This window comes from Onthophagus taurus, chromosome 11 (genome assembly GCF_036711975.1).
Source record: "Onthophagus taurus isolate NC chromosome 11, IU_Otau_3.0, whole genome shotgun sequence".
Taxonomy (NCBI): Eukaryota; Metazoa; Arthropoda; class Insecta; order Coleoptera; family Scarabaeidae; genus Onthophagus; species Onthophagus taurus.
In genome coordinates, this window is record NC_091976.1 from 9,384,331 (window position 1) to 9,456,419 (window position 72,089).

General features: G+C 34.7%; 4 protein-coding genes across 5 annotated transcripts in view; 3 read left to right on the plus strand and 1 right to left on the minus strand.

Moving 5' to 3' along the window:
* Positions 1-12,939: 12,939 nt before the first annotated feature.
* Positions 12,940-18,559, plus strand: LOC139431929 (uncharacterized). Of its 2 annotated transcripts, none has more exons than XM_071200226.1 (3): positions 12,940-16,263; positions 16,319-16,451; positions 16,535-18,559. In XM_071200226.1, exon 3 carries the CDS (start codon positions 17,041-17,043, stop codon positions 18,367-18,369), a length of 1,329 nt encoding a protein of 442 aa, XP_071056327.1. In that variant the 5' UTR covers positions 12,940-16,263; positions 16,319-16,451; positions 16,535-17,040; the 3' UTR covers positions 18,370-18,559. The 2 variants fall into 2 exon arrangements, with proteins under 2 accessions (XP_071056327.1, XP_071056328.1); XM_071200227.1 differs by having other exon boundaries at positions 12,940-13,675; positions 15,726-16,451.
* An 11,001-nt stretch (positions 18,560-29,560) lies between these two features.
* LOC139428887 (uncharacterized) lies at positions 29,561-31,130 on the plus strand. The gene is made up of 4 exons (XM_071200051.1): positions 29,561-29,776; positions 29,843-30,002; positions 30,087-30,161; positions 30,468-31,130. The coding sequence occupies exons 1-4, from the start codon at positions 29,697-29,699 to the stop codon at positions 30,705-30,707; spliced, it is 555 nt and encodes a 184-aa protein (XP_071056152.1). The 5' UTR covers positions 29,561-29,696; the 3' UTR covers positions 30,708-31,130.
* Positions 31,131-43,776: 12,646 nt separating this feature from the next.
* On the minus strand, positions 43,777-45,009 carry LOC111419560 (uncharacterized). Its single transcript, XM_023052388.2, has one exon. The coding sequence runs from the start codon at positions 45,007-45,009 to the stop codon at positions 43,777-43,779; it is 1,233 nt and encodes a 410-aa protein (XP_022908156.2).
* A 24,915-nt stretch (positions 45,010-69,924) lies between these two features.
* Positions 69,925-72,089, plus strand: part of LOC139432067 (uncharacterized) — a 5,163-nt gene continuing 2,998 nt past the window's right edge. The window contains exon 1 of the mRNA XM_071200403.1: positions 69,925-72,089. This exon is cut by the window's right edge and continues 2,998 nt beyond it. Within this exon, the coding sequence (XP_071056504.1) occupies positions 69,925-72,089 (2,165 nt within the window).

Here is a 72,089-nt window from a genome sequence, read left to right on the forward strand (position 1 = left end):
TCTATTGATGACATTACGCCAAAATTCCTTTCATTTTTTCTCGTGGTACTCTAAAGAGTCGAAAGTGTATGCGTTTTGTTGCAGACAAAACGAAGTGAAAACAAAATTCAAATTTTCACCAGTCAACACGAAAATGATACCTTTACTGTTATCATTTTCATGTTGACTGGTGGAAGTTTGAAATCAATAATTAATAACCATTAACTGAATAAAAATACTCTTAAATTTCGCGCTTTATTAAAAGTAGTAGGTATCACAGACCACTAGAGGCGTTGAAATCAATTTGACCGAAAAAATAGTGGGGAGTAATGCTTCTATATATATATATTTATATTTATTTTTCTATGGTAACGACGCATTGTCTATCAAAAAACAATTGAAAGTTCACTTTAATTTTTCTTGCTAACTTATCTTTTATTTTCGTGCTTTTTACGTTTGGTTTTCTTGTGAAAGGGGGAGTAACTGTAGAGTACAGAGCCTACCTTCACATAGTATCAAATTACCTTATTATCATAAATTACCTATGTTACCATTTTTTGATTTCGATGTAAATATTATTCGATTATAAGCAATCAACCAGACAACACGTCTGTCTTTGTATTTTAATTTTTAAAAGAGTTTTAATTATAAAATTACTACAACTCTTTAGTTTTGAATAAACATTGAAATAAGCAGAGTTGAAATCAAACAAATGCAACAAGGAGATTTATAGAAATTATGAAATAATTTCAGGCACACGAAAACTAGATTAAATTTGATTTAAAATCCATTTTGTCTCATTGCAATATCTTAATCGGTTCTTAAGATACGATTTTTTAAATTTCTTACTTTGTGAATATAGAAAAATTGTCTTGTATTGGTATTGTAATATAATAAGTACCGCGTGTCCCATCGGTTGTAGTTAAATTCACACAAAAAAAATTGCGATTTATTCATTATTTACGACAAAAATTATGACAAATTAAATGGCAGTTAAATTTATGATACCGTGGACCGAGACTACTACCCCTGCCGGTTGGGTGATAAACCGAGCGACCAGCTCTCAGAACTTATTTAATAATGAATGTAGCTTTTTAATTTAATATTTTCAAATTGGTGTCATTCAAGAACTTAACTCGAAAAAAAAAAACAATAATAGCCGCTTAAAATATTTTAAATTTATTTGAGCAGACTGTAATTTTATTAAATTAAAGATAGATGTTTATCCAAAATACATAGATGAAATAATTTATCTCTAGATTTTTTTTGATCATTAATTTATCTCAAATTAAAAGAAGTATTTAAATTTTTATTTTAAAATATTGCGTTTTCGTTCGTTCTTGAGTATAAGCTGCTAGATATGTTCTATCCTGTCTATTTCTAGCATATAACATTAGTAGTACTGTCTCGTTCTCACAATTTTTATGGATTCCACGTGAACGTTTTTTGAAACCTAAATTGTTTTTGGGACAACTAATCCTCAGAATCAAAAATTAATAAAATATGGGGCTAATCAATTTTAATTAAAAATAGAATAAGCCAATAAAAAAATTACTTAACGGCCGTATTGGGCAGTTGTACAACAAAGATTGTGACGTGGCTATTGAGCGTCAGAACTCTTTTATTTTTTGTATCGACGGCTATTATTATTTTTTATTGTTGTTAACACAGTATTTTAACTATTAACAAAATAAATCTTTGTTTTATTTCAGAAGATATTATACATTTCTCATATGTATTAATGTCCGTACCAGTAAATGCAACAAGTAATATGTATGTTTTTCGCACTTTTTCTTCCATTGTGGCAATTGTTTTATAACTTTATTTTAGCAAAAGCCAGCATGGCTATTTTAGTTGCCTTTGCTAAAAGAATAGTTGGCTTGTTTAGAGCTACAGGATTTTGAAAATTATAGTTTTTATAAAATATTTAAATAACATTAGGATCACATAGTTCATTTTCACTTATATGTTTATCAACACATTCACCACATTTAAACTGTTTATACATTTTTTGCTTAGGTATCCTGCCATATAGGTTACTTCCAAACTGCTACCACCATAAACAGTGTCAGCCTCCTCAGTATCGGTACTGTCTGAAGATGATGTTGCCCTATCAGAACTGTTGTTTTCATTTTCTTCTATTAAAAATTCATTTAAACTAAGCACGTTTTGATCATATGCGCCACCATCTTCACAGTTCGATGTTTTCGGTGGTTTCATTAAATTCATAATGGAATTTGATTTAAAAGCAGCTTAAAAAGATCGCACTATTGGATTTTTTCTTGTCTATATATTGAAAATTGGTTTTCTAAGATGTCTTGGTGTAGTCTTGCTGTCAACAGAAAGGGGTAACCTTTTTTACATTATATTTCAAAAATCATTTTTTCGGCATTTATGGTTAAAAGGAAACCATCAAAGCGTGGTGGTCTGGCATGAGAATATCTTCTTTTCACACCAGAGAGCCAAACCGCCTTTCTTAGATCCTTGAAAATTTCATATGCTTTTTCTAAGGCTGGGCTATGTAAATTATCTCTAGAAAAAGATCTCCTATATAATGCTTTTCCATACAATTTTCTGCTATTTAATGCATCAAATGAAAATAAATAAATGAAGCAGTGGCTTCGCCTGTATTTGATTTTAATTGATCCTTTGCCGTCCTTATCGTAGCTGAAACATAGTGGCTGAATAACTGTGCCGCTAACCTTACATTCATCTTTTGAAAGGAATTAGGACAAAGATAAACGCCAGTTTTTCGTGGCAGTGCTTTTCCCGTTAAGCTGCTTTTGTCTAGCCTATAAGTGTGAATAATATCTTTGAAGCATATGCGGTCTTTTTTATAAACAGTCACTATTCATTAAGTTATTTCGGACACTTTTCAATAAATGGGGAAAATCATACAAGGCAATATATTTAGAATCTTCAATTGTAAAGTACGGCTTATTTACAGTGACACCCAAGCTTGTAAATAGTTTTTGGTTGGTCGTGGATTGATCGCACACAATACCGATAGGTTTTAGACCAAGTATCTTCAACTTCTGAAGAGTTAAGTATTAACTGCAGTTGTTCTGCTCGTACACCATTGTGGCTAAGATAGAAACATATATGTATTTTCTAAGAAGACTATAAGTCTTTGACTATGAAAACTAATAGAAAAAATTAATTAATCGGATTTTCGGTCAGCAGGATTAAAAATAAAACAACTTTTTTAAAATAGCTAATATTTCGATTATTGATTACAATCTTCTTCAGAGAATTTTATTACTGTCATTCCGTTGGATTTGGTTGACAGAATTGTGGAGGAAAAATGGCATTTAATTGCTGATCATTGTTCATGGGATAAAAACACCTTTTTGCTTGGCTTGAAACTTATTTTTGATATAAATGGGATGAAATTCTCCATATTTCTCTAATATAATAAAATATGATGTAGGTAAAAGTAAAAACTTTTTGAGAAATACTAAAATGTTTAATTCAATTCAAGCAAACATGTTTCGAAACTAATGTTTCATCTTCAGTACTTTGAATATTATACAAAATAATGGAAAAGTATTTTGTTAATAGGTGGGGTTTAGGACTGGATTTAAACATATGTTACCTTCCAAGATTTAACTAAAATATTGAATATTTTGATTTTGTTAAAATAATTTTTTATGTGTAAATTAAGTTGAAAGAAATTTAAATCCATTCCCATAGGGCACTCCTATGGGAATGGATTTAAAAGTATGTTGATGATTTGATCATTGGAATACATAAAGATGATATAGATTCAACGTTGAATTTGTTTAACAGTTTTCATCCGAGCATCTAGTTCACAATTGAGATCGAAAAAGACAACTGTATTTCTTTCCTACATACGAAAATGATAAGAAATGAAAATAACATCATTCAATTTGACTGGTTTGTCAAACCAACATACTCGGGACGCTATTTGAATTATTTCTCAAAACTAATACCAAATTATTATTTATTGTCTTGGTAAAAATGGTAATGTACCAATTTTCATGATCATAATGCAAGAGAAAACGAAATATTACAGAAAAGCGAAAATAAAGTATTAACTTTAATCATCTGTATTTTCGTTATTATTAATAATTGGACTAACATAAATTGGGTTAAATCGTAACAATTTAATGTAAGGAATTCACTGTTCCTCTGTATCCTATTAGTAACGGACCACCCTCTGTATATAAAAATATAGGTAGATACAATTAAATAAAATCGTAGTATATCATAAAATACTTCATCCTTATTAATTGTATATATTTTTTTTAATTTCCACCAATTTTGAAGTAAGAAATTGACAAAAATATCTTTTTGGCCAAGATTTTTAACTATTCTCTTCTGTGTGCTGGTTTACACTTACATACCAACAATATGTAATTACAATATAATTTTTAAGAGACAAAAATTTAACATTCATCACTGGCTCAATCATTAGTACAAGTATGTAAACTACAGCAAGGATAGCAAAGTATTCATGCCTATAATTCGTACTTGACGATCATATTATATGAGTCATATTACTTTAATTGCCAGGCTATACTACACACCGTTTGCAATCTTTAGATGTAGCATTTTTTGGCCATCTATAAACTTATTTCACTAAGGCATAGGAAACATTTTGTATTTGATTTCCGTTAAAAAAGGGGAAGCTACTACGTCGCGAAAGAAAACTTTTAGAGAGAGAGCGGTTGAACAGCGGTTTGAATTTGAACAACGCGCAGTGTTACGATGCGTCACAACGTGTTTTCCCAGAGTTTAACCCAGGAAAATCTACAGGATTGACGGCGCCACAATGGATAAAAAAGGTAGAAAATTTAGCTATTTTGTTCAAATGGGATGATCGTACGCTACTTTATCAAGCTATTTCAAAGTTAAATGGGGCTGCTAAACTATGGTTTGACGGCATTGAACATGAAGTAACGATCTGGGAAAAATTTAAACGAGAATTATTAAAAGGTTTTCCTATTTTAATCGATGATTCTGATATTCATTTTGAACTCACACGTCGCAAGAAGCGCTCGGACGAAACATACGAGAATTACGTGTACGGCATGAAATCTATTGCTTTAAAGGGTTCGATAAGCGTACAAAGCTTAATTAAGTATATAATAGCCGGTATACAAGATCGCGATTTAGGAAGAATGTTAGCTATAAACGCGATATATGATGTGGATACTGATCTATTAGAGCGAATTAAAAGATATGAGAGCACGACGCGCTATTTATCTAGCAAAACTGTACATCCAGCTACCACGAATATAAGATCTGATCAAACATCCGCGATTCCGAAAGATCGTACGGCCGATAAATGTTACAATTGTCAGGAAACTGGCCATATTTCTAAAAATTGTCCTAAACCACCACGTAGACCAAGATGGTTTATCTGTGAACGTACAGGACATACAGCTAAGAATTGTCCATCGAATAGAACAAAAGGAGATCATCACGCAATCCCTCAAAATGTAAACAAAATTGGTGTTTTACAGCCACTGAAGGACGAATATCATAAATATGTGAAAATTGATGGCGTGGAGGTCGTAGCTTTTATCGACTTAGGAAGCGATATTGTAACCGTAAGAAAATCATGCTCAAATCAGCTAAAAATCCGTACATACCCCACAGACTTGGTTTAAAAGGATTTGGAGAAGGGAAATGTTAGACACTAGGCCGTCGAATATCTGTCCTAGAAGTGGATACGCACATTGTATTGAAGTGGAAATCTTTATTGTGCCAGACGAAGCCCAGGAAGACGCGATGATCATTGGAAGAAGTGCACTTGATCAACCCGGAATAAAGGTGACTAAAGAAGGAAATACCTTAACCATAAAAAGAGTTGCCAGAATTGAACGAAAAAATACTACACCTGATTTACATGAAGATGAAGAACGAGTAGAGATCGAACAAAAGGAAGAACGAAATGATATGGAAGAGGAGGAAGAAGAGCGAGCAGAAAGAGAACAAGAAGAAGTCGAACCACAGAACCAAGATTAATACGATCCAACACCCGATGAGAACAAAATCTTCAACGATGACCATATCACGGAAACAATATCTGAAGACGAAATGTGCCTTAACGCGCACCTTAAAAGTGACGAAAAAGCTGAACTGAAAACGCTATTGTTTAAAAATAAAAAGAGTTTCGCGAATAGTTTCGATGAAATTGGACTAACTAACTTAACCGCGATGAACATCAAACTCACAACTAATGAACCAGTGATGTGCCGACCGTATAGATTACCGTATTCTCAACGTGAGATAGTGAAGAAAACCGTAGATGAATTACTACGCGCGGGAATAGTTCGGGTATCAAATTCTGAATACGCGAGTCCAGTGATTTTAGTGAGCAAAAAGACAGGTGGCGAACGTGCATAGATTACCGCAAGTTAAATTCAGTGACCCAAAAGGAATATACGCCGGTCGCGAGTATTGACGAAAAGTTAGACAAATTATCCGGAAATAAGTATTTTATGACATTAGACTTATCCAGTGGACATAACCAGATTCCCATCACCCCAGAGAGCATACGTTACACAGCATTTGCGACTACCGAAGGACAGTACGAGTTCAAGCGTATGCAATTTGGTCTTGTCAACGCACCAAGTGTATTCACCAGACTTATGGGTATGATCGCTAAAAGAATTGGAACCGACGTGATCGCCGTGTACATGGATGATATTATGATCCCAAGCAAAACCGTACAAGAAGGATTAAGCAAGCTGAAGAAAGTGTTATGCGTACCGCGAGAAGAAGGTCTAACCCTCAACTTAAGAAAATGCCAGTTTTTAATGGAATCAGTGGAGTACTTAGGATTCGAAATCAACGCAGCTGGAGTAAAACCAGGAAACACGAAAATAGATGCCGTGAAGAATTTCCAACGACCCACATCAGTCCGAGAAGTCAGACAGTTTCTGGGATTAGCCGGTTTCTTTCGACGATTCATCCAACATTATTCACTAATCACAGAACCCTTGACCCGATTGACGCAGAAGACAGCAGCATGAGAGTGGTCCGATTCGCAAGAAAAAGCCTTCACAGAAATCAAGCTAGAATTGTCGAAACGACCAGTACTTGCCTTATACGACCCGAACGCTGAGCTCGAAGTCCACACGGATGCCTGTAAAATAGGATTGGGAGCAATACTTTTCCAACGCAACAACGCAGAACCATTGACAGTCGTATCGTATTACAGTCGTCGGACCTCTACCGCAGAACAAAAATATCATAGCTATGAGTTAGAAGCTCTAGCGGTGGTTGAAGCCATAGAACGATTCCTCATGTACGTGGTTGGAAGAAGATTTCGAGTGGTAACGGACTGTAATTCCCTTAAAACCATAAAGAAAAAGAAGACATAACTCCAAGAATCGGACGCTGGATATTAAAACTTCAAGAATATGAATTCGATGTTGAGTACCGATCAGCGACAAAGATGGCTCATGTAGACGTCCTGAGCAGAAGTCATAACGACCTCTCAAAAGAAGTAGACATCGAAAGTATTGATGTAAGCGCTATAAAAATCGACAAAGCCGATTGGTTACTGACAATGCAATTACAAGATGAGAAAGTGAAGAACGTCTACCAGATCCTCAAAATAAAGCCGACGAATAACGAAGAGAAACAAGTACATGTTGACTACGAAGTAAACAAGAATCGCATCTACAGCCGTGTTGATAACCAGTTGAAATGGGTAGTTCCAAAATCAATCAGATGGGGAGTAATGAAAAGCTGCCACGACGATATGGGACACTACGGTTTAGAGAAGGTGATGCGTAAGTTAAGGCAGCATTACTGGTTCCCGAAGATGACGAAGGTTGTAAAAGAGTACCTGAGCGCGTGTGTGGAATGTGCCTACCACAAATTGAAAGGTGGAAAACAAGAAGCGACACTGCACAACATTGACCGAGAAGACATGCATGTTTTGGTGTATGTAGACAATTTCACAAAGTATATTTACCTAAAGCCTGTAAGAGACACGAAAACAAAGAATGTAATACAAGCGTTAGAAGATATTACCGGTATTTTCGGACCTCCGAAAAAAAATTAATCACCGGCCGAGGAACGGCATTCACAGCCAAGTGCTTTGAAGAATACTGCGAAAAGAACGACAATACCCATATCAAAAACGCCACAGCAACGCCAAGAGCGAACGGGCAAATAGAGCGCTACAACCGAACAATTACAGACGCCATAACGATGTCATGCAAAAGAGAGGACGGTAAAGATTGGGATATTCACCTGCGTAACATTCAATATGCCCTGAACACGATGTTCAACAAAACCACTGGAAAGTCAGCGCACGAACTACTATTCAGTTATCATCCACGAAACGCGTTGCAGAACAAACTACTTCTGGCCCTAGCACCCGAAGACGAAGAGGTTGTTGATATTCAACAGAACCGAATAGACGCCCTCCAGAAGATACAGATAGGTACAGGCCGAACAGAAGAGGTATTTCGACGTTCATCATCGACCCCCGCGACCATATAACCCTGGAGATTTAGTGCTCGTGAGAAAAGAAACGTCCGCTACAGGAGAACCACGGAAGTTGCTGCCAGCATACAAAGGCCCATACCTAGTGGTCAAGAACCTTGGAAACGATCGTTACCTACTGGGCGATATTCCAGGAGCAGAGCGAACCCAGCGCAGCTTCTCTTCTGTGTTTGCAGCCGATCGCATGAAGCTATGGTTTCGACCCACAGGGAATCGCGGACGATTCCGAGGGTAGCGAAGCCGAATGTTAGCGGTTTCGACATCCAGAGCCATCTACATATATTACCCCAATAAGTCGAACCGACCGGGGCAACTTGAGCAGTTGGGTTGTAAAGATAGACGTGTTAAGTCGTGCCACGCGACGCAACGATGTTTTTACCGTTTTGTATTTAACAGTATTATTGACAGTTGATTAAATGTTTCAAATTAAACGTGAATGACTTTTATATCTTAAAAACCTAACACATGTACATCGAAAAATGTCAGAGGTCTTTATTCGGTAACCTTTCCCTAAGAAAGTTATGATACCGTAAACCAGGGGTGAGCAACCTTCTTAATCAACGGGCCAATTTAAATTTTAAAATTTTTTGGCGGGCCGCACATCAAGTAACACTTATTAATAATTTACAAAACTTTATTTATAATAAACATTAGGATAAAAAAATATAAAATTTTAAAAAAAGTAATGATTTCATATATAAATTTTAATGCAAAATAAAAACAAATTAGAAAAAAAGTAAGAAAGAGCAAAGAGCAAGAGCAAATTAGAAAGCTACACGTACGCAGCATTCTAATCATGCATCACTCATTCTTAATCGATGGTCAATTTTAATTAATTTCATAGTTGAAAATAATTGTTCGCAAACATACGTACTTCCGAACAGAGACATCATTTGGTTTGCATTTTTCGTCAAAAGCGGCAATTTCTCAGGGCTGACATAAGATTTATAAAAATTTCCGATGTTTTATCACATTATTCTGCAAAAGATGCTGTTTCCACAATTTTAATTTGCGCTCAAAGCCCTGAATTTTATCATACAAATTGTGAATAAACTGTCCTTTGCCTTGAAGTTCCACATTAAGATCATTGAGATGCTGAGTCATGTCGATAAGAAACCCAAAATCGCACTGTTCATATCCAAAAACAATCGTATTTCGCTTTTTAAGTTGTATACTCTTTTTGCCATTGCACCTCTACTAAGCCAACGTACTTCAGTATTAAAATCCACATCGCCAGATTCAGTTTCTAAATCTTTCAGGCATTCTTTAAATTCACGGTGATTTAACGCGCGCGACTTTATAAAATTGATTACTTTAATTATTGGTACTGTGACATTTAGCAAACTCAATCTTTTCGCACATACATTTTCCTGGTGAATTATGTGGTGGTTAACGAATATTTCCCTTGACATTGCTCGTGCTTCATCTGTCGATATACCAATAATCTTACTAATAAAATTGAAAAATTTTCCAACACAGACTTTAGTTCATCGTACAGGTCTTTGCCGGTTGTAGTTCCTTTCATTGGAATCAGTGAACACAATTCTTCAGTAATATTAAATTTGGTCTCAATACCACGTAAAAATATAGCCAGTTGTGCTGTATCGCTAATATCGTAACTCTCATCAAGTGCCAAAGAACAGTATTCGAATTTTGCAATGCGTTCACGAAGCGTTGAAGCTATGTTCTCGGACAAGTCTTCAATTCTCCTTGCAATAGTGAATTTTGATAAACTAATGTTTGAAATAATATTTATTTTGTCAGGAAATGCTATTCAATCAAACATTCTTTTATCTCTCCATCCGCAAAGGGTTTCATTTTTTTCCAGTATTTGACTGACAAGAAAATTGGCCTTTACTGCCATATTTGATAAAATAGCTTGATTTAAAAAAATAGCCTGTTGTTTTCCCAAGTTTTTTCCATTTGATTAAACTTATCAATCCGGAGTTGTCCTGTTAAGTTTTTATATTGTTGTTCATGTTTTGTGTCGTAATGCCTTTTTATGTTATATTCTTTTAATGTCGACACAGTCTCTGAGCATATTAAGCATACAGCCTTACCTTTGACGAAACTGAAAAAATTATCAAATTTCCGCTTTTCTTGAAAATGCCTGTGCTCATCCGCAACCTTCCGTTTTTTTGTTTGTTTTTCCGACATGCTATTATGGATTAAAAATTTGAAAGTAAAAAAACTCTAATATTACTTTTTTGACAATAATATTGCACTCACGTCTTTCAAGAAATACAAGAATTGCTAAAATTGCTAGTTAAAAGCATATCAGTCTGACTGATTGTGTGACAAGTCACAAAAAATTGTTTCGGTTTAGTATGTGCTACCATTTTGTTATAATTAATTTTATAACAATATATGATGGGAGAAAGTCGATAAAATAAATTCAATTTTAGAAATGCTTGGCGGGCCGCGTGTACGGTTACGTAGTATTACAAAAAAATGCTTGTGCAATCAAATGATCGCTTGCAATTAAATTCTGCATAAAGGGAAAAATTTTCTATCGATTCTATGTGATGTTAGAGGTCTGTTCGTGTCATATAAAAATGTTATTATCATAAATGTGCCTGCAGAATAAAATGATTTTAAAATCTCGCCATAAATTTTGTTATGTATCGACAGAAAAAGCAGAACATTTCCAATATAATTGATACTCCTTAAAACTATTGAAAAGTGGATGTGATAGTGGATAATTAATTGGTGAAAAGTACATAATAAATTTTCTTATTATGCCCTATATTCTATTATTGTTTTCTATTATTCACAAATTCTTAAATTGAAGTAAGGAAATTACAATAATTACCAGCAATTGCGATTGTACTCATAAGTTTATATCTCAAAAGCTAAAAACAATATTTTGAAACGGACTCCTTTATTAAAAAGTACATACTTTAATTGGTACTTGGTGAAAATTGCATTACAATTTTTCATCTATTCTATTATGTACAAATTTTTAAAGTTGAGCCGGGATATTGGGATATATACGCCCTTCCACTACTACCTGCTAGGGGAGATAATCAATATGCTGAAAAATGTATATGGCGATTTAATCCAATATCTCTTATACAGATGTCGCTGCTTTTTAAGGTACAGGGTGTTGAAAGTTAAATTCTTATTTCGAAATTTCTTGATAATTTTGAAACTGTTTGTACTATTAACATAAAATTTGGTAGTTTATGTTTTCGAGCATGAGAAATAAGAATTTGAGACTTATTTTGCTATTGCTCGTAGAGGGCGCTAGATGCACACTGCTCGTTCGATAAATCAAGACATGACTATTTTGTCAGTTGAGGTATGGTGAGTTAAAACCACAAACCTGAAAGAGCTTTCAATTCCACACAAAAAAGGTAGTCTTGCTTAAATTGTCTAATAGAAAAAATTAATTAATCGGATCTTCGGTCAGCAGGATTAAAAGTAAAACAACTTTTTTCAAATAGCTAATATTTCAATTGTTCATTACAACATTCTTCAGATATAACTAACTACAACATTACCAACACCTTTCAATTTGTGGATGAATTTAGGGGCTATAGCCTTCCTCGGGATCATATTTTAATATTTTTAGATGTTGTTAGCCTTTTTACTGTCATTCCGTTGGTTTTGCTCGACACAATTGTGGAGGAAAAATGGCATTTAATTGCCAATCATTGTTCATGGGACAAAGACATCTTTTTGCTTGGCTTGAAATTTATCTTTGATACTTCAATTTTCACCTTTGATAATGTAGTTTACCATCAAATAGAGGGCACCCCTATGGGCTCTAAAATATCGCCGGTTCTGGCTCTGATGGTGATGGATTTCGCGTTGGATGAGATTTTGGTTAATAACAACTCGGGTTTTCGCACCAGTTTTATCACAAAGTATGTTGATGATTTGATCATTGGAATACATAAAGATGATATAGATTCATGTTGAATTTGTTTAACAGTTTTCATCCGAGCATTCAGTTCACAATTGAGACAACTGTATTTCTTTCCTAGACACGAAAATGATAATAAATGAAAATAATAGCAAATAATAAGCATAGAGTTGCGAATATCTGTGATAATCTGTTTTTAAAATAACATCTCAATTTCCTTAGAACAAATTTTGTCAACAATGGTTATCCTCGTAAATTGGTCAACAAAGTTTTGTTTTCAACGTATTCACACAATAATATCAACCAGATCGGTTTAACTAGTCCTGAATTAATTAATACAGAGCGTTTCACTTATAAAAAGCTTCCATACATAGGAAGGTTAAGTGACCAGTTAAAGAAACCGTTGAAATGTATTGATAACATAAGGATCATTGACTGTTGTGATAACAAATTAGGAAACCATTTTACTAAACTTAAGCATAATACTGATGATAATTTTAGATCCAAATTGATTTATTGTGTTTCATGCAGGGGTTATGATGGAAAGTATGTTGGTCAGACCTGTCAGTGGTTGAAGTGTAGAATCTCAAAACATGCAAGCGACTGCAGACTAAAAAAGTATAGTAATGCTTTATCCCAACACGTTTTGCCGCACTCCAAAACATGAATTTGATTTTCGGGATGTAAAAATCTGGGATGCAGAAAGTAATTATGATAATAGACTGTTCTTGAAGATGGTACACATCAATTATACACAGAATGCTATAAATTTTAAAACAGTGTTATAAACCGACCAATTTATTTTTTAATTAATTTCATTTCATTTTCTATTTTTTACGCTGACGAGCGGTAATACGATATCGCCTAGTCGTACGTGATTGTCCGCTTGTTTTCAATTTGTAAAACAGAATGTAAGTTGTTCCCAACGGAAAAACATCAAATAAAAGAAGTTCGTCAAGGAAGCTTTTGGTTTAACTTGCAAACCCTCTTCTTCTTCCCAGTAAGAACCCCTTGGTTCGCAACAAATTTTGGTGTCAGGTGTGGGGTTGTGCAACGTTTTGATAAAAAAAAAAAATATCGAAGTACAAGCACAACCAGGAATCTTTTGGTGATCATTTTCCGAAATTAGAAGATAATCATTCTGCTCCGGCGTGATCCACTGCCAATTGATTTCCAAGGAAGAATCGAAGATAAGCAAGTAACCATTGCCGCGAGAAAAGACCACGGGACTCGTAAAAACAACCCGGACGACAACGACTCCGACGCAACAACTTCGCAATCAACATCGCCGATCAACGCTGGTTCCGACGAAAGTATAATCTAACACGAAACAACAAGGTGAGTCAATCTTTTCTTTTTTTCATTTCATGAGAGTTATTATAACGTTTGATGAACACGCGTTCGAAAGCTAAAGCCGCGTCGAAACCCTCTTCTAGCGCATTAACAGCTTCAGGTAGTAATCAACCCGCAGACGATCCAAACGATCCAGATTTTCATTCTATAACTCCCTCGAAATCTTCAAATCTTGATCCATTAGATATCATGGCGGTACAAGCTGCAGATAGTTTTGACGTTAACACGGCTCTTAAAATTATTCCTGATTTTGATGGAAATCGCGAAAACCTACATAAATTCATAGCTTGTTGTGACATTGTAAGCACAACCGCCGTTAACCCAAATTCACAGTTAATGCTAGTAAAAATAATTACGACAAAATTGAATGGACCTGCTTATAACGTAGTTAAACATAGAACTTTTTTAACCTGGGCGGATCTTAAGAAAGCCCTTCAGGACCAATTTCTAGAAACACGCACTATTGCCCAATTACAGCTAGAATTACTAAGTATCCGACAAAGTAATAATGAAAGTGTACGGGAATTTTTCTGACTGAGTCAACATCTAATTCAATCATAAATGATGACGTTATCGATAGCCATGAAAACTTGGCATCTGCTCCAAAATTGTTTACACGAGTTTACTTTCTAACCAACAGTCATCAATCCATATCCTTACTAAATATACCGACATCTATTCAAGACAAGTTAACCTCAGATACCGGTTCACACATTACATCATTACAAGAAAATGACGTACATTATATCTTCGTGAGAATTGAAGATCCAACTAGTCATGAACATGTATTTTTAGGTATCTTAAATTTATATAACTATCTAAATGGTAAAAAAATAAATCATATTGGAATTCAAACTTCAACCGTCTTAAAACCTAAAATTGACGTAATCCGAGCTATGATCAAATTCATCTTTCAAAATTCTCCGATTAAAGTAACAATTTACCATAATCACGTATCCGATGTAAGTTCACCTGAACAGAAAGAAACCATCCTTAAAGAGTATCACACAAATCCTCTCGGAGGACATCAAGGGGTCAATAAAACCTACAAAAGAATTAGAAAATTTTACAAGTGGCCTAACATGCTAAAAGAAATAAAACGTTTTATTAAATCATGCGTAAGATGTAACTCAAATAAATCGTTCAGACCAACCAAAATGCCTTTAGAAATTACGAGCACCGCAACTAAACCTTTCGAAAAAGCTTTTCTCGATATTGTTGGACCACTAACTCCTTCTGAAAACGGAAATAAATATATTTTAACCTTTGAAGATGATCTAACTAAATTTGCAGAAGCGATTGCAATTCCCAATCAAGAAAGCCACACAATTGCTGAGAAGTTCGTTACCAATATCATTTGTAAATTTGGTACTCCTGAGTATCTATTAACCGATCAAGGTTCAAACTTTTTGAGCGCATTATTTAAAGATGTGTGCAAACTGTTACATATCTCAAAAATACAAACAACTGCCTTCCATCCGCAGTCAAATGGTAGTTTAGAAAGATCTCACAGAAATCTGGTGGAATATCTACGGAATTTTGTTAGGAAAGATCAAGCCAATTGGGATTCATGGTTGCCATATGCAATGTTGACTTACAACACTTCGACCCATTCTTCAACTGGTTTTACTCCTTTCTCTTTACTATTCGGGCGAGAAGCCGAATTACCGACATCCTTAAAGCGTCATCCTCAACCCTGTTATAATTATGACTGGTACAGTAATGAACTAAAAGCCAGGTTGCAACATTCCCACGAAATAGCTCGACAAAATTTAATTTCGAATAAAATTCAATCCAAAGTCAGATATGACCGTACAACAAATCCTATAAAATTAAAAGAAGGTGACCAAGTCATGCTTCGGAATGGTACGCGTAGAAACAAACTCGATGAAATTTACAAACTTGTTAAGGTAAATTCCAACGTAAACAGCACAATACAGATAGGAAGAAAATGTATTAAAGTCCATAACAATAGGTTAAAACTATTCGGTAATGAATAAAACAATTACAACTATTCTTTTTTTCCTTTTTGCAGGATGTCACTAATACCACTCCTGTTCTGCTTTCTACTTGCCAAAAGTGCCGTTTCGGAAGATCCTTATGAAGTAATACCTCTAAATTCATCTAGTGGAATTTATTTCGAAACCCTGAAACCGATTGCCTTGTATAATACAATAAAGATACCAAAAGATAATAACCAAAGATTCTTTCTTAAAATGTTGCAATAGCTATGTTTGTTTCAAATTTTTCAAGTTCAATTAGAGAACCATTTTTCGTATTCTCCCGCTTATTTCCTAACGCTCAACTTTTTCCTTAACCTACAACCGTTTTTAACTACGCACCCTCAGTCCGCTCAAAGATGTCGGGAAGTGAGTGTGACTCAAATTAAAGTTTTTGTTTTTTCGTTTCAATGATTTATATTTTATAAAATTAAGTCGATCACTTTCATTTCAATTTTAATCTACGTTGTATCAACTTAATTCCGTTACGGTTTTCATATTTTTATAAATATTTTTGGCTTAACCTATACATGATATAAATTTGAGGTTATAAAAGGCGTGGACATTGCAGAGGTATGCGTAAATAACAATACTTTCAATTGAGATGTTCTATTTTAAGATTTTGCAGTTTAATGTCAACATTTAATAACAATTCTATGTCAAGAAACCTAAATTTGAACATACAAATAATTTCACTTCTACATTCGGAAAGGAATTCTCATGTCGACTCTCTCGTTATATACATCTATTGTCCAATGACGGTAAATATAGAAATTCTTTGTAATCATAAGATTTTTAACTTGATATGTTATGTTAATCTCTCTATTTTTGTTATGTACACTAGTCGTGCCCGTAGATGCCTCAACGGCGAAACACGTGTCGCACCGAATTTATTAAATAAAGTAAATATTCATCGTTCAAGCCAAACATAAGCTTTTTATTTCAAATTTGTATAATACAGTCTGGAAACTTCATACTGTTATAGATTTCAAGAATTACGTTAGTTTGTACACTTTAGCTAAGTTTAGTATGGAAAGGTTAAACACCATCTGCTTAAACGACACTTCCCACAAGATTTCGCAATGTGAACATTTCAGAAAATTGGTACATTTTGTAGAGCATTCTATTGAATCTCGTAACACACTATTACATGAATTACTAGGGCTTGAAAAAGGGACACGAACAAAGAGAGGCGCATTCAATTTTGTAGGTAGCGCGACAAAGCTACTCTTTGGAACTCTTGACGAAGAAGACGGCATTTTTCTTAATAACTAAATTCATAAGTTAGAACAAAATCAGAATAATTTAGTCGAATTGGCGCGACAACAAATTTCCACTTTTAATACCGCTATGGATGCATTAAATAATACCATCATTAATAATAATAAAAACTTTGCATCCCTAGGAGTCAAAACTAAACAGCTGTCCGCATACATAACCAACCTTTCACATGTAGTAAACAATGTTTCATCCCATAACCTTTTTGTAGAACAGTTAACTGAAGCCGTAGTATTATTTGAATTACTAACAAACTACTTATATCATTTTCAAGATAATTTTGTGGAAGTACTCGTTGATGCGCACCGAGGAGTACTTCGTCCATTTTTGCTAAGTCCCACTAAATTAATCGAAGAGTTAAAAAGAATTCAAAATTTAATCCATAGCGATCTAGCTTTTCCGTTCAATATAATGAAACATAACTCTCATGATTTGTACAAAACGTTGAGATTGACTGTTTTCGTGCATGACAATACAGTGCAAATAATTGTGCGAGTGCCGTTAGTAAATCGCGAGATGTTTCGAATAATAAAAGTGACAAGCGTTCCGACTAACGTGAAAGACAATGTTTTCGTTTATATCGCCCCGACGTCAGAATATTTAGTATTAAGTAATAACAAACAATTGTTTTTCGAAGTAGATAGTAGTTATGTTCGTTCTTGTGTAGAATTAAGTCATGATTTAATTTGTAAGCAGCAAACTCCGATCCTTTTTGTTAATACGAATACAAATTGCGCACTTAATATGTTTTTAAATGAAATACTTACTAGTAGTTGCGAGAAGAAATTTATTAAATTAAATAACGCAATATTTGTTAATTTAGAAACTAAAAATTCATGGATGTACGCAACAGCAAATCCGATAACCATACAAATTAAATGCACTCCAAATGATTTTAAACTTACATTATCTCAAACAGGAATTTTAAAAATGAAATCCTTTTGCATAGCATCTACTAGTTCAGTTCTGTTAAATTCTTTCGGCGAAATTGATATCAACTTCTTTAATTTATCTTTTATACCGAAAATAAATTTAAAAAATTTACTTTTCAACGAAACTTTACAGTTTGACAAAATACCAGACCTAAACAATACCTTAGTTACTTATAATTTAGGAAATCTACACAAGTTTAGTGCTAGTTTACACATTTTACGTAAAACGGAAAAATCCTTGACGAAACACGATATTCATAATTATGCTGTTAATTATACCACAGTGATTTTAATAGTTTTAGCTATATTTATGTTCATTGGGTATTTGTCTTATTTAAAAAGGAAACGTAACAATATAGATCAAAATAAACAGCTTCACTCTGAAACGATTTACGCTAGTGTAAGTAAAGACATTGGAAATCAGGAACCTGAAATTGGCAGCAATCCCAGCTACAAATTTCTTAAATAGGGGGAAGGTGTTATAAACCGACCAATTTATTTTTTAATTAATTTCATTTCATTTTCTATTTTTTACGCTGACGTGCGGTAATACGATATCGCCTAGTCGTACGTGATTGTCCACTTGTTTTCAAATTGTAAAACAGAATGTAAGTTGTTCCCAACGGAAAAACATGAAATAAAAGAAGTTCGTCAAGGAAGCTTTTGGTTTAACTTGCAAATCCTCTTCTTCTTCCCAGTAAGAACCCCTTGGTTCGCAACAATAGACACATTTTCCTTTACAACAGTTTGAATTTAAAAAAAATTTTAAATGAAAATTTATTTTATAAAATTGTTTTCTGTATAAGAGTAAATTTTTATGTTTAAATTAATATACGTTTATTGTAAACTTTTTCTAATCATTTTCATATATTTTTGTCTTTAAAACAAATTTGAATCTAAAAAATAGTTTGTATGCAACTTTAAAAGCTTGTTAAAATTATTATTTTTATTGAAAATACGTATATTTTTGTTATATTTGCTCTTACTATCAATAAAAAAGCAGTTCACTTTTAAATTTGTGTTTTATTTCTGATTTTTTTAAACAAAAAAAATAATAATAATAGAGTTGACCAGTTCAAAATTCGCGCCTAGTTGTGCCATGCAAAAGTGGGGGTAAAATGTGTTGCTCTGATTTTAACATGTAGTTGGCGCTTCTTCTATATATCTGTTCTGTGGCTGGATTGATGCTTTGGGACATTGACCTCGAAGCTGTATGTGATGTATACCCGAAAACTAGTTTTTATCGGACTCCAAGAAATGGCGAGATCACGAAAATAAACTAAAAGTAAAACTTATCACCTCAAGACTTTCGAAATACTGATCGCGAACAAGACGATATTATTCACTTCACGATAAATGTTTACACAATTTCGGCTAAGTTCACTTGCAGTAACTGTATAAAATAACACTTTGAATGGGAGCGACGACCAAACACGCTTCAACAACACGCCATCTTTTTCACGATCCAATAAGAATAAGTTATTATCGTATATATTATCGTATAAGAATCGTTAAAAAATAAAACCATAAATTTGGTCTTTTAAACATTATTGCAAATTATTCGGAAACCGTGTAATAAAAAATTTATTTAACATGATCACCACCTGGCCAAGTACATATCGAATTTGGGGATTCTCTCTTAAAATTTAGGCATCAAAAAAACCAATACCACAACCGATGGGACTTATCCGGTACTTATTATATTACAATACCAATACAAGACAATAGGGCCGTTAAGTATTTTTTTTTTATTGGCTCATTCGAAAGTTTTTTAAAATTGATTGACCCCATATTTTTTAATTTTTGATTCTGAGGCTTAGTTTTTCAAAAAAAAAATAATAAAGTTAGAAATTACAGGCCGCGAATTCAGTAGCGCGTCACTCATTGTCAGATTGTACGAGCGTACGATTGGAGCGTATAAAAATCAATAAAATTCCTGGAGAGAGACAATGCTACCAATCTTATGCGCTAGAAGAAAACGGGAGAGAAATCACGTCTGTGAGATATTGCAATGAGACAAAATTGATTTTAAAGCAAATTTAATCTAGTTTTAGTGTGCCTGAAATTATTTCTTAATTTCTATAAATCTCTTTGTTGTGTTGTAATCCACCATTCACTTTTAAATTCCATTTTGTATTGATTTAACGTTTACTTGATTAATAATAAATAATAATTTAAGATGTGAATATTTCCTGTTATTTATATAAACGTTGTTTAATTGCCGAAAGGTAACAACGAAAACCCTCAACAGTTGCATTTTTTTGATTTCAACTCTGCTTATTTGAACGATCATTCAAAACAATGAAAATAAAAAAATCATGTCTTAAAAACAAAATCAGATATTGCAGTAAGATAAGTTAAGTTTAAAAGAAAATGTTATCTGGTTATCTGGTCATCGCTTTGTAAATCGTAGCGTAAATGTGCTACGGAGCGACCAGTATTTATAAATGTTGATAGCCAAAATAAGTTGGTGTTGCAGAAATTATATTAATTTAAATCTTGTTATAGACAGTAAATTATCTTTTACTAGGCACATCATCATTAGAAAGCTTTTAGGGTATTGAAGGGTATATTTCCTTATAGAGCTTTACTCACGCAGAATAAAACCTTATCGAAATAACGGAGCCGCAATGTTCTATAATATGTTTATAGAAGGCAAAGTTAAACTAATTATGAATACTATAACCACAGTATATATAACAGACAGTCGGTTTGGCGGGAAGACATGCGCAGCCCTCATTACGCTGGTTTAAATCTTGCTAATCGATAGTGTGTCTGTGAGGTTTGTTTTTGTGCAGAGCCGTAACGATAAGTGTAAAGATTAAAATAAAATATCAAACATTATAAATAATGACGTTATTAGTTATATAGTATATAACTCAATAACTAATGTTTTTATCAGTTCAGAAATTTAATTGCGAACAACTTTTTTAATTTAATATTTTCGCCGTTTTAAATGTTTTTAATGCGGACCTGTTGTGTTTTATGCCAGCATAATGGCTTCGAGGTAATTGAAAATCAATTCTCCACATCAAACGTGCCGCCACTGAGTGAGAGTACTGTCTGTTATATATACTGTGCTATAACACAAGAATTTTTATTGTATTAAAAGAAAATACATAGTTAGTCGCATTCTATTTAAAATACACCATTAATTTTTAATACGATTTCAATACGAACATATAAATGAAAATACTAATAAATGTATTTCTTGAACACATAATTTTGTTTGTTTGTATCCTTACGACGACAGCACTCCACCCTTTTTCCGGGCTCATACATGGCTGAAATTTGCGAATCGCGTATATCAATTTATAGGTATTAAACAGATCTCTTCTTTAATGAGAGCCCTTTATTTAAAGAGTTCTAATCAAATAAAAAGGTCTCATAAAAAACAGTCTATTCACCAGTAACTATGATTGGAGCTCTGTTACTTAATACAAATTACGAATTCAATTTCTTATTTATTAGAAGATATGAATGGACAACCTATTAAAGGAGTTTTCATGAATTTGAAGTTCTTCTTCTTCTCCTGATCCTTATGCCTAATGGCGTCGGATAAATCTTTTTCCTATTCCTCCATCCACCTCTTCCACTCCCTCCGGTTCCTCGCTAATTCTTTTATATCTGCTAGTCTTCCCTCTCTTCTTCCCAACTTCTGTTATTCTTTCCTCCCACCTGATGTATATCTTGTTAAAAAAGTGTGAAAGAGAATAAAGAATAAAGTGGTCGTTAAATGGTTAGGATTCGATTCATCCCTTCGATTCCTTCGATAAAGATAATCGTTTAGATTTACATGTTTTTCAAAATATATGTAGATTTAGTTTGTAATTTTTTAAAATAAGTTATGTACTGTGTTTGGTTATGCTGAAGTATTGTATGTAAATAACTTACATTAAGGACCTTACTCCTGAGTTAGTCGAGTTAGCCTTGTTTAGGGAATTTCCGCTCTGATTACTTAGCAGTAGCACACATAAAATTAATAACTTCTTCTCTAACTTGAAAGACCCAACTTGTACACAGGTCATGTCTAACGTAGTTTACAACATTGATTGTTCCTCCTGCTGTAATGTAGACGGGGAAGAACACCACCGCCACCAATGTAATGTAGGCGGCGGAAAGGGACCGCCGCCACCAATGTAACGGGTGCTGCCGCCAATGTAACGTGGACGGGGTAAAAGGAACACCGCCACCAACGTTATGCGGACGGAAAATGAAAGAAGTACGGTAGCGTGTACTTACAGAAAAAGAGAAAAAATTATAGAAGATTTTTGAGATGCTGCCACCAGGCAAGTTACGTACTTGGCCGAACGGTTTAAGAAGTTAATGAGTAAAAGGAGGGAGGATCGTAGCCCTTGTGTTGAAATTGAAATAATACGAAACAGGAATTTATATAAAAAAATATTAATAATCAAATTAAGAAAAATAAAATATAAAAAAAAAATAGAAAAATAAACTGATCAGGCGTGCTTACGCAAAATTGAAAATGCTGTTTGCTCATAGGCAAGTCTTGAACGCCGATATTAAAAAGAATCTTTGCGAGTCTGTAATTTTATCCAACTTTATATACTGTGACACAATTTACGGCCACTGCCTGTTGACCGATGATGCGCGACGTATTCAGGTAGTTCACAATTCTTGTATTCGTTTTATATTTGGTATACGCCGACGTCAGAGAGTATCGTATAAGCTGGGGGAGTTGAAGTGGCTGAGTATGTCAAGTCGTCGTCAGTTACATTTTGGTTGTTTTCTTTATAAAGTTGTGTCAAGTAAGCTACCACCTTGTACGGCGTAAGGACCTCATCGATATTCCTCGTCATCGTACCCAATTGTTCAAGAGGTCTTTTAGTTATAACGCGGCATGTATTTTGAATAAGTACAGTCTGCTTTTTGCTCAACCATCGTTTCGCACTTTTAAAGAGTCTCTGCGTCTTAAATTGCTTAATGACTAGCGCGTCGTTCTACCTTCAACTGGAATTAGTGTATATATATATATATTTTTTTTCTTTTTAGTTTGTTAGGGACATTTATTAATTTTTATTTGTTTAGGCTCTTCATTTTTTATATTTTTTTCGTTTTTTACTTATCGGCCACGATAATTGTTTCAGGTTGAATTTAATTTTGATTTGTTATTACTTTATTTTGTTTTTTTTATATTTCTTTTTTTTTGTGTATGGGATTTCCAGGAAGACCAGGATGCCATAATTTGGCTTACTGATGGAAATACCCTTTGGCAAACTCTATACTTAGTTATTTTAATGTATTACTTATATTGTAGTATTCTTTTATGCCAATAAACTATTATTATTATTAAAACAACCAAAAAAATTAAGTTAAAATATTAAAGAAGAAAAAAAACTAATTGAACAAATTTTGGATAACGGAACATTAATTATGGATACAAATACAAGTGATGGTTATGAGTTTCAAGAACAATAGTAATTAATTATGCTTACTTAATCTACGCCACGACGACGCTCTTCCACCAGGATTCGGACGCTTCAGGAGGTGGCTTCAAGGCACAATTTCGATAGGAGGATTCGATTTCTTTAGCAAATTACCCAGCACAAACCACAAGCCTTTAGGTATTTAGAAGCCTTTCCGAATTTAGTATTGAGAATTTAAATTAAAAGTAAAATAAAATGGAGCGAACTCAAGGGGAAGACTGTAGCTTCTATATACCTTGGTAGTTGGTACTCGACTCCTCGAGTCGAACTCGGTGGCGCATCAACGCCTCACGCGATAAAGCTGACTTAAGCAAAATAATTATACATAAAAACCACGCCTAACGTTTTGAATTTCGTTATTGACTTGGAGGCTCTTAGTCCTTCTTATGCGGAAATATTAGAAATAGCATCTAAAAAATAAGGCTGTTAATTGTAGTTAGGTTTCCGTTAGTCATTTAATTTGTATTTTTGCCTATATTTAAGTTCAATGTGAACAGATCCGGACTATGCCTGGTTATCTGTTGTAGGAAGGTGGTGAAATAAAGACGAGTAGATAATTAATTCATACTAAATTTTATTATACAAATTTTTAGTTTATATACAAAACCTTGATTGATTCCAAAACAATCGTGTCTTATTTACAAAAATTAAATTAACAATTATTTTACGTCCTCAATTCTTGCTTGAGCACTGCCGATATCGATCCTTAATCGGCAATTGATCGATGGACCTGCTGAGTTGCAGCACTTCGTCAGGTGTTGTTGCGACCGCTAACTGGGTCGGTTCGAACCTTGCGTTATCACTATTTTAATTTATTTCCTAATTTGTTTGTAATATTAAAAAAATCTTTTTTGTTTAATTAAGATTAAACACACTGACATAGTAGCCTCATAGTTTCTAATTAATATTTAATCAGTTGCTGTTTGGGTTGCTTATGTGTTCTCTGATTAATTGCGTGGGTGGTTAGCCATTTTCTCTCTCATCTTTTAATGTGTTTTCGTCGGCTGCCTTTTTAGATATTAACTGTTAATTTTTACTGCTTGTACCTTGTTTGCAGTTTTTTTGGGCTTTAGTATGGTGTTGCCCTTAAGTTGTGTTGCCTTTAAGTCAATTGAATTAGTAAAAATTTTGTCAAATTAATTTGATAAGTTTATAGTCCTCGCGCCACACCTCATTGCTTTGATTGTTAATTCTCCCTTTTCCGTGTTATTTAGTCTTGATAATGAGCTCATAAAAGCTCGAAAGCTCGACAAATTTTTGAATAAACACATCTTATGAAACTAACGAGAACATAGTTTCCCTACATCATTGGAGTTAACAACCTTTCCCGTTAAGAACTTTAGTGCTTAAATTTTATGTAGTACTTTGTTACTTCTTGTACACTCAAAAACAATCAATTTCTGATACTTCAGGTATGGTTTTGAGGAATTTGATGATACATTGAAAACTGCCACAGATAGATATAGGAATCTTTCTAATTGAGTTGTAGATAATTAAATTAACAACATACGAGTATACTTCACACATTATCCCGATCTGCTACAGATTCCGTCTCCAGATTTATAAAATTCCAAAAATTGATACCTTATCACCGCCCGTTTATGCAACTTTGTTCGCATTTCTCTTAATTTCATTATTTCCTTAATTCAACTTAAAATTTTCATATATTATACAACAAGACGATCGAAAATACTCGATAATACGAGACGTATTGCCTGAAACACCACTCGACCTTCGGTTTTTTAAGGCAATACGTCGAGATTATAGTATGTTCGATTGTCCTGTTGTACATGGCTAGACTATTTCATGAATAAAAAATATACATATTTTTAGAATTTTAATATTTTTTTAATAAATTACATTGATTGTTATAGAAACATTCATGGATGTATGTTTGGGATTCATGTTGCAAGTTTTAAATTTCAAATTTAAACTATATAAAAAACTTCTTACTTGCTTAATATCAATTTATTCAGAACCGGTTTCGAGCTTAGCCCGTCATCAGCCGAATCTACGTAAAAGCAATCACATTATAATCAATTAAATATAATGAAAAACATAATAAAAGTATTACAATCATAAACTTACTGTCAAATAGTTAAAAAGAAACCCACGACGTCATTAAAACAAAAATAATGAAAAGAATACAAATTGAAATATTTTAAGACACTTTAAAAAGAACGAAACACACGAAACAAAACTTGACATGAGCACGAGAAAAACGACTATGAAACAGAAAAATAAAACCGTCGTTCTGAAATAATAGGATGCCGACGCAAAAAGCATTTATACCATTTTCTGCCTGGTCGGTTTTTGGTAAATTTATTAGGCCTATTTAATTTTTTTATTAACATTTGAACTGAATCCAAAAGTTGGAGTCTAGTTACAGGAAATCCGGCGTCGGCAACCGAACATATCCACTTTACCAAAATTTCCTCTTCGTCCTTTGTAAGTGTTGTTTCGGGGCCCATTCGGCAATCTAGCTCATACTTTCCTTCTAGTTTGTATTTAATTGTAGTTCGAGGAACGTTAAAGTTTTTACTGGCAGCATTTACTGATGAACCACGCTTTACTGCCGCAATGGCATTTTGTAAATCTTCCAGAGAATATAATTTTAATTTTTTGTGTTGTCGCGGCATTATTCTAAGAGAAAAAGATTGAAATAAGCGAAAAAATCGAAATGAGGTACAGTTTTATTTATTTTTAATAATTTATTGCGTCTGATGTTCCTGAAGTTGACATGTCACATGTTCTTATAGTTGACAGGTATGTCAATTATTGGACCCGTCTGTCCTATATAAGTCATTTGAACATATGTTGTCTTATACCATTCACCAACTAGTTTTACCTTGAAAATATAAAACGTTCGCGAAAATGGTATTGGTCCTTTAGTTGACACCACTGTCAAGTATAGGAACTTGTCTGGAAGCAACAGTTCTAATAGTTGACAACCCACCTATTCTAACCTCAAACATGATTTTAGTTTATAATGTTAATAAAAACATGTATGTATATGCCTTATAATTGTTACTATACAGTAGGTAATATAGAAACAAACACAATAACATTGAAATAAATAATTTTTGCGTGTTACTTACCTTAAACAAAACGCTAAATATCAGGAGATGTTCAATGAAGGTACTTACACTCGGAACTAATTTCGCGCCAATAGTTTCTATTGTGACCGATATTGCCAAATTTTTTTTTTGCATGGAAGTACATACTTTAGAGATTAAAATAAGGCCGCATACATCAACCTATCATAAATACCATTCTTAATATCACGTTAACAAAACAAATTGTCAACTATTGGATCCCTGTCAACAATTGGGACACTCACCTTACATATTTTCAAAAATTTAATATTTTTTTAAAAATCATATTGATTGTTATGGAAACATGCATGGATGTCTCGAAATTAATTAAATGTCAAACAAGCGATAATACAAAGGTTCGTATTACAGCGATAATACAAAGGTTCGTATTATCGTTCTCCATGGTTACGGCCAAATAACCGCTGAAATTCTCGCAATTGACGGAAAACCGCGAATTCTTATTGGCTGTTAACGATATGAATGAAATAGTCATAATCATTCATTTGCATTCTTGGAGTTTTTCGGATGCAACAAGCGTGTTCGGATGCGTCTCGACCGGCGAGACGATAGCAACAAACCGCTCAGCAACAAACTTTTTCCTTTATATTTTTTACCTACTTCTAGGGCCCATATCTTTGTTATCTAGAAAAATAGCGAAAAACTAAGCACACGGTTGGAAAGCTTGGTCGTTTCTCTATCCTAAACCGATATGTCGATAATAAGAGCAAGAAAAAATAAGAAACGTCGCGCTGCATTCAATTTACCTCAGAATTACCAAACTTCACGGCCTTGTGCAGCCGTTACCAGATGGAAATTCAATAAATGGTTTACGTATTTGGAAAGAGCTGACCCTGGACTATTATTATTCCGAGTTTTCGTCCGTCAATATCCGTCGGCGTCTGTAAGAAAAACGCACCTGAAAAAGCCCCTACCGATGAAAACACGCAAATATTTCTTGCACTAATAACTTTTCTATTTGACAGGGAGAAAACTCTACAACTGCTCTTTCCAACGATGTGTGACACACCGTAATCACACGTTTGCACAATCCTTTTTTCTGACTATGAACTACCTAAACCACGAATTTTTGCCGCAGCTAAACCACGCTTAGTCAATAACTAACTCTCTTGTATGACGGGGAGAAAACTCTAGAACTATATTCAACTTATGGGAAATTTTCTGCTCTTTCCAACGGTGTCCGACGCACTTCGCTTACGCGTTTGCATACGCGTTTTTTAAATTGATGAACTGAGTTAAAATGCAAAGTTGGTAACGTTACCAGATTCAAAACCATCAAAACACAATTCAACAATTCGAGTCTAAAATCACTCAAATTCTTCCAGATTCTGATAAAATAGGTGTAACATGAAATAATCTTTCCTTTTTGAACAGTTCAACATGTTTCTAAACGTAAAACTAAAACTAGAACTAACACTAGCACTATCACTAGAACTAACACTAGACCTAGAACTAGAAACTTTCGGGTTCGCTTCCAACTTGTTTTCTGAAGAAGATTGCAACATGGCACCCGAAACGTCAAACATTTTTTCAAAAACGCACGGCTCAACCCGAAAGATTCTAGTTCTAGGTCTAGTGTTAGTTGTAGTGATAGTGCTAGTGTTAGTTTTAGTTTTATTAACACCGGCCGTGAAAGCCTTCGTACATATATGTTTTTAAACGGTGTTAAATAAATTAAGAGTGAATGAAAAATTATCTGTCAACATGAAATGAAGTTAGGATTCTTTCTCGGGTAAAACTTTGTTCCAATTTTTCCTTCAATAAATAAGAAAGTTAGGGTAAGAAGTGATTGCGTTCTGCTACCTGTAGGTTGTCTTTCAGGTGCGTTTCTTTTACAGACGCCGGCAGATATTGACGGCGTCTGTAAATGAAAACTCGAAATAAGACAGGCCAAGGTTAGCTCTTTTCGAATATGTAAACCATTTGTTGAATTTCCTTCCATTAACGGCTGTAAATTTTTCGCTATTTTTGTAGATAACGAAAATATTGGACCGAAAAGTAGACGGAAATACAAGGGGAAAGTTTGTTGCTGGGCTGAAAAACGATTGTGCAAACGTGTGATTGAGATGTGTTATATACCGTTGAAAAGAGCAGAAAATTTCCCATAAGATGAATATAGTTCTAGAGTTTTCTCCCCGTCATATAAGAGAGTTATTGACCCAAGCGTGGTTTAGCCGCGGCAAAAATTCGTGGCAGCGTGACGTTTCTTATTTTTTCTTGCTCTTATTATCAACATATCGGCGGAGGAAAATAGCGGTTTAAGACAGAGAAACGACCAAGCTTTCCAACCGTGTGCTTAGTTTTTCGCTATCTTTCTAAATAACAAAGATATGGGCCCTAGAAGTAGGTGGAAATATAAAGGAAAAAGTTTGTTGATGGGCGGTTTGTTGCTATCGTCTCGCCGGTTGCGTCTCGTGCAGTTTGTTCTTTATGGTATTTTTTTCGTTGTAAAAAGTTTGCGAAGTGGTGTTTAATTAGTGTTGACACACTCGTGATAACATTCTTTCGTTTTTTACCGGTTGTATATCTTTCGTTAGTCCATGTATCTCCAATTATTTAATTTTATTGTCGGTATCAATTTGTTCGCATAAAAAACTAGTTTTTCCGATGCCTTCAAAACAGTGCGGGTCTTGCGGACAGCTGGTGGGGAGAAATAAAGCGGGAATTGACTGCGTGTCCTGCGATGTTTGGTTTCACGCATAGAGTATACAGAGGCCGGACTCCGGCTAATAAATTGGCACTCCTATCTATCCTTGTTCAACTAATGAAAACTTCGTATGATACTTTCTCTCTCACATAAACTGAATCGATGTAGATGGCGCAATGGTCGCGTTACAGTAGTATTTAAAGAAACCAATAGATGGCACCATTTATTTCAAAATTTTTAAGTCGTAAACTCGTAGAGTTTAAAGAAGGCAATAGATGGCGCCATGTATTTCAAGTCGTAAATATGTAAATCCCAGAGCTACGTCCAGTTCGTCCAGTTCTATCAGAACTTGCGTGACTTGCTTATTCAACCATTTAAAAATTTGTATCTACTTCATCAATCTTTTATCTGTGTCTTGTTTAACTATTGTGTAGTTTTGCCTATTTATCGTTTGATTATTACAAAGATTTGTTTAGTAGTTTATTTGTTTGTATACCTTAGTTTTCATTAGTTTATTACCATAGTTCGTTATCTTAGAATTAGTTAGTTTTTAAGGCTTAGTCGAGTTTTATAGTAGAATTTAGTTGTAATGGATAGGAATTGCTACATTTGCGGACGTTCGGTAGAGGAAGTGGTTAAATTATTTTCTTTTCCATTAAATATCAATAAGTAAATTTATAAATTTAAGTTAGATAGATTTTTTGTACTAAATGAAAATTTACTTTGATATTTTAGACAGCGATCATGGAATGAGTGTCTTGGTGTACCAGCAGAAAACACATATTCTAGACGAATGAGAATTTGCAACAATCATTTTACAATGGAAAGCTTTATGTTGAATAAGACCCCCTTGACCTTAAAAAGAGATGCAAAGCCTTTAAGAGTGATCATGAATGTAAATTCTAATTTCTTACTTCTAATTGCTTCTATTTACTTTTAGAATTAAATTTACAGTTCTAATGACATTTTCTTTATTTAGGAAGCACACATTGTAACGAGTGAATCGCTTAGACAGCCTGAACTGGAGCAAGATAATTTAACGGATTCTGTCATAGTAAGTTTTACTATATTGTAATTATGTATATTATGCTGAGAGCTGTCAGAAATAAATATTAATTAATTTCTGTGCTGGTTATTGTTATTTTTTAATACATTATCACTTTTTACTGAAGAAGGTTTTTTTACTTTGTAATGTAGGTGGGCATTTAATAATAATAATAATACATGTTTGTTGATGATGCAACAAAAGTGCAACAAACCAACAAAAAATATATTTAAGTAAATAAAATCATGATCACTGTAAAATTATCAACAAAAACGACCGGATTTGTGTATAAAATAACACTTTGTATGTTTATAGGAGTTAAATATAACAAAAGACGCTGCCATACCTTCCTCCGCTACAAATCCAACAACAGAGTCAGTATTTAAGAAGAGCCAGTCTAGTGCAACAATCAAAGAAAAATCACTGCGACGAATTTTAAAGAAGAAAGAGAAACAAATCCGGAGACTTAAAAAGAATTATGAAAATAAAACCACATTAGAACCACTGAGAGATATGTTAAGCACACCAGAATGTGTCTGCCTGAAGAAGTATTAACTACAAATGCCATTCAAGACTTAATTTTGTTCCTTTTTGTTTTGTTTTAATTCTTGTCTTGGTCGCTATGTTATAATTTATTCTGGTCGCTGAAATATTGTTCTAATTGATACGAACAGAGACAAATAAAAAGAAATATTAAAGTTTATATAAATTCTTAATTTGAAAACAATAATTACTTTATAAGTAAAACAACATTTTATCATTAATTCTGTCTACTGCTCGTTTTCGCTGTAATACTTTTAATTTTAGTCGCTTTGTAGAATTTTTTTATTCTGGCTGTCTTAAATCTGTTGTTTGCAACTGCAATTTGTATTCCTAAATTTGTCTAGAAATTTATTTGACTTATGGTATGTTAGAGTTTTTAATGGGTTTTCCTCTAGCCTTGAAGCAAATGCTTTACCATTGTACAAAAACGCCCCCATGAGCATGAAAATGATTAAATGTAAATATTTGTCTATAAATATACATAGATTTGTTCTTCTGAAGTTTGCATTTTTATTTAATTATATTTTATTAGTTTTTTTTAATAACAAGTTCAAAAAATCACTGTTTTCATCTTACAACTTGTTCAAGTTTTGAGATGAAAATTTTTGATATTTTGGAACTTGTTATTAAAAAAAATTTTAAAGAGTAATGAGATTTATATTCAAACGAGCATTCAAATTCCCGCTCGTATTTATCGATCCACTACACTACCGCCATCTACATCGATTCAGTTTATGTGAGAGAGAAAGTACCATACGAAGTTTTCATTAGTTAAACAAGGATAGATAGGAGTGCCACTTTTATTAGCCGGAGTCCGGCCTCTGTATACTCTGTGGTTTCACGCCAAATGCGTGTAGCTCTCCAAAGCTGCGGTCTCGGCGCTGTCCGCCCCAGGTTCGTCATGGCAATGTCCTAGTTGCCGCCCGTCTTCTAATCGTAGGAGAACTATGTTGCCGCATGACTTCGATAATCGATGTATGGCCTCCACTCCGACAATCGAGGCTGTCTACGAGATGGTTAGCGAGATACGTTCGGAGGTTAGATCTATGAATACTAAAAATGATGAGCCAATGACCTCGGTTCAATTCTGCAGCGATCAAATATCTGATTTCGAAAAACTTCTCAAAGAAAAGTGCATGGTTATTGATAGTCTTTCCTCCGATAATGTATAATTGAGGAAACAGGTCGACACCTTGTCGGTTAGAGTTGCGGACTTGGAACAGTATTCCAGACGTAACAATCTGGACATACAGGGCGTGCCTGAGGCGGGCAACGAAAACATTATCGATGTTATAAATAAAATTAGCGGCTTTCTCGGGGTTCCGTTAAAATCTGATGATATTGATGCTATATATCGAGTACCTCACATTGACGATGTGCGTCGGCCAAAGAACATCGTCGTGAGTTTCTGCAATCGCACCAAACGCGATTCTTTACTCGTCGCTGCCATTGCCAAGAAGCGCTCTCTTCCTAAGGGTTCCCGTCCGGGATTTTTGATTGATGGCCTATCAGACTTCTAGGGCAGGGAGTACACCAAAAATTAACATGAAAAGTCCTAATATACATGGGGTCGCAAATGCCTCCTTAACGAGATATAGGGGGTCAAAGTTTCTTTAAAATTAAACATTATCTACAATAAAAAGCCTTTCTTTAAAAATATTGTCAACGCCATTGCTAATTTTGTCAAACGGGCAGTATTTTCGTGTAAAGTGATCAATTATCTATCGATAGGTCTCTTACAAAACTTCGATCAAAGCAATAGTTTTTAAGAAAAACACGATTGTAGAAAGTTTGGAGAGCTCTAAGGAGAGCCAAGCGATCACTCTTAAAATCCCGCATGAACTGTCTATCAATTTTTTAGTCACTTACGCTTCTAAATTTTTTAATAATTTTATTGGTTTATGGTTCCTAAACTTTAACCAATGAAAATTAGCAGCATTTCCGCCTATTAAATCTAGGGTTATTGCTCGCGATAACGACGATGGACGTCGTCGTTATTGCGACATTATCGATTGCTTAACAATCGAACTGTATCATGTTCCGTCTATCCATTTCCTCACATCGAATTTCCTGTCTCAAATTACTCTTAACTTAAATCGAAACTTATAATAATTAATAACCAATTAATTAATAGAATTATTTCTAGATTATTACAACCTTACTGTAGCGAATAAAAAACTGTTCGGCGCCGCTAGGGCCACGGCTAAAGAAAATGGTTATAAATATGTCTGGACGCGCAATTGTAAAATTCTAGTCCGTAAAAACGACAGTAGCCGTGTTATCCAGATTAATTCCGACGGAGACTTGCGCAAACTACAGTAACTCTCTTCATGTATAAACAACTTAGATATTTTCTAACTCGCAATGGCGTCAACTAAATTCATTTCCCTCTACTATCAAAACATACGCGGCTTACGCAGTAAAGGTACTATTTTCTAAACAAACCTACTAAGTGCGGATTTGGATGTTGTCTGTCTCACGAAGACCTGGCTTTGTCCCGGAATTGAATCTGCAGAGTATTTTCCCGATTCATTGTGACTTACAGACGTGACCGACACATGAATGATGATTCGGGTGCTCGGCGTCGAGGTGGTGTGTCGAAAATGATCTCCAGTGCGGAACGACCGGGTTTGTTCGCGGACGTTGAAGCAATGTATGTTGCGTTATCTAATGGCTCTTCAGTGCCTAACATATGCTGTGTTTATATTCCGCCGTGTGACAATGTTGCACTCTCGCGATTTTCCCGGTCCTTAGTTGATGTAATTGAGCGACACCCCAATGATGGTTTTCTCATTTGTGGTGGTTTCAATATCCCGAAAATCAGGTGCTCTTTTGACCCCGTTCGCCGTTACTGTGTCCCGTCCAGGGCAACTTCTGCAAGAGCTACAGAGTTCTTGGACTCCGTCACCTTGGCTGGTTTATCCCAATTAAATCATCATTGTAATGACTTTGGTAACATTCTTGATCTTGTTTTTTCCTGTAATGTATTTCATTGCGAGGTGGATTTGGGTGATCATGCTTTGGTGTCGGAGGACCGTGCTCATACTACGCTAGATATATCATGCAAATTCTTAATTCCTAGAAATTTATCCCACTGTAGTGAACCAATATATAAGTTTAAAAAGGCATTATTTGATCAAATCACTGCCCTGGCGGGATTGTCTGAGCGGTGGAACCGTGGATGAGGCTGTTACTTATTTTCACGAAGTGCTATCCGACGCTTTTAAACTATTCGTACCGCGCAAACGAGTCTTCGGATTCGGTTTTCCGTACTGGTTCTCAATAGATACTATAAAAGTAATTCTTGACAAACGTAAGATGCACAAGAAGTGGAAGCGGTATAGAAATCGATTCGACTATTTAACTTTTTCCCTTTTGAGGGGTCGCTCAAAGTTCCTTATCGATCGTGATTACCGCAATTTTATTGTCAGTGCTGAGAGCACTATACGGCATGATCCCAAAAGGTTTTGGTCATTTGTTAGAGCTAAGCGCGCGACAAGTGACTTGCCTGCAGAAGTTACGTTTGCCGGTGTCACTGCTACCGATGGTGCGCATATTTGCGACCTTTTTTCTCGTTACTTCGGCTCAGTATTTAATGCTTCGCGGACCTCGAGCAGCAGCAATGGCTCCCGTTGTGATGGCCCGCGTTTTTGCGACTTGCCTCTACAATTTGAGCAGGTTGAGATCTTGAAAGCTAGAAGAAAGCTATTAGAGCCGTTAATCCTTCCGGAGGGTCAGGTGGTGACGGTATACCTCTTATTATAATAAAAAATTGTTGTGAATCTCTTAGTGAACCGTTATCAATAGATCTCTGAAAGACTGTATCTTCCCGCTAATCTGGAAGCAGGCCTCTGTGGTGCTTATTTTTAAATCTGGCTGTAGAAGCTTGGTCAGAAACCAATTTCTTTGTTGCCCATTTTCGGCAAGGTCCGTGAGAGCTTCATTTACAAGCCTATCTTTTACACTATAAAAAATATTTTAGACCCTCGACTACACGGTTTTTTTGCTGGTCGTTCGGTAGAGACCAATCTTCTCGAATATACTAATTACATTTTGCAATCAAAACTAAATGACAAGCGCGCGGTCACTATTTCAGACCCGTGGGTTCTTGCACTAAGGCTCTGTCAGGAAAAGGGGAAAAGGGAAAATCAAAAGACAAGTGTTCTAACCACACTTAAACTATATTAACAAAATAACAAGAAATAATTGACAATGAACAAAATGAACCTTAAAATCTACCTACGTTTATTTACGACCAGACGTTACTTAAAAAGAGATATCTCTGAATCTAACCCCGACAGCTAATTCTCGTTGACAGATAGGTGATAACGCAAACTGGCAAAGGTGAAGGTTTCAATACCAAACTTACACCAAATCCCCAATAAAAACACAAATTACCGACACGACCCGGATGCCCGAAGTGCAAAAAATGTTTACAATTGAAACTAAGTCACAGTTCTTGATATGCGACGAAACTTAGAGTTGGCGTTAAAGCGAATTCTAAGTTGCTATCTAACGGAGCGCTGACGACGTTTCGACTCAAAAATCTCTTAGGTTCGTTGTGATTCTAATTGATTGTAATTGTCCTGAAAAAGGTCTTACAAGCTCTTAAGTAACCTCAGGTGTTGGAGGGGTGCAAAAACCTTCTTAAGGCGGGGTCAGAAGATAACATCCGTCACTAACTAATCCCAAAAGTCATCACATAAATCCCAAACCATGGGTCCCATCAACTTTACGTATTTCTAACGTCTATATTTATTATTATTTTTATTTCCTCGTATATACGAACTATACAGTATGTACTATATACGTGCGTTTGTAAACACGATAACTCAAAGACCCAATCATCTACTTCGATGAAATTTGGAATACGGCTATTAAATTAAGACAGTTGATCTCTACCAACATTTGCGACAAATCTGTCGACCGGAAGTATCAGTTTACTTTAACAGATTTAGAAACTGTTTCATATAAATTTTCATACAACTTGCACTTTAAATAAAGAAATAAGAATGAGTAACTTTCAGATACAAAATTCCTACCACCTCACATAACCGGAAGTAGTACTTTACCTGAACCTGTACCCATTTGTTTCATATAAACTGGTACTAAGTAAAAAAAAAAATTAAAATTTTGTATAAGCCTTTATATGAAAAATGTATAGATAAAAAATTACATTGAAATCATGAAACCGGAAGTAGTATTTTACTTAACAAATCACCTTCACATGCAATTTTACATATAGGAGTTAAAATAAAGAAAATTCTACAATTATTTTGAATTTAGTGCCTTTTTTAAAAGTATTTTTCCAAACATTTATTTTTCAATCGTATAAAAATGTGAGAAAGTCGAATGTAGAGCATTGTAGTTTTATTATTATTATGCAATTTAAGAAAAAATATACAAAAACTGCATTATTCGTTGATAGAATGTATCTTTTATATTTTTCATTTAATGTCACCTCTTAAAAACAGGATTAAAATATGTTAAACAATTTTATATGTACATAATTATAGGTATACACAATTATATGTATATTTTATTATTTTTTTATGAATGTTACTGATATTGCAGAGTAATATTATTTTTTAACAAAACCCTAACAGTCTATCTGAGATATAAATATTATAATACAATGTACAATATACCTATAATAATGTTTAACTCGTCCACTATTCCATCATTGCCTGACGCTGTGTTTTCAGAAACCAGGTGATACTGTGTTAAAGTGCTAGGGTTTCTTCATCCAGTTTCTTTACATTTTTAATGCACTGCTTTCTAATATTCGTTATGTATGGATCTGATGTATAAAGGAGTGTATAAAATACATCTTCGTTTGTAGCATATCTAGAACATTTTCGTGCGTGATGTAGCCTAAATTCTTTGTAATCTTTATTTCGAGATTCCTGTGCATCTTCTGATAGCTGTCCAATAGGTAAAATTGCAAAATGTCGTATGATACGTTCACCATGAATTAATATTTTATGTACTGAAGATGGCATGTAATACCAGTCATAATTTTTAATGTATATTTTTGCCGTTTCCGTCGCATATTCTCCAAACTTATCTGGATCTACCATAACACCCGATGTCAACGCCTGAAGAATTATATAAAATCGCTTAATCAATATTTCGTCGACACCGGTAATTTCAGCCGAAGAAGAAGCATTACAAAAAAATCTTCTAGCAGTATTTCCATCGTTTGTATTACCACTTATTTGCTTTGGCTTATCAATAATCAAACCAAGCTCTTTGCGGAATCGGGCCTTGACCAAAGCTTTCTTATCTTTTTTTAATTGTTTATTTTCTTCGGTAGTAGCTGACCGCTTTCAGAAGGGTAGATTATATGATATGTGTAAAATCATCTCCTTGCAACGTATCCAGGCATGTAGCGTTGATAATCCATAGCGAAATGCATTATCATTTTCTGGTCGTGCTGCCACCTTTTCTAAATTATTCATTTGCCGTGGATTAGCACCGAAAATAGTGCACGTGGAACATGAAGGTGTACATGTTATTGTTTGGGCAACTTTTCCATCTATCATAGTGAGAAACATGTCATGTTTGATTTGTATTGCTTTTCCTTGCTTTGTAATTACCGATGGACTCAAACTATCAATTTGACTTTGTATACCATCCACAACGGATTTCGTTTTCTCGGGAGTCTCTATAGAAAACTCAATTGAAATTGGTCGACAGAACCGCACAGAAGAGGGAACAGGATTTTACCACACTACCTTACCAGTTTCTTCGTCAATTAATCTAATAGGTACAAATGAAGCTATGAACAAATTAGCATCACATACCACATTAGACTCTTCAGGTAGTACTTGCTTGTATTCGCTTTGTCCAGATGAGCCATCACACCCCCACTTACTGTATAAAACTAACTTTTGTAATCCAGACTTATATACTGACTCAATTAATAAAATTCTATTAATCGTGTGATTTAATAAATCTTGTAAAGATGTTACCTTTGCATATGTATTGCTGATTTCTATGCTAGAAGCAGGTGGATAACAGATTTTTACTTTCCTGGATGTTGTGATAAGGTGGCAATAAAAAGCAGCTTTTCTCATTGGTTAGATTTCTAAGGTATAAATATTGTGCTTTAGTCAAATCTAAATCAATGTAAACGCTTAATGCTTCATCTGCAGTCAATGGTTGTGATTTATTATGGTGGATCTGTTTTAAAATTGCTTTCTTTTCATCACTGCAAATCTCTTATAGTCTCCACTAAATTTGCTTCATCACTTTCTCCCATTGACGTAATCCCTGAATATACGCACTATATATGCGATCAAATCCATATTCATTTTGCAATGTTGCAAATCTTCATAAGGTAGATGATATGGAACCAACAGATTTGTCGCATTCTTCATTTAGAACAGATAAAGATACAGATTTACTCCTGGTTTAACCAATCATGGTTTTTCGCAAAAAAATCTTGTTTGTACGTGATGCTTCTGTCCAACGCGAGTTTATCGCAGTATTCAGATTTCTTTTGAAGTGATTAATTATTAACTGTGTGTTATTGTCTGAAAGGAGATACTGTTCACGTAAAAATTTAATTAAGCCCGAAAGATTTTTTCGATCCGCAATGTAAGCGAGAGCTACTTCACGTTTTAAGCATCTTAATATAACCATTTTCTATAATAGTTTCTTCGCATATATTGTTTTGAAAAAAACTAATTTTTGCCCATAGAAAACATAAAAAGTACTATGTTACTATAAATAGAAATATTTACGGATATTAGAGCACTTAAGTAGTATAGAAACGCCGATTCTAGATAGGAAGTTGCTCCACAGCTCCACATCCGCTCCACATGACGTCATCAACCCAATGTAAAAGGATAGGGAAGGGTACCAACCTATGGCTGTGGAGAAAACAAAAATAGGTTGGTATTGGAAAAGTAACTAGATCTGGTGACTTTTAAAAAAAGTAACGCGCCACCTAGTGGCTGGTAGTGGAACTAAACCACTACCAACCAGGTAGACTGCTACTTTTTTAAAAAGTCACCAGATCTTGTTACCAACCTATTTTTTCCCTCAAGCGTTTGGTTGGCACCCCTCCCTATCCTTTTACATCGGGCGGATGACGTCACGGAGGAGCGGAGGAGCAACAACTTCCTGTCTAGAATCGGCGTTTCTGAAAGATGGCGCGTTGAACGCATAAAGGCGCGCCTCACAACTCTTGAATGCGCGTGCGCAGGAACTTGGGAATATTCCGGAAAATAATAATAACACAATTTAACACAATTTAATTCCCCCCCCCCAATCAACCCAATAAAAGTATTAATAAACATTTTTATAATAATAAACATTACATAATAAATAGTTACAAAAAAATAATAAAAACCTTAATGTTATGGTACTTTTTTTACAAATTCAATTATATGAGCGGGCTTCGGTTTACCACCATCCTTTATTATTATACACGATACATTGATCTTGTAACTCCAAAAAATTTCTTGATCGGTAGGTAAAAAAGAAACGTTGAGAAGCAAGCCCGCTTCTAACTCCACCACAACGGAAGGTGACGACCATGCGCAGCTCGTAAGACGTTTTCCATTAACAATAAATATGGTAAAAGGGGTAAATCCAACTCAACTTCGAATGAATTTTTTCTTTGGTTTAAACTCACAAAGACTGAAAAAAAAAACACAGAGACGACTATGAGACATTGCGCGCGGTTTACGTTTGACGGGTAAATCCAACTCAACTTCGAATAAATTTTTTCTTTGGTTTAAACTCACAGAGACCGAAAAAAAGAAAAACACAGAGACGACTACGAGACATTGCGAGCGGTTTACGTTTGACACGTTCGGTTTCTAAAGTAAAACTGATTATGAGTTACGCGATACAATGCTTTCCTCGCCGGGGCGGAAGTGTCAACTTACGACAATCGGCGCGGCGCATCACCAAGTAAAGTGCAATGCACCTCGCCGGCGGGAGTGTCAAGTTACAATCAATGCTGAGCAATGGAATAATTGACCTAAATGAAATGCTATACATATATATAATTAATATTAAGAAAGTAAAAAAAAATAATACAAATTATAAAATTTTTTAATGCGTTTTCATTAACAAAAATGATGTAAGTGAAAAAAAAATACATTTAAATAAAAGAAGGAAAAGGTTTCGGCGGCTCAGTGGTGATGTAAATTAACGAACTATATAATACAGACTTATTTAATTTAATTTAATTTTACGCGAATTGAACCGATAGCTGCAAGGTGAAATATAAATACTTTAAAGACAATAAACCACTGAACCACCGAAACCTTTTCAATTTAATATTAAAAGCCTAGCAGTTGAACGGAAATACAAACAAAAAAGATGCGTGTTTAAGAAATATATAAAACTTACTTATTTAATTGAATTTAAGCGGATTGAATTGATGGCTGTAAGGTGAAATAGAAACAACAAAATGATGTGTTTAAGAAATACATTTGTTATTATTTAATTTTTAAGAATATATAATTTTTATAATACAATTACATTTATATTAATACAGATGAACATCAGGGTCATCGGTCGGAAAGTTTTTACGTTTCAAGCTTCTTGACGAAATCCAATAAATATACAGGGTGTGTTTTACCAATGTCTTTTGCACCCTTATAAATTATAGACATTTTGCTAAGTTCCATAATTTCTTCGTCGGTAATATCTTCTGCGATGCGTCTTGGTAAATAAATTACGAATCCAGCCTCCAGTTCAAGTACCACGGACGGCCAAGAACACTTTTTAAGCCGTTTCGCACACTTAATCGGGTATGGAGTGTCTGTTTGAAGCGCAGAAATTGATTTTTTCGGTGGGAAATTGCACTGACCCAATTGACTTAGACGAGACATGATTTGTTTCGTAGATTAATAATAATAAAACGTAACCTGTTAGCTTGGAAATAGCTGTCATACTAAATAAATTATTTAGAACATGTAATTATATGTATGAAAATAATGGGGGTGGGGAAATGTGTAATAGAAGTTTCTAGAAGGATGATGCAATTCGCACGTCAGGTGTTATTGTTATCTAAAATGCAAATCAAGCAGTTTTTGTGTAATAGAAGTTTCTAGAAGGATGATGCAATTCGCACGCAGGTGTTATTGTTATCTAAAATGCAAATTAAGCAGTTTTTATTATTAAATCACCAAAGTTATGTAAAGTTCATTGAACCTCACCAACACTTGTTTCAACATGTTTAAACTTGTTTAAATTAAAATAAATATAATTTTTTAACGCAAGTATTCGTCAACATTCTTAATAGTAGTAAGACATTGCGCGCGGTTTACGTTTGACACGTTCGGTTTCTAAAGTAAAACTGATTATGAGTTACGCGATACAATGCTTTCCTCGCCGGGGCGGAAGTGTCAACTTACGACAATCGGCGCGGCGCATCACCAAGTAAAGTGCAATGCACCTCGCCGGCGGGAGTGTCAAGTTACAATCAATGCTGAGCAATGGAATAATTGACCTAAATGAAATGCTATACATATATATAATTAATATTAAGAAAGTAAAAAAAAATAATACAAATTATAAAATTTTTTAATGCGTTTTCATTAACAAAAATGATGTACGTGAAAAAAAAAACATTTAAATAAAAGAAGGAAAAGGTTTCGGCGGCTCAGTGGTGATGTAAATTAACGAACTATATAATACAGACTTATTTAATTTAATTTAATTTTACGCGAATTGAACCGATAGCTGCAAGGTGAAATATAAATACTTTAAAGACAATAAACCACTGAACCACCGAAACCTTTTCAATTTAATATTAAAAGCCTAGCAGTTGAACGGAAATACAAACAAAAAAGATGCGTGTTTAAGAAATATATAAAACTTACTTATTTAATTGAATTTAAGCGGATTGAATTGATGGCTGTAAGGTGAAATAGAAACAACAAAATGATGTGTTTAAGAAATACATTTGTTATTATTTAATTTTTAAGAATATATAATTTTTTATAATACAATTACATTTATATTAATACAGATGAACATCAGGGTCATCGGTCGGAAAGTTTTTACGTTTCAAGCTTCTTGACGAAATCCAATAAATATACAGGGTGTGTTTTACCAATGTCTTTTGCACCCTTATAAATTATAGACATTTTGCTAAGTTCCATAATTTCTTCGTCGGTAATATCTTCTGCGATGCGTCTTGGTAAATAAATTACGAATCCAGCCTCCAGTTCAAGTACCACGGACGGCCAAGAACACTTTTTAAGCCGTTTCGCACACTTAATCGGGTATGGAGTGTCTGTTTGAAGCGCAGAAATTGATTTTTTCGGTGGGAAATTGCACTGACCCAATTGACTTAGACGAGACATGATTTGTTTCGTAGATTAATAATAATAAAACGTAACCTGTTAGCTTGGAAATAGCTGTCATACTAAATAAATTATTTAGAACATGTAATTATATGTATGAAAATAATGGGGGTGGGGAAATGTGTAATAGAAGTTTCTAGAAGGATGATGCAATTCGCACGTCAGGTGTTATTGTTATCTAAAATGCAAATCAAGCAGTTTTTGTGTAATAGAAGTTTCTAGAAGGATGATGCAATTCGCACGCAGGTGTTATTGTTATCTAAAATGCAAATTAAGCAGTTTTTATTATTAAATCACCAAAGTTATGTAAAGTTCATTGAACCTCACCAACACTTGTTTCAACATGTTTAAACTTGTTTAAATTAAAATAAATATAATTTTTAACGCAAGTATTCGTCAACATTCTTAATAGTAGTAAGTTTAAACTCATGAAATCATATCAATATATTCCATTAAGTAATAATTTATTTCAGATAAATTTTGCAAGCAAAATTCTCGAATTAATTTTAACTTATCCTTCGAAAATTGAGTGTTCATAATAAAATCAATGTAATCATTAAAATGCAAATTGTCTAATACTTTTAATTTGTATGAAATTAAAAATTCCTTAGATAAAATGTCTTGAACTTCCATCAAGGTTAATATAATCGGAATAAAAAAATTATTTTCAGGGTCCATATCTTCATATGTGATGCACACACAATTCTCAACGTCTGCAGTAACTCTAAGAATTCCATCCGCTAACGGTATAATTTGGTCAGAAAAGTTCATTTTAAAACGAATGATTTTAAATACATTAATCAATTGTTCCCAATCTTCACGTAGAAAAGAGAGTATATGTGATTTCGATTCTACATCATTCCAAGATTTAAAAATCAATTTCACACATGTTATAAAACCTCTCGCCACACTAATACCAACTTTTATGTTAAATCTATCGATCGAATATAAGGTTTCACCAATAAATTTATTTTCTTTCTCTATATCATCACGAAACTTCTTCCATTGTTTATTAATTGATACCCAGTAAGGGCTTTCAGAAATTTCACACCCAGTGTTAACATCCATATTTCATCAAATTTAGTTGTAAACTGAATACATTAATTTTTTAATTATATGATATAACTCACACCCCCACCCTCTCCCAATAAATTTTACAACTATTATAATAATAAAACTACAATCAATTTTTTATTTAAAAATTATTATATTTACAACTTAAATACAAGTAACATTATTGTGATTATATAAAAATTTTTGTAAAATTAATACATTGTTTTGTGAACATACTGCTGGAGAGCCGGTGTGGAACCAACATTGATTGTTGGATGAATTTAATTTAGTCTCATCCTCTTCCGCAAATTCTAACGCAATATCCGTTAGTATTGAATTGCTGTTACGTGTTTTCAAAAACTGCTTCTTTTGATTTCCCTTAACAAATATTTGATCGTAGGAGGAAATTAAGGTATCAATTACATTTAGACCTTCTGATTGATTTATCCACCCATCGCTATATAGCAACCTGTGATGGTTGCGTTCCAAATATCTCACTGATCTTCGATCTCGAACGTTTAACTGTTGGAATGGTATACTAGCTTTTAAGTGTAAATGTATTATGTAGTCGGTGGTGATATCCACAAGAGTAAATTCTTTAACTTCGAATTTAGAATTGATGTAAAACCCCTGAACGTCTACAACCGCGATTTTGAACTTCATATTGTAAACTAACATATGACCTCATGTGTAATTTAATTTATAATTACAGATACCTCCCCACTCAAAGGTTTGTATGTATACATCGATTCTTGGAGTAGTATACAGTATGCTTTTGTATCAGGCGGAAAATCTTTACCGCTTTGAATTTCGATACGCACCTCACATGATGCGGATGGGGCGGCTTCTTCATCGTTATTCTTAGTGGTATCCACCACGAATAAAGGTCTTTTTTTAAAGCTTGCGAAATCCATAATCGGTTGTTTTCGAGATGTTTCCCAAATATATGGTTGAAATTCGGTATACATTTTATAGAGTTCAACATAATTTTCTTTCGCAAACTCCAAATTCATCGACTCGAATGGATAGCAGTATGAGTTTAGATATACTTTAAGATCTATAATGTTCAAGTGATCGAAAAGTGTACAATCTGAATTCGGCTGATCCTTTCGATTGGTTTGGAATGCAACTATAACGTATTGAGGTCTACCTCTGTTAGTTGTTGACGTGACCGACCAAATCTCTTTATTTCCCTTTCTCATTGAAGGTAGCTCATAAAAAGACCACTTCCGAAACGGTACGGGAATGTTTGCGTTTTTATTTAAACCATCTAACAGCTTCATCTTTATAGATGGGCTTGGGTACACATGTTTCGCCAACAATGTAACCGTTTTTACAGTAAACTCTGCGGTGCTAGAATCGGCTTTTGATGTAGATTTATAACAATTGGAGTCAGTACGACTTCTAACAAATCTAAATTTGAAGCGACCTCTCATAACGTGATTATAGTCCCTAAATAATCCGAAAGTATGACTTAATGGGATTTGAAACGTGAAATCCTTGTTCGCACTAACTGTAGGCAAATTTCCTTCGGGTGGCCATTTTAAACCAGCTATTTCTAAAGATTTGCATTCCACTTCGTTTTGTTGAAGTAGGGTTCGAATCAATGATGTTAAACCGGGTTCACGTACCCGTTCGATTTCAGTACCGTTATGCTCAAATGCGATATACTCAAATAGATATGTTGGTAAGTTGTGCGTTAGCTGGATAGTATCAGTTGGATCGTTTAATTTTTCTTTGTAATCTCCCTCAATACGTATATAACTTTCGAAGAACGAAAATAAAACATCTTCTTGGTTTAGTTCAATGGTGAATATATCGTTATTTTGAAAAGAATTTGTGGAAGGATGGTAACTATGCACTTCTTCTCTAGCGATCGAATTATCCACGATGGGTTCGCGGTATATATTTAACTTTTGTGTAGACATGATAACCCAACTGCTCGAGAAAACGTCTGTTGTCCGCTCGCAATGAAGTCTTTCTTTTAACTGATCTAGATGTTCTCTTTCCACCTGAGTTATAATGTTTTCTTTTGATAGATGAACGCTGTTGAGGATCGGTGGCTTTTAATTGGAACAACAGCCCCATTATGAAGTTCGTTTTAATTCTAATCTAATAACAATTTCTTCTCCACGAAAGTTTACCAATTTACCACGCTGATCAAGTAATCTTAGTGTAATGTTCGATATCGGACGATCGGTGTCCACTGGCAAATAAATGGGGTTCCTTGGCTCTATATTTATACTGAAACCAGGATCCACAGTTGGAGCGAATTCATATAGCGTGTGAGATAATTTGTTATTGTAATACGAGCCGGAAATTATATTACATTCCACTCGAACGGATGTCACACGTATTATATTTACCGGAAGATCTGATTTATGCTTTATCGATACATCTAGTTTACGATTGGAAAACCCCAATATAGAAGCTATCGTATTTGGTTGAGAGAAATCTATCTCAAAATAATCGCTTTTTATTTCACACTGCAAGGTGTTATTGTTAGCCTTGAGTGAAAAAAATTTTTCAGGATCATCAACCGTATTCAATCCGATACGACGTAAAATCTCTTTTTGTAAAAATTTCTCAATGTCCGTTATTTCATATGCACCAGTAGGAATTTTGATTTCCTGTGGTAATGCCCCCTCGTCTATAGTTGATTGTCGGCTTTTATTAATGGGCAATTTTTCGGTAAAGTAAAATTTATCGTTTACTCCTTGTTCAATGTTTGGTATACTGTTATACGTATAGAATCCAATAAGACCAAGCGAGTAACTCGAGTTAGGGTCTAATTCTATAGGCGGATAATAGTCTTCGGAGATTTCGCTTTTTGTACTGACCAGTGTGAACGTCTGTGACATTTTCACTCAAATGAGTTATTTCTTATGTTAAGTAGGAAATTTATACATAATTGACCGCAGTTATACGGGTTATCCTTTTGAAAATTATCGTGGTTATACACAATTTGACATTTTTTAAAGTATTTTAAAAGTTCTTTAGGTGGTTTTAGATCTCCATAACTGTCGAAATATAACACCCTATTGCCAATTTTTTTATAGGCTACCCAATGGGTTCCGCTACCTCGGTGATCATCTAAATTTACAACAGCTGACTCATAATATTTAGGACCTTCTTTAGGCAATCCATTTCGCATATACACTCCGCGAAAATTTGGAATTTTAAGTGTTTTAGCGTATTTTATTATATCGAGATTTGTTAGAGGTGTATTAGGTAGCCTAGTTACAAGTTTTTTTGTTGCTTTTTACTTAAATATAAACCCAATCCTTTTTTTTTTTTTTAATATAAAGTCAATCGCGATAGCTTCCATCGCCTTATTGTGTCGTTCAGCTTCTTTCAACTTCTCTTTAGCCTCTTGACCACTCTTCACCGCGCGATACACACCAGCCGCGCTGCCTGATAACGCTCCGAGAGCTGATAGTCCGGCAAATATGGCTGGTAATATCGGTAGTATACCACCACTTGTAATAGGTAACGGGATTGTACGCGGAATTTTAACTTTTTTCTTTCCACCCGCGGATTTAACAGCTATACGAGCACTTTTCAAAGCTAATCTAGCCGCTTCCCGTAAATTATCTGTTGTTTTGGGTAAATCTTTAGCGATTTGCTTTACCAACACGCTTTTAAATGCTATCGGTTTATTTTTTTTATCTTTTAATCTTTTAATTATTTTTTGTCCCTTATGACCCATTCCCAATTTTCGTTTCACTTTCATAGCGTTTGTAACTAACCAAGCTGATGCTTTTTCCCCCAATGTCGAATCTTTCGCTTTCACTCTCTCCCAAGCGTTTTCCTCCAAACGTCTATCGGCCATGCGACGTTGTTCTAAAGAATTATTGTCCGAATACGCTATATCGTGTTCTCTACAAGCCCGATCTAATGGATTTATTCCTTTATCGCCTCTAGCCAAACGTTTCTTCAATTTTGTTCCTGGTCCACAAAATTGATAGCCTGGAACGTGTAACTCAACGGGTAGTTTATTGATAAGTGTATTAAGTATTCCGCTTCCCCCCGCCGTCGCAGATGTACTATCTCGAGTAAACAGCATACTCAACTGATGCGGTTTACGCTTTCACATCCCTTATATACCCGCACATGAAGATTAAAACTCATTTTAGTTTTATAATGCGTGTAGTGCAACACCCATCTCTCACAATGTCATTAACCGATCTCGATCGGTTAACGATGATGAAACCGATAACCAGTCGTAGGCATGGCGATCTCATACCGAACAGTATAGAGCAATAGTATGCGGTCCGAGCGGATGTGGGAAAACCAACTTGATGTTAAATCTCATTTTCGATAAAAATGGTTTAAATTTTGAAAATATTTATATATACTCAAAATCCTTACATCAACCGAAATATGAATTTTTAGAAATGATTATGAAACAGTTACCCGAAATAGGACTTTATAGATTCATCGATAATGATGCCGTTATAGATCCGTCTGAAGCTAAACAAAACTCAATTTTCATATTTGACGATGTAGCATGCGATAAACAGGATAAGATTCGATCATTTTTCTGTATGGGACGACATAATAATATTGATTCGTTCTACCTTACGCAAACCTATACGCGGATACCTAAACACCTAATACGAGACAATGCAAACGTCTTAATTCTATTCAAACAAGATGAGGTTAATTTAAAACATGTGTATGATGAACACGTTAACACCGACATGAAGTTTGATGTTTTCAAGGACGCTTGTAAACGGTGTTGGAATGATGATAAATATAACCCTATGATTATTATGAAAGATTTTGAAGTAAAGGATGGAAGGTATCGTATAGGAATGGATAAATTTATTTACCCGGACTAAATTATTGCATTGTTATCTGGTATTTGTGAGAGTAAGCATGTCACATAACGATGAAATGACTAAGCGTTCCATACGTGAGAGGGATAAAGCTATAATTAACATAACAAATACTATTAAGAAAAAATATTTAGCGCTTAAACTCGGTCGAGAAAACGATGACCGTCTTATCGCTAAACTACATCAGCCTTTAAGCGATTCATTAAAAGATATGACTAATAAATTAAGTGAAGTGAAACCTTCTTCTTCTGTACATTACCATCACCACTATCAACCTACTGATGATGTCGGTGTTGACGTTAAAACGAAATTTGATGAAACCGATTTTAAAACTCCGGCATTTAGGAAAAAATTAACTTTTCCTGAAAGTGATGATGAATTTAAAACGCCGCCGGATGCAAAACAAAAATTGAAGGCGGAGGATTTACCTATAGAAAATCTACCGAATCAAATTCGGGATTTATATTATACGTTTGGTAAAAGAGGAGAAATTGATGAGAGAATGGGTATACGTTATGATCCTGATGAAAACGATTGGATGATTGGATCGAAGACTGTCCAGTTTAAACCTTCTCATATTGTTCTCGGAGGCGAAAAACGTATACAAGCCTCTACGGGGTTATATGAACTTATACAGTTAAAACGACCTACGAACTATACCGAAGAGGATCTACAACGTTACAAATCTGTTCTAGCGTATACGGGTGCGCATAAGCGAAATTTTACGGGTCCTATAGTTGGAAATAAATCGTACAAGTATACTAAAATTATTAAACCTTTATTTACATTTAATAAGTCGGGGGATGGATTAATACCCGGACGACATCTTGAAGTGAACTCGAAAATCGTTGAGTATAAATATTGGGATGATGTTAACGAATTGGTAGATCGATTGAAATTGTTGTACGCTTCACATGCGGCAGGAAACAATTCCCATATTAATGAAATCACATCCATTATAGAAGAACTGAAGGAGAGCGGCGTTATATAATAATAATAATAATAATTTATGCGTACCAATGAACGGTGGATCAAGCGTGAGTGGTGTGAGCATTGATAAGTTTGGTCGTACATTACGTTCTGCGCGGAATAAAGTATTGAATGATGAGAATTTAACTACATCTCAACGCCATATTGGATTCCCTTTAACCGTAGATGGAGATTATGATATCCAGGGGCGTAAACTATCTAACGTTCAACAACCGACGGATGAAAATGATTGTGCGATAAAAATTTATGTAGACGAAATATGTGAAACATTGAAAGCTACAATCTTAAACGAAATTAAGGTCATAATAGCGGACGTTCAAAGAATTATTGGAGATCATAGTAAACGTATACATCAGGTGTCAACAAAAATTGATATTAAAAACTCTACACTCTTACGCGACATTAAAAAAATTAACGCGGAAATCCTATTAAATGGTCAGCAAATTACAACTCTAACAAAATCATTCAACACTAATTTAAATGCATTTGATATACTCACAACAAATCTACGAAATGGGATACAGGGTGTTGCAGATCGTCTACTTGATATGGAAAGCACTATAAATTCACGACTAGATATATTGGAGAAAAAAAAGTTGGACCTAATCCATGAGCGTAAGAATGCAGGTATCGAAAGCGAAACAAACTATAGTTGAAGAACTTCATCGTCCCGCTAGACGTTTATTTCCTAGACGCAGAACTATATTGAAGGGGATCGATGATTTATGGCAAGCTGATCTTATTGAAATGATTGAATTTGGTAAAATCAATGTTGGACATAAATACATCTTAGTGGTTATCGATTGTTTTTCAAAGTATCTCTGGATGCGGCCGTTAAAAAATAAATCCTCAACAGATGTAATACACGCGTTACGTTCAATTCTCTCTGAAGGTCGTGTACCTAAAAATCTACAAACTGATCAGGGAAAGGAATTTTACAATACACACTTCAAAAAGTTGATGATGGAATTTAAAATTAATCATTATTCAACGTATAGCGTAATGAAGGCTGCAATAGCTGAACGCGTAATTAGAACCATAAAACAAAAGTTGTATAAAATGTTTAGTCTTTACGGAAATCATAAATGGTTACACTTATTGGATGCTATTACAACTCAATATAATAATTCAAAGCATTCAACCACGAAAATGAAACCATCTCAAATAAATTCGAAATCTGTAGAAAATAAACTTCTCAATACGGTGTACAATCTTATTAAAATTGCCGGTAAGGGAAACTTTAATGTTGGAGATGTAGTTCGCATTAGCAAGCATAAGCATGTCTTCGATAAGGGATATTTACCCAACTGGACCACTGAGTTATTTAAAATAGTTAAAACACAAATTACGAATCCAATTTCTTATTTATTAGAAGATATGAGTGGACAACCAATTAAAGGAGCTTTTTATGAATTCGAACTTCAAAGATCCAAACAACCTGATGTGTATGTTGTTGAAAAAGTGTTAAACAGAAGAAAGAATCAAGTGTTCGTTAAGTGGTTAGGATTCGATTCATCCCATAACAGTTGGATACCGAAAGACAATATCGTTTAGGTTTAAATGTTTTTTTCTAAGTAAAACGTATATTTACTTTACATTATTGTCAACTTAAATATTAATAAATCCTATTATTTATTTAAAAACTTTTAATTTATTACATCCTTATAATTAATTAGCGTTTTAAATTTCTATTTATCCGTATTTCATTTACACCAATAATTCTATTGCTCAGCATTATTGTAACCACAATGTAATTTAACACTTCCACTGACGTGGTGCATTGAACTTTACTGAACCTCGACGATTTAATAAAAACTGCTTAGTTTGCATTTTTATCTAATATAAATACCTATTATTTCTAGAAACTTTTTACTTCACAGTCATCTGTGGTACTCGCAACATCAGCAGTTTTAATAAGCGGTTGCTCTCGTTAAAGTTTATATTTGACACTGTCAATTTCAAATCTCTTTAAAGATGTTCGCGTGCGATAAGTGTCAAAAGTCGTTCACTGCCAAAAGGAACCTCGATCGGCATACGCGACTTTCGCATACTAATAACGTTAATTGAACATTATAGATCTTAAAGTATATCTAAACTCATACTGCTATCCATTCGAGTCGATGAATTTGGAGTTTGCGAAAGAAAATTATGTTGAACTCTATAAAATGTATACCGAATTTCAACCATATATTTGGGAAACATCTCGAAAACAACCGATTATGGATTTCGCAAGCTTTAAAAAAAGACCTTTATTCGTGGTGGATACCACTAAGAATAACGATGAAGAAGCCGCCCCATCCGCATCATGTGAGGTGCGTATCGAAATTCAAAGCGGTAAAGATTTTCCGCCTGATACAAAAGCATACTGTATACTACTCCAAGAATCGATGTATACATACAAACCTTTGAGTGGGGAGGTATCTGTAATTATAAATTAAATTACACATGAGGTCATATGTTAGTTTACAATATGAAGTTCAAAATCGCGGTTGTAGACGTTCAGGGGTTTTACATCAATTCTAAATTCGAAGTTAAAGAATTTACTCTTGTGGATATCACCACCGACTACATAATACATTTACACTTAAAAGCTAGTATACCATTCCAACAGTTAAACGTTCGAGATCGAAGATCAGTGAGATATTTGGAACGCAACCATCACAGGTTGCTATATAGCGATGGGTGGATAAATCAATCAGAAGGTCTAAATGTAATTGATACCTTAATTTCCTCCTACGATCAAATATTTGTTAAGGGAAATCAAAAGAAGCAGTTTTTGAAAACACGTAACAGCAATTCAATACTAACGGATATTGCGTTAGAATTTGCGGAAGAGGATGAGACTAAATTAAATTCATCCAACAATCAATGTTGGTTCCACACCGGCTCTCCAGCAGTATGTTCACAAAACAATGTATTAATTTTACAAAAATTTTTATATAATCACAATAATGTTACTTGTATTTAAGTTGTAAATATAATAATTTTTAAATAAAAAATTGATTGTAGTTTTATTATTATAATAGTTGTAAAATTTATTGGGAGAGGGTGGGGGTGTGAGTTATATCATATAATTAAAAAATTAATGTATTCAGTTTACAACTAAATTTGATGAAATATGGATGTTAACACTGGGTGTGAAATTTCTGAAAGCCCTTACTGGGTATCAATTAATAAACAATGGAAGAAGTTTCGTGATGATATAGAGAAAGAAAATAAATTTATTGGTGAAACCTTATATTCGATCGATAGATTTAACATAAAAGTTGGTATTAGTGTGGCGAGAGGTTTTATAACATGTGTGAAATTGATTTTTAAATCTTGGAATGATGTAGAATCGAAATCACATATACTCTCTTTTCTACGTGAAGATTGGGAACAATTGATTAATGTATTTAAAATCATTCGTTTTAAAATGAACTTTTTTGACCAAATTATACCGTTAGCGGATGGAATTCTTAGAGTTACTGCAGACGTTGAGAATTGTGTGTGCATCACATATGAAGATATGGACCCTGAAAATAATTTTTTTATTCCGATTATCTAAGGAATTTTTAATTTCATACAAATTAAAAGTATTAGACAATTTGCATTTTAATGATTACATTGATTTTATTATGAACACTAAATTTTCGAAGGATAAGTTAAAATTAATTCGAGAATTTTGCTTGCAAAATTTATCTGAAATAAATTATTACTTAATGGAATATATTGATATGATTTCATGAGTTTAAACTTACTACTATTAAGAATGTTGACGAATACTTGCGTTAAAAAATTATATTTATTTTAATTTAAACAAGTTTAAACATGTTGAAACAAGTGTTGGTGAGGTTCAATGAACTTTACATAACTTTGGTGATTTAATAATAAAAACTGCTTAATTTGCATTTTAGATAACAATAACACCTGCGTGCGAATTGCATCATCCTTCTAGAAACTTCTATTACACAAAAACTGCTTGATTTGCATTTTAGATAACAATAACACCTGACGTGCGAATTGCATCATCCTTCTAGAAACTTCTATTACACATTTCCCCACCCCCATTATTTTCATACATATAATTACATGTTCTAAATAATTTATTTAGTATGACAGCTATTTCCAAGCTAACAGGTTACGTTTTATTATTATTAATCTACGAAACAAATCATGTCTCGTCTAAGTCAATTGGGTCAGTGCAATTTCCCACCGAAAAAATCAATTTCTGCGCTTCAAACAGACACTCCATACCCGATTAAGTGTGCGAAACGGCTTAAAAAGTGTTCTTGGCCGTCCGTGGTACTTGAACTGGAGGCTGGATTCGTAATTTATTTACCAAGACGCATCGCAGAAGATATTACCGACGAAGAAATTATGGAACTTAGCAAAATGTCTATAATTTATAAGGGTGCAAAAGACATTGGTAAAACATACCCTGTATATTTATTGGATTTCGTCAAGAAGCTTGAAACGTAAAAACTTTCCGACCGATGACCCTGATGTTCATCTGTATTAATATAAATGTAATTGTATTATAAAAATTATATATTCTTAAAAATTAAATAATAACAAATGTATTTCTTAAACACATCATTTTGTTGTTTCTATTTCACCTTACAGCCATCAATTCAATCCGCTTAAATTCAATTAAATAAGTAAGTTTTATATATTTCTTAAACACGCATCTTTTTTGTTTGTATTTCCGTTCAACTGCTAGGCTTTTAATATTAAATTGAAAAGGTTTCGGTGGTTCAGTGGTTTATTGTCTTTAAAGTATTTATATTTCACCTTGCAGCTATCGGTTCAATTCGCGTAAAATTAAATTAAATTAAATAAGTCTGTATTATATAGTTCGTTAATTTACATCACCACTGAGCCGCCGAAACCTTTTCCTTCTTTTATTTAAATGTATTTTTTTTTTCACTTACATCATTTTTGTTAATGAAAACGCATTAAAAAATTTTATAATTTGTATTATTTTTTTTTACTTTCTTAATATTAATTATATATATGTATAGCATTTCATTTAGGTCAATTATTCCATTGCTCAGCATTGATTGTAACTTGACACTCCCGCCGGCGAGGTGCATTGCACTTTACTTGGTGATGCGCCGCGCCGATTGTCGTAAGTTGACACTTCCGCCCCGGCGAGGAAAGCATTGTATCGCGTAACTCATAATCAGTTTTACTTTAGAAACCGAACGTGTCAAACGTAAACCGCGCGCAATGTCTCGTAGTCGTCTCTGTGTTTTTCTTTTTTTCGGTCTCTGTGAGTTTAAACCAAAGAAAAAATTTATTCGAAGTTGAGTTGGATTTACCCGTCAAACGTAAACCGCGCGCAATGTCTCATAGTCGTCTCTGTGTTTTTTTTTTCAGTCTTTGTGAGTTTAAACCAAAGAAAAAATTCATTCGAAGTTGAGTTGGATTTACCCCTTTTACCATATTTATTGTTAATGGAAAACGTCTTACGAGCTGCGCATGGTCGTCACCTTCCGTTGTGGTGGAGTTAGAAGCGGGCTTGCTTCTCAACGTTTCTTTTTTACCTACCGATCAAGAAATTTTTTGGAGTTACAAGATCAATGTATCGTGTATAATAATAAAGGATGGTGGTAAACCGAAGCCCGCTCATATAATTGAATTTGTAAAAAAAGTACCATAACATTAAGGTTTTTATTATTTTTTTGTAACTATTTATTATGTAATGTTTATTATTATAAAAATGTTTATTAATACTTTTATTGGGTTGATTGCGGGGGGGAATTAAATTGTGTTAAATTGTGTTATTATTATTTTCCGGAATATTCCCAAGTTCCTGCGCACGCGCATTCAAGAGTTGTGAGGCGCGCCTTTATGCGTTCAACGCGCCATCTTTCAGAAACGCCGATTCTAGACAGGAAGTTGTTGCTCCTCCGCTCCTCCGTGACGTCATCCGCCCGATGTAAAAGGATAGGGAGGGGTGCCAACCAAACGCTTGAGGGAAAAAATAGGTTGGTAACAAGATCTGGTGACTTTTTAAAAAAGTAGCAGTCTACCTGGTTGGTAGTGGTTTAGTTCCACTACCAGCCACTAGGTGGCGCGTTACTTTTTTTAAAAGTCACCAGATCTAGTTACTTTTCCAATACCAACCTATTTTTGTTTTCTCCACAGCCATAGGTTGGTACCCTTCCCTATCCTTTTACATTGGGTTGATGACGTCATGTGGAGCGGATGTGGAGCTGTGGAGCAACTTCCTATCTAGAATCGGCGTTTCTATACTACTTAAGTGCTCTAATATCCGTAAATATTTCTATTTATAGTAACATAGTACTTTTTATGTTTTCTATGGGCAAAAATTAGTTTTTTTCAAAACAATATATGCGAAGAAACTATTATAGAAAATGGTTATATTAAGATGCTTAAAACGTGAAGTAGCTCTCGCTTACATTGCGGATCGAAAAAATCTTTCGGGCTTAATTAAATTTTTACGTGAACAGTATCTCCTTTCAGACAATAACACAGTTAATAATTAATCACTTCAAAAGAAATCTGAATACTGCGATAAACTCGCGTTGGACAGAAGCATCACGTACAAAGAAGATTTTTTTTGCGAAAAACCATGATTGGTTAAACCAGAAGTAAATCTGTATCTTTATCTGTTCTAAATGAAGAATGCGACAAATCTGTTGGTTCCATATCATCTACCTTATGAAGATTTGCAACATTGCAAAATGAATATGGATTTGATCGCATATATAGTGCGTATATTCAGGGATTACGTCAATGGGAGAAAGTGATGAAGCAAATTTAGTGGAGACTATAAGAGATTTGCAGTGATGAAAAGAAAGCAATTTTAAAACAGATCCACCATAATAAATCACAACCATTGACTGCAGATGAAGCATTAAGCGTTTACATTGATTTAGATTTGACTAAAGCACAATATTTATACCTTAGAAATCTAACCAATGAGAAAAGCTGCTTTTTATTGCCACCTTATCACAACATCCAGGAAAGTAAAAATCTGTTATCCACCTGCTTCTAGCATAGAAATCAGCAATACATATGCAAAGGTAACATCTTTACAAGATTTATTAAATCACACGATTAATAGAATTTTATTAATTGAGTCAGTATATAAGTCTGGATTACAAAAGTTAGTTTTATACAGTAAGTGGGGGTGTGATGGCTCATCTGGACAAAGCGAATACAAGCAAGTACTACCTGAAGAGTCTAATGTGGTATGTGATGCTAATTTGTTCATAGCTTCATTTGTACCTATTAGATTAATTGACGAAGAAACTGGTAAGGTAGTGTGGTAAAATCCTGTTCCCTCTTCTGTGCGGTTCTGTCGACCAATTTCAATTGAGTTTTCTATAGAGACTCCCGAGAAAACGAAATCCGTTGTGGATGGTATACAAAGTCAAATTGATAGTTTGAGTCCATCGGTAATTACAAAGCAAGGAAAAGCAATACAAATCAAACATGACATGTTTCTCACTATGATAGATGGAAAAGTTGCCCAAACAATAACATGTACACCTTCATGTTCCACGTGCACTATTTTCGGTGCTAATCCACGGCAAATGAATAATTTAGAAAAGGTGGCAGCACGACCAGAAAATGATAATGCATTTCGCTATGGATTATCAACGCTACATGCCTGGATACGTTGCATGGAGATGATTTTACACATATCATATAATCTACCCTTCTGAAAGCGGTCAGCTACTACCGAAGAAAATAAACAATTAAAAAAAGATAAGAAAGCTTTGGTCAAGGCCCGATTCCGCAAAGAGCTTGGTTTGATTATTGATAAGCCAAAGCAAATAAGTGGTAATACAAACGATGGAAATACTGCTAGAAGATTTTTTTGTAATGCTTCTTCTTCGGCTGAAATTACCGGTGTCGACGAAATATTGATTAAGCGATTTTATATAATTCTTCAGGCGTTGACATCGGGTGTTATGGTAGATCCAGATAAGTTTGGAGAATATGCGACGGAAACGGCAAAAATATACATTAAAAATTATGACTGGTATTACATGCCATCTTCAGTACATAAAATATTAATTCATGGTGAACGTATCATACGACATTTTGCAATTTTACCTATTGGACAGCTATCAGAAGATGCACAGGAATCTCGAAATAAAGATTACAAAGAATTTAGGCTACATCACGCACGAAAATGTTCTAGATATGCTACAAACGAAGATGTATTTTATACACTCCTTTATACATCAGATCCATACATAACGAATATTAGAAAGCAGTGCATTAAAAATGTAAAGAAACTGGATGAAGAAACCCTAGCACTTTAACACAGTATCACCTGGTTTCTGAAAACACAGCGTCAGGCAATGATGGAATAGTGGACGAGTTAAACATTATTATAGGTATATTGTACATTGTATTATAATATTTATATCTCAGATAGACTGTTAGGGTTTTGTTAAAAAATAATATTACTCTGCAATATCAGTAACATTCATAAAAAAATAATAAAATATACATATAATTGTGTATACCTATAATTATGTACATATAAAATTGTTTAACATATTTTAATCCTGTTTTTAAGAGGTGACATTAAATGAAAAATATAAAAGATACATTCTATCAACGAATAATGCAGTTTTTGTATATTTTTTCTTAAATTGCATAATAATAATAAAACTACAATGCTCTACATTCGACTTTCTCACATTTTTATACGATTGAAAAATAAATGTTTGGAAAAATACTTTTAAAAAAGGCACTAAATTCAAAATAATTGTAGAATTTTCTTTATTTTAACTCCTATATGTAAAATTGCATGTGAAGGTGATTTGTTAAGTAAAATACTACTTCCGGTTTCATGATTTCAATGTAATTTTTTATCTATACATTTTTCATATAAAGGCTTATACAAAATTTTAATTTTTTTTTTTACTTAGTACCAGTTTATATGAAACAAATGGGTACAGGTTCAGGTAAAGTACTACTTCCGGTTATGTGAGGTGGTAGGAATTTTGTATCTGAAAGTTACTCATTCTTATTCATATTTCTACAATATTTTATCTGATAATCTTTATTTAAAGTGCAAGTTGTATGAAAATTTATATGAAATAGTTTCTAAATCTGTTAAAGTAAACTGCTACTTCCGGTCGACAGATTTGTCGCAAAAGTTGGTAGAGATCAACTGTCTCAATTTAATAGCCGTATTCCAAATTTCATCGAAGTAGATGGTCTTTGAGTTATCGTGTTTACAAACGCACGTATATAGTACATACTGTATACTAACACATACATACAGATGTAATGCTAAAATGGTCAACATAGATTCTAGGACCATCAAATGTAAAGATTTATCAAAACCTCGAAGCGGATTTTTCGTGATTACAATAGTTTGTCTTCGTATAGTTCGTATATACGAGGAAATAAAAATAATAATAAATATAGACGTTAGAAATACGTAAAGTTGATGGGACCCATGGTTTGGGATTTATGTGATGACTTTTGGGATTAGTTAGTGACGGATGTTATCTTCTGACCCCGCCTTAAGAAGGTTTTTGCACCCCTCCAACACCTGAGGTTACTTAAGAGCTTGTAAGACCTTTTTCAGGACAATCACAATCAATTAGAATCACAACGAACCTAAGAGATTTTTGAGTCGAAACGTCGTCAGCGCTCCGTTAGATAGCAACTTAGAATTCGCTTTAACGCCAACTCTAAGTTTTGTCGCATATCAAGAACTGTGACTTAGTTTCAATTGTAAACATTTTTTGCACTTCGGGCATCCGGGTCGTGTCGGTAATTTGTGTTTTTATTGGGGATTTGGTGTAAGTTTGGTATTGAAACCTTCACCTTTGCCAGTTTGCGTTATCACCTATCTGTCAACGAGAATTAGCTGTCGGGGTTAGATTCAGAGATATCTCTTTTTAAGTAACGTCTGGTCGTAAATAAACGTAGGTAGATTTTAAGGTTCATTTTGTTCATTGTCAATTATTTCTTGTTATTTTGTTAATATAGTTTAAGTGTGGTTAGAACACTTGTCTTTTGATTTTCCCTTTTCCCCTTTTCCTGACAGAGCCTTAGTGCAAGAACCCACGGGTCTGAAATAGTGACCGCGCGCTTGTCATTTAGTTTTGATTGCAAAATGTAATTAGTATATTCGAGAAGATTGGTCTCTACCGAACGACCAGCAAAAAAACCGTGTAGTCGAGGGTCTAAAATATTTTTTATAGTGTAAAAGATAGGCTTGTAAATGAAGCTCTCACGGACCTTGCCGAAAATGGGCAACAAAGAAATTGGTTTCTGACTAAGCTTCTACAGCCAGATTTAAAAATAAGCACCACAGAGGCCTGCTTCCAGATTAGCGGGAAGATACAGTCTTTCAGAGATCTATTGATAACGGTTCACTAAGAGATTCACAACAATTTATTATAATAAGAGGTATACCGTCACCACGTGACCCTCCGGAAGGATTAACGGCTCTAATAGCTTTCTTCTAGCTTTCAAGATCTCAACCTGCTCAAATTGTAGAGGCAGGTCGCAAAAACGCGGGCCATCACAACGGGAGCCATTGCTGCTGCTCGAGGTCCGCGAAGCATTAAATACTGAGCCGAAGTAACGAGAAAAAAGGTCGCAAATATGCGCACCATCGGTAGCAGTGACACCGGCAAACGTAACTTCTGCAGGCAAGTCACTTGTCGCGCGCTTAGCTCTAACAAATGACCAAAACCTTTTGGGATCATGCCGTATAGTGCTCTCAGCACTGACAATAAAATTGCGGTAATCACGATCAATAAGGAACTTTGAGCGACCCCTCAAAAGGGAAAAAGTTAAATAGTCGAATCGATTTCTATACCGCTTCCACTTCTTGTGCATCTTACGTTTGTCAAGAATTACTTTTATAGTATCTATTGAGAACCAGTACGGAAAACCGAATCCGAAGACTCGTTTGCGCGGTACGAATAGTTTAAAAGCGTCGGATAGCACTTCGTGAAAATAAGTAACAGCCTCATCCACGGTTCCACCGCTCAGACAATCCCGCCAGGGCAGTGATTTGATCAAATAATGCCTTTTTAAACTTATATATTGGTTCACTACAGTGGGATAAATTTCTAGGAATTAAGAATTTGCATGATATATCTAGCGTAGTATGAGCACGGTCCTCCGACACCAAAGCATGATCACCCAAATCCACCTCGCAATGAAATACATTACAGGAAAAAACAAGATCAAGAATGTTACCAAAGTCATTACAATGATGATTTAATTGGGATAAACCAGCCAAGGTGACGGAGTCCAAGAACTCTGTAGCTCTTGCAGAAGTTGCCCTGGACGGGACACAGTAACGGCGAACGGGGTCAAAAGAGCACCTGATTTTCGGGATATTGAAACCACCACAAATGAGAAAACCATCATTGGGGTGTCGCTCAATTACATCAACTAAGGACCGGGAAAATCGCGAGAGTGCAACATTGTCACACGGCGGAATATAAACACAGCATATGTTAGGCACTGAAGAGCCATTAGATAACGCAACATACATTGCTTCAACGTCCGCGAACAAACCCGGTCGTTCCGCACTGGAGATCATTTTCGACACACCACCTCGACGCCGAGCACCCGAATCATCATTCATGTGTCGGTCACGTCTGTAAGTCACAATGAATCGGGAAAATACTCTGCAGATTCAATTCCGGGACAAAGCCAGGTCTTCGTGAGACAGACAACATCCAAATCCGCACTTAGTAGGTTTGTTTAGAAAATAGTACCTTTACTGCGTAAGCCGCGTATGTTTTGATAGTAGAGGGAAATGAATTTAGTTGACGCCATTGCGAGTTAGAAAATATCTAAGTTGTTTATACATGAAGAGAGTTACTGTAGTTTGCGCAAGTCTCCGTCGGAATTAATCTGGATAACACGGCTACTGTCGTTTTTACGGACTAGAATTTTACAATTGCGCGTCCAGACATATTTATAACCATTTTCTTTAGCCGTGGCCCTAGCGGCGCCGAACAGTTTTTTATTCGCTACAGTAAGGTTGTAATAATCTAGCACCTGATTTTCGGGATATTGAAACCACCACAAATGAGAAAACCATCATTGGGGTGTCGCTCAATTACATCAACTAAGGACCGGGAAAATCGCGAGAGTGCAACATTGTCACACGGCGGAATATAAACACAGCATATGTTAGGCACTGAAGAGCCATTAGATAACGCAACATACATTGCTTCAACGTCCGCGAACAAACCCGGTCGTTCCGCACTGGAGATCATTTATATATTTTAGACCATCTGTGGTTTCCACTTCTCCTGCTTAATTAATGAAAATTCTTTTCGTAAGTTGAAAGTTGCTTGGAAGTGCTACTTATGCCTGGGAACACGTTCAAAACAAAATAATACACCTACGAACTCCCTCACTTCCGATACCGCTTTGCCTGCAACAATAGCAGATGTAAACGAAGTGAAGAACTTCATTTGCAATTTATCTACGCGTTTCAACAAAATAGAAAACCTCGATCATCTACTTAGCGATTTCCATACGCGTTTTGAAGAAATCAATAAACAGTACAACAATATACTAAATCAAATTATTGCAACAAATGAGGACAACAATAACTTAAAAGAGAAGCTTTCTGAAATTACAAATGATAACATAAAGAAAAATGAACAAATATCTCGCCTACAGGATAAAATAAATCTACAGGATCAATACAGCAGAAATAAGAATATTGAACTTCATGGTGTCACTCATGTTCGCGATGAAGATTGTCATGGGATAGTGATGAAAATTGCGGAAGAGTTAAAAGTAAGCTTATCCCCGGTCGATGTTGACATTACCCATCGTTTGTCTAGAAAAGGATTGAAATCGGCTCCTATCATTGTCCAGTTTACAACTAGAAAAATGAGAGATTTATTTTTATCAAAAAAGAGATTATAACTCAGGCCAATTCTACTAAATTTGCTAAGCAAAGGATTGGAGACGTTGTATACATAGATGAGAATTTAAATCGTGAAATAAAGGATTTATTTTGGAAAACAAAGTCTCGTGCTAGAGAAGTAGGTTACAAGTTTGTATAGTTTCGTAACTCCAAAATTAATGTGAGGAAAAACGAAGACTCCCCCGTTATAAGAATTTTCAACAGAGAAGATTTAGATAGGAAATTGTTTTCTCCTGGCTATGATGATCACGTGGACGGAGGATATGAAGAACCGACTCGATAGGCTATGCTGGGAGTGTGGTAAAAGCTTAACAAGGAATAAAATATTTTCGTTTGTTTTTTATTAACTTTTAAAATATTTTGCTTACGCTTAGAATTGAATTGATTTTTTTTTGTTTAATTATTGATATTTTGTTTTTTTTTCTTTTTATCATATGGCTCAAAATTATCTATCTAATTTAGATAGCTTAAATGTGCAGACACTAATAGCCAATGATTTACATGATCTGAATTTATTGTATTTCCAATACGGGTAGGGAATTTAATGTAATTCATACTAACATTCGTAGTTTGGAAAAAAATATTGATGAGGCAGAACACAAATTTCATGTAGTGATATGTTCCGAAACCTGGCAGATTGATTGTCCGGAGCTGTTGGGGGTCAATGGATACACCACTCATTACAACGGCTCACATTATAATCAAAATGACGGAGTTATTATGCTGGTATTGTCACCAAGTACGAATTGAGCGCCGTTCGATCTGCTTGGCCATTGGTCGTCAACCCTACCTACGGATCGGACGGTAGCCAACCAACCACAACGCCCGGTTGATAGGGTTTTACCCAAGGGCGCCTATTTAAGGCGGCCGGGTTTCCATCAGCGGGCAATTCCAACCGAACTCCGAAGCGACAACAACAGCGACAACGATAACAGCGACAACAGCAGCGACAACAAGCCAGCACTTCAACCGCCAATTCGAAGACGACCCCTTTCGTCTTAAAAAAACCTTTGAGGGTTTTTTTTTGTACATATTTTTGTAAATAAATTATTTCGTTTTATTCAACAACTGTTGTTTCTTCTTCGGCGCAATCCATCCCCCGTAACAGTATCTGACGATCTTCCACATAATGTATCGATACATAGATATAATAATTTTTGCTTTATTAGAGTTGTGGTAGTTTTTAACTCTGTTGGAATAGGTTTAACGGGCGTCTATAGATCCCCTAATTTTCCTAATGAACAATTTGTTTCTGCTCTGGACCTTTATATTGATGAGATCTGTAACGCAAAAGTTGAGATGGTAGTTGGGGACATGAATATTGATGTCCTTAAGTGTAGTAGAGATTCGTGCGACTATCTTAACACTTTTCATTCTAAAGGGTTTAACTCATTTATAAATCTTCCCACGAGGGTTTTTAACGGCTCCTCCAGTTGTTTGGAACATATTTTGGTGAGAACCAGCAGTAGCGTCGATCAGATTCAATATGTTGTATTATGCTCTAAAGTAACTGATTATTATCCCACCTTAGCCAGCATCGTCTTCCCTGGGGAAGATTTTCGTCAGGCGATTTCTGTAGAAATTAAAAAAAAGACCGACTCTATAATTAATTTCAAGAACTTGAAGAATATTCTAGGGTCGGTTGTCTGGGAAGATATTATTAAGACACTTCTGACGTTGATGCATGTATGGAGGACTTCCGGAAATACATTAACTTATCTATAAAGCAATCCTCTATCTATAGGAAAACCAATAGCAAAAACAAGAAACGATCTCCATGGATAACCAATGGTATAATAAAATCAATATCCATAAGAGATAAATTGTACAAAATGACAAAATTAGAACCTGATAACGTTGACTTATACAATACATATAATCATTATAAAAAATACATACCTAAACTCGTAAAAATTACAAAAACTCAATACTATATCAATTTATTCAATAAAAGTACTAAAATACAACATACCTGGAACACGGCTAATTCATACATAGGGAGGCAAAGAAAACTTACTAATATAACTCAGATGACAAGAGGTGTAACAACAATTAGTGAACCTATTGAAATTGCTAATCATTTTAATGATTTTTTTACTGACACCATTCAGAATGACATTCACTGTGATTTGCCGGTAACAACTAACAATTCAAACTCTCTATTTCTACTGCCTGTCACTGAGGATTAAATTACTAACGCTATCAAAACTTTAAAAAATAAATCATCTGCCTCAATTAATGATATCCAGCGGTTTCTTTCAAGACAATGCTAGTCTTGAAAGAAACCGCGCAATTTATTAAAAAAACCCTTATGTTGTATTTTTAATAGATGCTTTTTGGAGGGTCGCTTTCCGCGAGCCCTAAAAAAGGCATTAATGGTCCCGATATACCAAGATGGATGTAAACTTGAACCGACCAACTATAGACCCATATCGTTACTAAGCAATTTGTCCAAAATATTTGAAAAAATAATTAAATCTCGTTTTATTGCATTTCCTGAAGAAAATAACTTCTTAAATAAAAATGAATATGGTTTTAGGGCTGGGCGGTCTACAAATCATGCAGTTTCGCGCTTAACACAACTCATTCTTGACTCTTTGGATAGAAGAAGGCCCTGCATAGCTATCTTTCTAGATCTGTCTAAAGCTTTCGGATCCAGTCATTTTGTTAAATAAATTAGAGATATGTGGATGTAGAGGTAGCACTCTTGAGTTGTTTAGGGACTACTTAAGCAAGAGATATCAACAAGTTATTATAAACGGTGTTGCTAGCTCTGATAAACTTGTGACATTTGGTGTCCCGCAGGGCACCGTCCTGGGACCTCTACTCTTCCTAGTTTACATAAATGATATATTTGGTATTCATCTTAACGCAGAGGTGATTGCATATGCTGATGACACTGTGTTGAGGGCGAATCATGGGAGTGTGTGATTGCACAAACCTCATTCGATTTACGAATAATAAAATAAAATAAAGCTTAGTTAAATAGAAATAAATTATCACTTAACATTAAGAAGTCTCATTTCATTATATTCTCTTCGTATTTTGCTAACTTACCAAATATAAATGAAATAACATTTCACTCAGATAAATGCTAACCAGAAGCATGCATCTGCTCAAATAAAATAAACCGGGTCAGGTCAACCATCATCATTTGTCATCGGTAACCCCTTAATAAGATGGAATGGTTCTCCGGATAATGAGATCATCAAATATTGATATTTGACCACATCAGAGAACAAAGGATTTTCATGTACCATGGTACGAAATAAATCGTAAAAGCTTGGCCACATTTTAAAATCACCAGTGAAAGTTGGTTATGTTATTTTATTTAATCTGAGAGATACAGGGGTATGAGATGGTTCATGGGAGATAGTACTATATTTGGAATCATTTATTTCCGTGTAAATAGCCTTTATAGGGAAATACGCTGTATCAGCCTTTTTACGAATATCATCGTGTTATGAAAAAGTGTCGTCCAGAATTAAACCAATCACTTGGTTATGAAGGGCTTGCAATTGCCGGTAGGGAGTTGCTATGCCGCTAGTGCGAGTAATAAAAATCTTTGCTTCTTCAGGAGCGTTAGCAAGGTTACAATCTTACAAGGATCTGGCGGATGGATCTGGCGGCGGGTTAAATGCGAGAATTGCAGATTAATTGCGTGCGGTCTGCATGCGATCGAAAATATTAATAATGTTGGTTAAAATCAACAAGCGTACCTAAGGTAACGAAAAGTACAAAAACCCGACTACCTAAAAATAATAATTAAATAACAGTGCGGAGCGAACACCTTGTTTCAGCAATTAATACATACAGGTGCGTTTTGTTTCTTCCTGCAATTCTTATAGTCGTGTACCGTCTTTGCACAATGCCCATACACCACGTAGGACTTGCAGAACCTCTTCAAGTGGCTGTACCCCTAACACTTAAAACACCTTTAAAATCAACAAACTGTACTACACGACGCGTCTGTAGTTTAACGAATACTCTCCCGAATCTAAGCAACTCCTTTCGCACCCGATCAAAGACCTCCAACACTAGATTCGTCACCTCTCTGTCCCTCCTCCCAGTATTCTCGCCTCGTTATCCACGTTCTTTACCCATAATTGTTGCAGCACCGTACCCTCTTCATTCGTCCTGTCCAAATCATACACAATTACATTAGGGTGCACGGTTGTGGGGGCTCGGATGGTGACTCCCGATCGGTTCATCTTTTCCTCTATAAACGGAACAACGACCTCCATCAGTACTCTCTTGCCTTTTAGCTTCGCAACTCTCCGAAACTTTACCTCTTTCCAATCTTCTCCATTCTCCAAAGTCTTGACAATAGTATCCTTCAGCTCCCCACTGCCCGACACCTCTCTACCACCCGTGGCACAATGAAAAGTTTAACATAGAGCGAAGCTAGGAACTCCCAGAAGTAAGCCGACAAAAAAACGTCAGTTTCTATATTTTATCAGCACAAATATTTTCGTATGGAAAATTTTGCTATCACTTTCAGTTTTTCGGGAAAATGGATCAACAAAGTTGATATAAATTATTATAAATGTTTTTAAATATAACACCCAGTATATTATGGTATCTTCCGAAAGATGAAAACAATACGAATCCAACGGTACCTCACAATCAAATATCGGTTTATTAAATGACACAACCAGAAGGTGGGATATTACCATTATACGTTAAGGCTGTTCAACCGCTAAGAATTTTTATATGTAATCTTTCAAACAATATGTCTCGGTTAATATTAGAGCAAAATGCATGACTTTTCTTTTTCTGCTTTGCAATCAGGAAACAGTACTCTAGTGGGCATGCATGCCCATTTATTTATTTAAAAAAAAAATACAACAATTAAATTATTTAAATACGCATAAATTGTATCATTAGCGAAAAAATAATATCCGTGCCCTCTAGAGAAGGTTTCACATACTATCTATGCAAAATTAAAAAAAAAGTTAGTGTAGTTTAGTTATAGCAACTCAGTGACGATTTTTATAATTATAAATTATTTATTTGTATAAACTTTTTCTTATTTATTTATGAACCATATTTTTAGTTATAAACGAAAGTAATTTAGTATACTGTAGTTATAGTAACTGAGTGATTACTGTTCTTATAAACACTTACGGTATTTTTGTTCGATTACTACGTCACGTAAACGGTAATTAATTTGAAATCTTTGTATACCGATATCCCTTGAATCAATTAGATATATGTTTTTTTTTTACTTGCAGTCTTGGTAAGTTGCGGTGGACGAACCGCGCTTCTCGCACTGAAGATGATAGTAATGTTAACAATTTTGATTGGTAATTATTTTTTAGAAAATCTTTACTACAGGTGTCCTATAACATATGGGCATCCTTTTGATAACAGAAACATTATGTAAAAATAACATCATATATAATATACAACAACACTTTTTTGACACGATTGATACCGAGATCTAATGATGTATTAATACAGATAATAAGATAAAATGTTGTACAATGTTGTACTAAATTAAATTACTAACTATTCTTAATTTACTGTTGCAATTTACAAAATTGTATCAAACTAGTTTGAATAATAACAGAGATATGATCAAAAAATACTTCTCGTATTAAAATATAATTTATTTTCTGTTTATTTTTACATACCTAACTAGATTACTCCTAAATGCTGCATATTCTGGGACACCTGTATATTTACTAGATATAATAATATAAATAATATTTATAACACTATGATATATTATTTTGCAGCGAACTAGATACAGTCACTTTACCAAATTTAGAAATAGACCAACCCAATTGCGATGCCAATGTTAGTAACAATCATAACATTAGCGAAAAAAGAATTGTAGATATTACATCATTTTGGAATCAAATTAAAGAAATACAACATGTAGCATCATTCAAATGTATTATAGATATATACGACATTGTAGAAGAAAGGCAAATCGGCTGTGAATCTATATTCACTGTTAAATGTAAAATGTGTGGAATGACATCTAAAATAGAAATGAACGGCAATAAAAATGAATTAGATGTCAATACTTCAGCAATGATTGGTGAGACTACTTGCATAATTCAAATAAATATGCATTTAAATACTACTGTAAATATGTTTATATTTTGATGTATTTTAACAGGAATAGTTTCCATTGATGCTGGATACTCTCAGCTAAGAGAACTATGTGCCACATTAAATTTATCACACATGACGCAACGTCGATTCACGACAATCCAAACTAAATTACAGGAGGTTGTTGAAGATGTTCTTTCAAATAAATTAAAGGAAGCTGGGAAAGAAGAAGCTGCTATAGCAAAAGCAACAATTTACCAAACAACCTTTTGTACCTTATAAATGTTTTAAAAATTGGATTGGTCCATCCACTGGCATAGAATCCGATATAATTGTTGACGGATTCAAAAATAGTGTGTCTGTACATGGTTTGAAGTACATCAAATTAATTAGAGACGGTGACAGTAGTGTTACCAAAAAATTTAATTCCTCAAAGCCATACGGCACGCTTCTAATAGAAAAAGTTGAGTGCATCAACCACTTATTACGCAATTTTAGTACTAAATTACCTGAGCTGTCTAGAAAAGTGCGCAGCTCTACCGGAAAATATGTACCACTGCACGTTCGGAGGCAGCTCCACAGCAACATCTTGAGATTTCGAGTAGCTGTAAGAAAATCTGCCGAGTACAGAAGTAAGCAAGATATTACATACGCACAAAAGCTTATATTTTTTAAAGAAGACATATTAAATATACCACCTCATATATTTGGAGACCATGATAAATGTGCGAATTGTTTTTGTAATAATGTCACAGAAAACCAAAATATATTTACAGACGTAAAATCATGTGGTTTGGATACTGACATAAATATCTGTCTGCAAAGAATTATTACAAATGCTTCGTCTTGCTTACTTTTGAAAAATAATAACAGCGGCGAACAATATAATAGCTTAGTAAATAAATTTATTGGTGGAAAACGAGTATATAACTAAGATGTGTTAGTTATATACTCGTAGTTATAAGATGTGTTATAACTAAGCCAGAAAATGTTAAGATTATGAAAGTTTCACGACAATCGGAAAATAGTTTCCCGAAAAATTCAACGAAAACTAAAGTGAAATTGGAATGAACGCTTGGAACAGGTTTTTGAAATGACACGCACGAAATTTCGACGACAAAAGAGACACATTTATTTTAGAACAAGACTTTTATACATCCCAAACAGGAACGAGAAAAACGACACGAAGAAAAAATAAAACTAAACGTGGAAATAAAATTAATTGTAAAAAAAAATAATAATGAACTTTTTTAACATTCAACATTTTAACAAAAGTTCATTATTATTTTTTTTACAATTAATTTTATTTCCACGTTTAGTTTTATTTTTTCTTCGTGTCGTTTTTCTCGTTCCTGTTTGGGATGTATAAAAGTCCTGTTCTAAAATAAATGTCTCTTTTTTGTCGTCGAAATTTCGTGCGTGTCATTTCAAAAACCTGTTCCAAGCGTTCATTCCAATTTCACTTTAGTTTTCGTTGAATTTTTCGGGAAACTATTTTCCGATTGTCGTGAAACTTTCATAATCTTAACATTTTCTGGTCCTTCGAGCCGGATTCAGTTTACGATCGGTAAAATAATTTTCGAATAGTGTTACGCGAGTGTTCACCATCTTTCATTTCGGAAACGTGTTTCTTCAAATTTAAGTGTTCTTCATACGGTGAACTTAAATTGGAACTTCGTCTCTTCATTTCAAATTGGAAAAAAGGGGAGAAAGAAAGAAAAAATTAAATTGAATTCAACTTCGTATATTTTTTTTATTCTTCATTCCTCGGCGCTCCAAGGCCCCCGAAGAGCCCCTTCACGCCGAGTCTTCAAGGAGATTACATCCGTCCAGCGTCCTGGTTGGTGTCTTCGTCAGCACCAGGAGCATCGCCGTGCATACGTCGAGTGGATCCTCTAGGTTCTACGGATTGACAAAAAAAACGGTGACAATTTTCAATTTATTTAATTTCATTTCGCGTCGGAGTGTTAAAAATTAATTTTTTTTAAAAAAAAAAAATACCTTTACAATTTCTTTGATTGACATTTTCGTTCGTTTATTTTTTTGTTAAAATGGCTCAACCAAGTAAAGACTTAGAATACATTTTCGAACGACAAAATGAACTTTTCAGTTTCATTGCAAAGTCCGAGGATAATCTTCGAGAATTGCCGCATGCGCGTCGTACGGTCGGTTCAATTAATACGCGAGTTGAGCGTATCATCGATAATTGGAATGAGTTCAAACAGAACCATTTATTACTAAATCAACACCGATCGGATTATTCGGAAACCATCTATTTTTCGGATGATTTATTCAGTTCGTGCGAGGAAAATTACACCAACGCGAAAGGTCTAATGTTGGACATGCTGAGCGACATCAGTAAAGCGGCAACTCGTTCGGAACCGGTTCAGGCAGCACCAGAGGTCGTGATTCCTCATCAGCGACAGCTTCCGCGTATCAACTTACCTAAATTTAGCGGTCGTTGTGTTGATTGGACCCAGTTCCGCGATTTATTCGTTACCATGATAAAAAACGACACTTCATTAACTGACGTCGAGAAGTTCCAGTACTTGAAAATGAGTCTGGAAAAAGAACCGGCTAGATTAATTAAAAATTTATCGGTAACACATGACAACTTCGATGTTGCATGGCAAATTTTGGAGGATCGGTATGATAATTTACGGGTGATAGTTGAAGCGCAACTTACCATTTTATTGTCTTCGAAATCTCTTCGCACGGATTCGTCTGAAGAGTTGAACAGCTTCATCGGCGAAATTAACGAATCCATCGGCGCGTTGGAAGCTCTGCAATGTCCGGTCGAACATTGGGATCTTGTCCTCATACACATCCTCGTTCGTAAACTCGACAGCGAGACGAGTAAAGAGTGGGAACGATCGATAAACAATCGAAAAATTTCATCGACATTTAAAGAGTTTATGGATTTTCTTAACAACCGCGTATTGACACTTGAAGCGATCGAAAGACTTTCCACCAAAAAGAAAAGCTTTTCAGTTTCGTCTGGGTCTGCTCAAAAACCCAGCTCGTTTAAATCCCATAACGTGTCGGTGGCGGTACAGAAATGTTTTATTTGTAATGGTGACCATTCAATATTTCGATGCGATAATTTTCTTACAAAATCTCCGAAACAAAGGAGCGAATTCGTAATTCAAAATAAGCGGTGTTTTAATTGTCTCGGGAATCACTATCTTCCTGACTGTCGTGTAGCAACTCGATGCAAAACTTGTTCAAAACGTCATCACACCATTTTGCACGAATTTCCTCCTGAAAAATTAAATAAAAGTTGCAACTCAAATTCTAACAAAAACAACGAATTTGTCGAAAGTAAAGTAAGCGTCCCTGGTACCTCAACGAGTCACCAGGTCAACACATTTCATCTCAGTTCCTCGGTTCTCCTAGCTACAGCTTTGGTGCGGGTAAAATCGGTTCGAGGTGATTCCCTTTTGGTTCGCGCCTTGATCGATCAAGGGTCGGAAGTTTCTTTCGTGAGCGAGGCTCTTGTGCAGCGTCTGTCGTTACCGCGCAAAGCCACATGCGTACCAATAAACGGCGTTGGATCAACACAAACGTGCGTTTCAAACGGTACAACGTCGGTTAATATCATTTCCAAAAGTGACAACAACGTTTCCATCGTCGAAGAGACTCTCATATTACCAAAATTGACTTCCTACATACCGAAACAAGAACCAAAAACCATTCCGGTTGAAGTAAATTCTTTGGATTTAGCCGATCCAGAATTCTATTCGAATCGTCGAATTGATTTGATTCTCGGGGTGAAGTTTTATTCGCGAATTATTTTGAATAATATTCGGAAATTTAACAACGGTTTTTTGGTAGCTCAAGAGACTCTTTTCGGATGGATTCTTTTCGGTCACGTTTCTTTTCCAAGTGCAAATTCGGAACGGTTCGGTTTCCAATGTTCCGTTGATCGGGAGTTGTTAACCGCAATTCAAAAATTTTGGAAAATCGAGGACGACACTAATTCAACTCAAAAACTTGCCTCAGACGATCTTGAGTGCGAGAACCATTTTATAAACACTCATTCGCGAGACGTAAACGGACGTTTTGTAGTGCGGCTTCCGTTTAGACGACCTTCATCGGATCTCGGTTCATCGCGTCACGTCGCGGTTCGTTCTTTCGGTCGTATGGAGCAACGTTTCGCCGTTAACGAAAAACTTTTTCTAGCCTACCGTGATTTTATGCACGAGTATTTGACACT

Bases quoted from the DNA above. Each gene is read 5' to 3' on its own strand.
- LOC111419560 (XM_023052388.2), bottom strand. From the start codon at position 45,009: ATGTCTACACAAAAGTTAAATATATACCGCGAACCCATCGTGGATAAT.
- LOC139428887 (XM_071200051.1), top strand. From the start codon at position 29,697: ATGGATAGGAATTGCTACATTTGCGGACGTTCGGTAGAGGAAGTGGTT. The intron at 29,777-29,842 runs GTAAATTTATAA...TTGATATTTTAG, and splicing joins TTTCCATTAAATATCAATAA to ACAGCGATCATGGAATGAGT. The intron at 30,003-30,086 runs GTAAATTCTAAT...TTCTTTATTTAG, and splicing joins CTTTAAGAGTGATCATGAAT to GAAGCACACATTGTAACGAG.
- LOC139431929 (XM_071200226.1), top strand. From the start codon at position 17,041: ATGGATGCATTAAATAATACCATCATTAATAATAATAAAAACTTTGCA.